We start from the raw sequence: 66508 nt of genomic DNA on the forward strand, positions 1-66508 counted from the left end.
GGTGTGTTTGCAGAGCGATGACAATATAAATTGTCGCTTTTAAATGCTTTAGGTTTGGTTCGGTTTAGTGTTCACCACGCGTCACTTATGCTAGGTTTTCAATTTCAATGCAAAGTTTAGTATTGAATCAGTTATTTTCTGGATTGGTAATTTATTTCACTTATTAGTTGTTTACTAAAATCCCCGTTTGTACCAAAGCACATGGCCTTCATATTTTAATTATATTGACGGAGCTTATCATAACGAAACCTCTGCCCCTAAACGCATGCAATTAAGCTGTTATTTTTAAGTTTTCGTGCAACAATCTATTGCATATCCTAAGGCTCTTTGAATTAAACATTCTCCATCGGTTGTTTTGTATTTTCTTTTCGAAAAATGAAAATGCCGATGGTAGCAGGATAATTGCTTTAATTTCTGCCTCTTTTATCCTCGCTGTTCAACACATTGCAAAGAATGATTGTATTTACCTACTTGTCCATGGCACAATGTATCATAAAGAGAGCAATGCACGACCTAAACACCCAATCCCCATCCCGTCACTTTTGTTGAGCTGTAAACTTTTGATAAATGGTTTAATTAGGCACTTCATAAAATCTTAACGATCGATCAACCCAATCCCAACAGCACAATCTTCTGCACGCAACGAAAGAAAAACAAACCTCACTTGCTCTTCCCTCGCTGTCCCTCGGACAGCCGTTTCGTAAAAAGTATTGCAGAATGAGTTTTTCCAGCCCCGAAAAATACGAGCGAAGATCTTAATTCACTTGGACCAATTATCGGTAATTACCGTAATTTTATGGGACCGCTTATCAGCGCCACACTCGTCATCTTCGCCGAGCAGAACAATCGAAGGTTGTTTTATGGGCAATTTTCTAAGAAGTTGGCGTCAAACGCGTACCATTCGGCGTTCGGACACCAACACCGGGCGTGGGGAGAGGTCAAAAAAGGTGGCCTACCCATAAATGCAAGCAAAAAGTTTCGTTTTATTTTTCGGACACTGGCGCGACTTAAGAGGATGCTGGATGGAGGAAAGCGTCTTCGTTGTGGTACTAAACAAGTTAACATCGATGTGGCTGGCGGCGTATTTTAGAAAGCGTGAAGAAAAGAGAGACCTACCCGGTTGGGGTACCCTGATGGTTATCGATTTTCCCTTCCGTTTCAACGGCGGCTCAACCACACTGGCGGTAAGATTCGGCCATTTCTTTACGGTACGGAACGGTTTCGAAAACAAGGTGCAAAGTATTCGGAACATGAAAGATAAATAAAAAACAAGATTTGGGATCAAGAAAAGTGAGGTGGCCGTGCCGTACTTACCCAACCCTAACCGTCGGTACCCCTTTTCGCAGGGTAATGCTTCGGGCTACTTTGTAACATTATCGCTTCCCAATTGTTTTCGAGCTGCAACCCGCATTACGCCGGGGATGTAGTCGTGTGCTTGGCTTTTGTACTTTCAAAGTTGGGTTTCGTTTGTTGTTGGCGTTCAGTTTTTTTCTCTCGCGAGTGTGCACTCTCTCTCTCTCTCCCTCACGCCCGGTTGCGTTCGATGTGAAAAGAATTCATATTTCATGGACTTTTCATGGTTTTGCCAAACGGGACCTTCCAGGTTCGGGGTTCTTTTGCGGGCCTGTTTTGTTTTCGTTGTTCTGGTTTGTTGTGCCGCGTTATCGACACTTGATAAAGCACATAAAAAAGATTAACATAGAGCAATATTTATAGCCAATCATTTTTATTCCTTGTACGGTTGATTTCGGCAAAAGAATAGCCGGAAAACCCGAAGCGCCCGGTTGCGGCTGTAGAAAACCTGTGTATGTGTGTGAGATACAAACGCTCGACAGGGTGGAATGTAGTGGCCGTGTGGCTTTAGGCAGCACCATCATTAAAGGGCGTTGCAGGCGATCGATTGAGAAATTGTCGGAAAATAATGTGTGTCTCCCTTTTTTTTTCGTTAGGGACACATTATAAAGCTCTTAATACAGTTTGTGAATTTATGGAACGCAGATCATTGAGCCGAGCGAAATGGTTTGATTAAAAATATTATTTGATTATGTAGGTGATAAATTTTACGGCACAACGATAGGTGCGGCGGGTGTGGTGTATATTATTTCATGTCGGTGTATATTTCCGAAATTTAATTTACTCAAAATTGTGAGTAATAATCCTTATAAAGACTTTTGTTTGCAATGAGCGCTTGAATTTCTTATAACTGAGCGTGAGAAAATTGTATTTGTCGTGTATTTCCCGTTGATTTCTGTTTGAAAAAGAAGTTACGAAAATGCGCCTAAAGGTATGCAATGTGAAAACAAATTTAAATGTCTCGTGTAATATTACAAAAAATTGCTAGCTGTAAGATTATTGTTGGATAAGTGAAATACACTCATAAATAGCATGTTTAACACAAATGTAAGAGCAGGAAATTAAATTGGCTCAAAAAGAGCTTCCGATTTCTTGTTTTGTTCGAGTCAATTAGCAATCGGAGACTAGTTTGCAGTCTGGTCGTCTGAAGCTCATAACACAAAGGGGTTTACTGGTTTGCTCCAATCCTCTACCATCTTCCCCCAGTTACCGATGGATCGAATTTTATCAAGTGCCGATGCGATAACTGTGACCGTTCGAGCAATGTTTGCAACGTTTCGAACATATTACACACTGAAGTACAACGGGCCCTCGCTTCACGGGTGAAGTGGAGCATAAGCCGTAGTTACTATTTTTTTCCCGTAAAAACCCCGAGCAAAGCACTTGCTGAAAGCAGCCTTTAACCCGTTCACCCTAGGACTAATACTGGCTCGAAAAATTTATTCGAGAGCTTCCTGTTACGGGGTTGCGTTTCGAGAGGGCGACTGAAAATTTATTTCGTTAATCCACCAGAAGTGTCAATAAAACGCTCGAGTGCTTTCGAATCTGATCAGCAGTCACGGAAGAGGTCCTCGTGACCCGGGCCCTCCCCCCTCCCCAGAAAAAAACCCCGGAAGATGCATACTCTCTCTATGTGTGTCTAGTTGTGTAAATGTGTGCGCTTGTGTGGACAAAATTGAGGTGAGATGGTTGCTAAAATGTTTATGAAGCATATGTAACGAGCCGAGCTGCTGTTGACAAATCGAAATAGTCCATTCAGAGGGTTTGCTGATAATCCTGATATGATCACTCGCATCCCAGGTGACGGGGTAGCTCACCTCAACCTCTCTGCGAAATACGAGACGTGACTATAGCATTTTTTTCCCTTGCGCCCCAACCGAGAAAGGGACGTGGACGAGAAGTCCCCAAAGCATCCTTTCGTGTTTAGGAGCTCTCGGGGACATAAGCGAGACGGCGAGGAAATTGATCCACCTTGCGTCGAGTGCAGGTAATCGGTCACGTTCTTTCCGGCGTTTCCCGTTTTCGGGTTGGCCAGCCACCTCCGGAGAGCTATTCGGTGTATGATTATGAAGTGTGGGAAATCCGTCCAGCGAGGATTTTACCTTTATGTTTTTTTTCTTCTTCGGGCTAGAACACAGGGAAGTTGTCACAGGGGCAAGCCACTGGCTGTGGTGCTTCAGCACGGCAAAAGCGAGAAAAACCCCGAAAGCCTGAGCGTTATGGACGGAGGACGGTAGTATAAGGAAAGTTTTTTAGCCGAAAGTGCCATAACTCCGCTCAAGAGTCTCTCCTCTGGCGAGTCGAGTCTTCCGGGAAATGGTGTCCACCAGCTACATCCCGTGGAGCTGAAGATTTAAAACCATAAAATGTCATCATGCCTTCCGGTTGCTGGTAACAACTTTCAACCGGCGGTGCACACTGTTCCTTATTCCCTGTTACTTGCCTTGTCGCTGTAACCTCAACGTTGACCAACCCGGGAACACCCGACCCACGGATACAGAGTGCTCGAGCTGGCCCAGTTTTCGGGGGAGGGAGGCATGGATTGGGCAGTACTTTCATTAAGATCGAACCACTTTAATTCACACCGAACTTTAGCCGTTTGCAGCGATGATTGTTCAATTAGGTTGGGTAGCTTGCTGCCCTGAAACCCGGTACCGTGCCGTGACGGAAAAAGTTTGAATATTGAAAGCTCGCACAGCTCGCATTCCACCGTGTGCCGGTTGTGCAATATTTAATTTCGAAAGTTCGGCACGGCACGAATTGTTTGGTCTGGTGTGCAGAGAATGTTTAGCATTTGTTAAAATTAGTGTTCACAAAATACAAATTCCAGCGCGAAAATGGAGACAGCTTTCGGTAAGTCGCTGGAGTGAGCTTTCGGTGGGGGAAGGGATGGTGGTGTTTTCCGGGAAATTGTGATGGAAACAATATTCTTTCAGGGAACATGATGTTTCCCTCTCTCTCGGTAGCCATAATTGAAATTATAAGCAAGTCGTTAAATCGGTAGCCAAAAGTAAAGTTTTTCTACTTCCAAAGTAAAGTTTAAATATCCAAGTTCTTTTTCATAGCTAAATCTCCCTGAAACTATGCAAACTTCAATACAGAATGATTAATATCACACAATTTACATCACTTTTTTCCCACAGGCTCATCGCACAGCTCTCATCTAAACGAGCTTGTCAACAGGGATGTGCTGGTGAGCATTGTGCGACTAAGGTGTGGCCACAAGGTCGGTAAAGGAAAAAAAAAAACACGGAAGATTAAGCCCTTTTTCCAACCTTCCTTCCGGCAGTGGTCGGAAGTGCGTGTCTGAGTGGAGTTATCGATTTGCGGGCGGCGTTCGGAAGACGCTCGATGATAAAATCTTATGAATTTCGATCAATAACCGTGCACGTGGTGGAGTGGATTGCTCGTTATTGTGCATTCAGCGTGAGCGTTGTGTTGGTCGATTATTGGATCGGAATAATTGGGTTTTTGTTTTTGCCGGAACCGAGAAGCTTCTTAGTATGACAAGCACAAGCGGGCAGACGAAAGCTGGTGGTCTGCTTTATCGCACATTGATGATGAGTGTTGAGTGAAAGTTTGAAAGAAAAATTAAATGTTTAACTGTGCAGCTTGCTGGAGACAGCTCGAAAGATAGTGCAAGAAAACTAGCTCCTCGTTTTTTAACCGGAAAGACGATTTTTTTTCTTTCGCTCCCGACAGCAGCAATGGTCGCGCGAATGCAGACAGAAACAATTTCGTAACTGAAAAGTCATACAGAACGACCAAAACCACTCAGGAAAAGACGATTACCGTTATTCATTTGTGCTTTGTTGGAAGTAATAATAATTAGAAACTTCCCTTGAGTTTTCCCCGACTGTAGTGTAGTTTTTTTATTTAGTAGCACGTGACGAGGCCAACGTGGCCAAATAGTTGCCGGCCAAAAGTCGCAAAGAAAAGCAGACACCCCAGAGTTTTGCCCCGCAGAAGATGGCCACAAACATCGTAATGACAATTTACGTTATTATGCTTTGGATGGGAGGTTTTTCTTTTTGTTCGTTACTGTTGTGGCGTCTTTAGCTGCTTTTAGTTGCATTTTCTTCGTAAGTTTTCTGTTTGGAAAATTTTAGTTTCTTTTTTTGTCTCGCCCGAACGTCCTCGAATGAGTGTAGCGATACAATGGCGAGTGAAGGATAGAGGTGGCTATAATAAATGGACGTGAGCGGAAGGAAAACTGGGATAAAAAACATCAATCTGACCTTGCCTCAACTTACTGACGAGACGCTTGTGTTGGTTTAATCACATTTTCCGTCCGTTCCGTTTGGTTGTGTTTGTATGCCCGAAATAGACGACTTTAAGTTGCTTTTGAATGAGGTTTGTTTCGGTTTGTGCTAGCAGGCAATTGAAAAGAAGCAAAATTACTTTTATTACACTCAATGCATTTATAGCTATGAGGAAGATAAATTTAATTTAAAATCAAATTGCTCTTCGCATCGCAGTCCCATAGTGTGCAACAAGCTTGTGCGTCCTTTGTTCGCATATGTCACAATTAACGCTCCAGAAACGATGCACCGGTTGATCCGGCACGACAAGTGTATCGAATAAAATAGAAACATTTCTCGCACTCAACGATCTTGTTGACCGATAACTAACCCATTGGGCCACACACCACCGAACCAGACCAACAGAACGCCTCCCGCTTCACCCAACATGCGAACCGGACCGAACCCGGATCCCGGAAAGACTGCAGTGCAACACGAGTCACAGCAGCACACAGCAGCACCGTAAACAAACCACTCCAGCCGTAGCAACATGCGCCAATTTCGCTTGATTGCAGCTGCAGAAGGAACTGTGGTTCAAGTGGGATTGGACAGCTTTTCTCAGATCCAACTGGTGATGGGGGTGCAAACTATTGTTATGTGAGGTAGGAGGAGAAAAAGGGGGTGGGGGAGGCAGCACCACTGTGCTCTGGACCCGAGGACTATATGGTTACAACTTTGATTTGTGTTCTAGCCAACTCTGAATAAGCTTTTCCCCTTGATCAGCTCGTTGCACGAGGCCTTCAGATGACCAATACTGTGTTCCTATGTGTGTGTGTCGTAAAACGAGAGGAAAAGAAAGCACCGATCGAATAGAAACTTAACGATGTAATGGCTTAAATAACTACAAAGAAATTAAATTGTATTGCAAGAAACAAAGACTAGATATGACTGAGAGCATTAAGAAGTTTCTATTGAAGCTTTGCTATAAAAAAATTGTGTGAATAATCTTTGTTATAATATTTATTGCAGATTTCGGTACTATTTCCATATTTTTAAATTTTATCTCCCATACACGCGTACACCAGCTGGAGGATTTAATTGAATTTATTTCCAGAAATATTAATCTTCCCGACCGGCTCGAACCATCACATCCCCGAGGCACGTTTTGATTAATGCTCGGCAAGCCTATTACAACAATCAATTGCCCAGATTAGGGCTGAAATCAATCACGGTAAAATGATAAACTATTGTGACTGAGCGCTTTACAGCGCGGTTCATTTTGTTTTGGCGCTACGTTTACAGCGAGATACACGAATCCCCCAGCCAAGGAGGGACATCGGAAAATATGGTTTCTGGGCTGTGTCTAGACGAGAAGGCAGTGCGAATAGAGACATTTCGTGGAAACTGTTACTTGGTAAGTGGTGTACGCGTTTGTGGTAATTTTGATCGTTGTGTCGGATTGCGTCATAAGCGGATGATGAGTTGGGAGTAATTTGTCACGACACATGCGGCTCTAGTGGGAACGCACTCGCACAAAATCAATCATGCGCGACACTAGCTGAGGGTGCTATAAAGTGTTTAGGATTTCCTTTATAAATATATGTGATTAGCGGAGTGAATCATTCGAGTCAATTCGTTTTCTTTCTCTCTCTTGATTGGATTTATTCATTCTCTACTGCGGATTGCATACCTTCGGGCTTACATACGCTTGATGCGTGTTATAAAATTGTAACGCTTCAAAACTTCGAAAGCGCCTAAATGTATGTATTTGGGGGAATAAAGGGAGAAAAAAGAAACTCGTAAGTCCATTAACACATTACACAAGCGTCTAAGCAGAACTGCTTTAAGCATCTTACCATCTTCAAAAGGATGTGAATAACCTGCTCACTGGGTTTGTTTTCGTATTACCGGCCAAAGGCTTTTCCCAGCATCATTCATCTCCCTCGCGTTGTAATCACTCGATCGTTACAAATCGAATTATGTGTGATTCAACCGTACCAAAACACATTACGGTGCTGGATGGCAAGCCAGATGGGCAGCAAGTGTGTGCGATTTAGATGAAGGATTGTTTGGCCTACAAAACTCCCCCGGAAAAAAGGAAGTTTTATGGACATTTTTCTTTGATGAAAATTTAGCAGGAAAAAAAACTTACGAAGCAGCTTGGTACAGCGAACACTTTGCCGAGCATCAATTATCCTCGTTTGTCTACGGAAAGTTCTTGGGAAAAAGTATCTGCTTTAAAGTACGTTTTTATCGTCCTCGCACCACCGTTAAAGCGCATCAAGCTCATCAAGGGGTATGAACCATTCATCAATCCGGCAAAAATTACTTCTTCCATAATTAATGCCATTCGAAGCTCGGCGGTAGCATCAATCCTGTGATAAATGTATCACTTATTCTATTATACCACACGTACGGATGATTAAACAGCAAGCAGGGCTGTGCTGGGGGCGGCTTCCGTTTCAAACAGGGGGTTTTCCTCGTGAGTTTTCTCACCAACACAATGCCTTTAACGGTGCGGGCATCATGCTGTGAAAACATTGCTTGTGCAAATTTATTCTCCTCTGCATGCATCCAATCGGGACGCACCGGTTCGGTCCGTTCTCACGGGTAGCGACATTAGGCTTGGGCCACATATTCATAGTCCTCACGCTTTATTTTCTGGTTTCCTTGTGCTGTTGCTGTGGTTGCTGTTTAGATACTGAGGAGAGAAGGGAAGAAAAAGGAAGGCTGAAAGAGCCCGTTTTTTCTTAATTAAGAAATTATGCGACCGACAGGAATACACATGCTTGCCGTACGTACCTTAGCGGGTGGTGATTGTGGCTCGGTTGAGTAATAGTACATAAAAACGGAGCAACATAATAAAAAACACAGTAGCTTTTTGGCATTGAATAGGTGGTCCTGTAGAGGCTGCTGGAGGGGGTTGGTTTGTGGAAGAGTCTGCTAATTTCTTCGTTTATAAAGTCTGTTCTTCTGGGATCTATTATATACTGGCTACAGTGAGTACAGTTTGAGTTGTACAGGTACACGTTTAATACCTTGTTTCTTGAGTATGGTTTTAAGTTGCTTCAGGAGGAGAAAATTTTATAGTCTCCCTAATTTCCAACTTTAAAACTGAAAAGCCAGGAGCGTTAATATCTAGTTAAAGATGCGTCGGCCATTTCTCCTCGTGGCACAACATTTAATCCGTTAGCGCAAAACCCGTGCTGCGCGAGCCTTCTGGAGCTGGTGCTGGCTGTTTTGGTTGAGGTATTTGGAAGGTGAAGCTGGTACAGCTTTCGAGCACGTGCGGTGCAAAATTCTCCGAATTAGGTGTTAATTAATTTCTGAACTCATTGTTGTTTACGATGGCTCCGATTGGAACGTCATGAACTTTGAGTATAGAAGGGGTGAGCGATGATGAAATTTTTCCTCCCCCGAAGAATGCAAGCGTTCGGGTGCTTTATGATCAAAGCAGTTTTATACTTTGGCTTTGGTGGGGTGTTGGATACTTGTTGCCCAAGAGCTTTCGATTGAGAGGTGTAGCTCAAATCGACGGCAACATTGAGATAAACAAACTTGAAACAAATTCTAGCTGAAGGTGAGAGCAAACATTCTGCATCGGTTAGCTTCGGGAATAAAGGTAATTCTTGAAACCAAAAGCCTGAAAGTATGCAATGGTTTTTAATTTTAAAGTCCCAAGCATTCTTTCACCAAAATATTTAAAACCCTCTGATGGGTTTTGTTTTGTCTAGACTTATTGAAAAATGAACATTAAATTGCATAGTTTCAGGCGCCATGATTTCAAAAAGTTCAAACTTAACGCAACAGTGAAACCGTACGAATCATCGTCATTGAAAAGAATAAAAGGTTTGGACAATGATAGTCTCCAGGCATGTTTTAATATTTTCAGACATTTATAACCAACCAGATCCGTTCAGTTTCGTTGCCGAAATTGAAGAATCGAAAATAACTACCGAATTGACTGCCTGTGCTCACCCGGCCCCGGTTCAGGTCAATGTCGTTATGATTATGAACTTTAGCCAAGAGCTTTTGTTGGCAAGGCTTTTCATGCTCTTTAGCATCGTTCGGACCTTTCCCGCTTACGCTCGATTCATTGCAGTTTCGTGAGAAATTAATTAGGAACCATGTTGAGCTTTGGCCGGATGGTTTGGCCAATCCTTAAAAGCTGACCCATGTTTGTACGGTTTGTACGTCCACAAGCATGGTAATAAAATTGATAAATGGGAAGCTGGTCTTTCTTCCGCTGGCTTTAACAACTTTGGTGCCTATTTGGAAAACCACTTAATGGTATTATTGACTTATTCGTATAATTATTAGCTTGTCGGCTCATTCATTAAATTTTCTCGTATGCTTCGCTCACGAATCAATATTTAATTTTCGCATTTTTTCCTTCCCCAAATGCTCACTGAACCGTTACTAATTCAAAATTGAAGTTCAAAAATGATTCGCTTGATCACAATTAATTCCCGGCATGAGTGGCAAGTTTCAGCTACTCCCTATTGCTATGCAGAGCTCACAACACATTTCGTTCGGCTCATCAATCTTCTCAAAAATTTCCGGTTTACATCCATATTCCATTAAAAAAAGTCCGCTTCCTTTCTAGTTTGCTTGCATAGTTCCGGCCTATTGAAGTGGAAAATTTGAGTGAAACGGAGGGGGGAAAAGATTTTTAAGAAAAACCATCACGAACCAACAATGGTAAAAAAAATCTAAAGATTGGTTTTTCTTTCTGGATCGAGCCTTTCTGTTAGCATAAATAAATAAATTATTTTATAAAGCAACAAAAGCCTCCACTGGGAACGAAATTGCAAAGAAACAAAACAGTTATAACCAAGTAATGAAAAATAATTATTTAAATGTAAAAACTTCATCCCTCCCGGATGGCAAACCGTTCGGGGAGAATATTTCACCAAAGTAATTAGCGAGGAATTAATTGAATAATATGCCCCCAGCGAATGGGGTTCAGCCTTCTTCGGTTTTGCTATCTTCCAAGAAGGATTTAAAATAGTTCTTGGGCTGCAAATTGTAATCTTGGGCTCGCGTTTGCTCGAGGTAAATTCCCACCGGTAGTGGTATTAAATCTCCATTATCCATTTCAGAACTGTTTGAGTCCCTGATAGTGGGTATCTCGGTTTACTATTTTATTCCTTACAGACTTACCATTTATATGTGAAATTGGTTCGTATGTAGTGAAAAAATTTAGCAATTTAGACAGCTTGATAACAATTTATAATTGAATCGTTTGCAGTACACCTTCTTGCATTGTTTCCGGTTCGGGTCGTCCTCGTAACAAGAAGTCACCAATAAAAGCGATGAATCTTTCGCCGAAAAAATAGCACCGTTTTTGCACCCACAAACATGGCATAAAAACAACAAGGCGTTTTCACGAAACCCACCGAAAGCTTCCGCGTTGTTCGACAAATGCTGAAGAAACCAGGGCCGTTTGTGTGCCCCAAAAGACCTTTATAGTGTTGTAATGTGAAATGAATCATGCAAATTTATAGCAGAAGCGGCCAGAAGGCTTTTGCCGGGTGGGGTTAATTGGTGGATATTTTGGCCGGCATTGGGGGTCTTACGGACTCGCGGTGGAAAGTCACAACATCCCACGGACGGTTACAACGAACCCCGGTGGGTAGGAATTTTCCACTACAAATAGGAAGATGGATCCAGTTATGAATAATTCATTTTCGAGGTCCGATTCGAAACAGGCAAGGAGGAAAGAAACAAAAAACAACAACCCCGGCAAGGAGTGTGCATCGCTGAAGTAGATGTAAATTTGAACTTGAGCAAAACTTTCCTATACTTACCGCTTTTTGCATTGGTTAGGAGTCTTATTTCCAGTGGCTGGTATTTGCTGCCTGTGTTTCGCGTATCTTTTATGCATATTTTTTTCAAGGTTTGCTGCTTGAAAAGGCTTGCCTAATAGACCTGTCAGTGGCGTTACAGTGGCATTTATTTTATTTACTTTAGTATCACTTTCAAAGCGAGTTGGTCGAATTTTAAATTACCATCCTTCTGCTTTGTTTGATGGGTTAAATGGACCATTTGCAGGAGAATAAAAGCATCTGTGATCGGTAATCATAACGACTCATCATCATCATCATCATCTGTGATTGAACTAGAAGAAAATCCTTCGTGAATTTAATTACACCACCTTAATGGGACTAATTGTTTAAAATTAATGTACCCTCACAGAAAACTATCCACACGCCAACCGCTTCCGGCTCGGTTGTTGATAATGCAAATAAATGAAATTCATAATCGCATCAAACGCCAGTTCAACAGCGGTCAGTCGACCATACTAACGACGCGAATTCATTCAAACGAAACCACTCGCAAAATTAATCTCTTTACAGTTTAGAGTGTTTATCTCTAGCCACAGCTGCCCGGTTCTCATAATGTTCGCGTTTCACCCGTTCCGTGGGGACAGCGTACATCCGGGGCAGAAGTCATGTGTGCGTGTGTGTGTGTGTGAGTGGCACGAGTGTTGGCGGGAGTGTATTTTGTGCTTTAGTGTGGCGAAGCGTATAATGCAATAATTGTGGTGTTTCATAGGTGTATTTTTATATCACACCACGGGAGGACCAACGGTGGCACCGTTTCCCATTCGAATGTGGGAAGGTAGAAATGTTTCTTTCCGGTACTAGAGTTCATCTCCTTGAGGACAAGTTAATCGTGAATAATGGTTTCGCCGCTAAGTAGATGTGATCCGTTCTGATCCGTGCAAGCGATTTCAAACGATGATTGATGTTTATGCGAGGAAAGGTCGCATCGCCGCATTACCGGTGTGCGTGAGTGTGTGTGTGTGTGTGCAGAACAGTTTAAATCCGTCACAGTCGTTTAACTGCATGTGAAAAGCTGGATTGGATATGAATTTTTATTTTCGTTGAGCTTTGCGTCACAATTCACGGCTATTTTAATAGAGAAAAATGGAAATTAAATCGATAGGAAGCTTGTTTTGTGTTGCGGATTGCAAAGAGGAAAGCGGTTTGTTGTTGTAAATGCATTATCTAAACGAAAGGTTTTTTTTGTTTCTATTTCTGTAACACTCACTGTTGAGCTCGTCGTTCTCGGGTGCACTCTTCGATCTGTGCCTGCAATCGCATCCCTTGGCTTGACTCGTATTGATGGGATGACTGATGAGCTTCTCATCAAGTGTTGCATCCATACTCTACCTATACATTTCACCCAGCACACAGTATGCGCTATCCACCGTTCGTTATGGACTAGAGTTATCCAGCAGCATAGCACAGCATCATGGCGCGTATTAGTGCACGATGCAACGTATCTCGCATACTGTACCTTGACGAGGCCTTTTGATTGTAGAAGTTTGTGGAACCCGTAGTATGTAGTGCGTAGCTTTTCCTGAAAATATGACTCGGGACTTCACGGCTTGTATGGTTGTTTGAAGTTCCGGTTGTTACGGGAATACTTGCTTCGAAAGCCTTTCACTGCACTGCGTATGCAACAAGTGCCTGTTGGAATGCAATTTGTTTACAAATTCTTGCAACTAGCTTCTACTGTTTCAATTTTATCGGTCAAAGTATGTCTTTAATGGCTTCTTCAATTGCCTGCATATTCACTGAAAAACATCACATACATTTAGGCGTTAAAACTCTAATTTATAAATAATGCATCACATAAGCGTTAGCTATATCATCTAATTACAATGCGAGATTTAGCAGGGCTCATCGCTTCCCACTGGCAGGAAAAAGCCAGTCTCGCTTAATTCTCGGGCAATAAACTAGACAAGCACTAGAACACAACAGCTGGTCTCTAATGACACAGGGAAGGCAGCATCGGACCTGCTTCGTTATCACCCTGCCGGCCACTCCATTCCAACTGAACAAACCCATCCTTGAGGAGTTGCCGTACGAACTGGGGTGCAAAGTAAAAACAGAAAAGATCTAGATAAACAACTCATGCACACACACATACATACACTCCGACACCCTCTTGAGGAAGCGGCTTGAGCCTTCATTTTCCGGTACTTCAGACTTTATGGTCTGGTGCGGGTAAAATGAACACTGAGCGCACTTCCGTAAAGGGAATAGCGATATTCTCTTTCCGGAATCGTTTTTCAAAAAACCCCACCAGCTTTTCCGGACGATAGCTTCCTTGAGTGCTCTACCATGCCAGCCCGTGCAGCACGAAGAGATAGACGATGGAATGAACGGAGCAGAGAAAGAAAACAACATATAATTTTAATCATAGAAAATCTCACCCTAAGCTCGATAAGGGTAAGAAACTGGAAAAAAAACGAGAAGTTTCCCTTCATTTTGCGTTGGTGTTGGTTTTCTTCTTTTCAGGTTTTCGGTTCGACAAAAGCTCGATGCTGCCCCTTATTCAAAGTGCATTGGGTACGCGCATTCAAGAACTCTTTAGTGTCCTTTTATTTCTATACTACGCGCTCAAAGCCTTGGCACTCGGAGAGACATTGGCCTTTCGTGGGCCCCGACATCTTCGGGCTGTTGGTGCGTATTACACATTCAGCTTATCTCAATCAGTCTGAATTGAATTAGCCTCACTGCTTGGAATTAAGAATCATTCAGGGCGCTCTTTAGGGAGGTGTAAAAAACAGTTCCCAACAGTGGAAATGGAATCGGAATGGGGGAAAAAGGATACTGATGAATAGTCATGAAAGGGATGTCGGCGTTGAAATGGGGTAACAGTCAAAAGCATATCATTATAGCTTTCTTCGTGGAATATTGGCGTGTATGGCGTACCGCATGTAAGAGAGTTTCCACCACGGTCGATTACTCTATTGAAGAGGAAATAATGCGATTCTGGACGCTTAAAACAAGCTAGAAATGGAAATAAATAACAAATACGGAAAAATAAATCGTATTATGATTGAAGTTCACAAAGCATGCCTCGCGATTGCCTACATTTAGGCACATACAATGTAAAACGCTCGAATTCGAAATATCAAGCTTGCCTTTTTTTGCTATTTTACAGATTTTTTGTGTAATTTAATTAATTGAGTCATCTACTTTACCAATACCTAAATTTTAATAATTTGTTGTTCCTTCAAGCATACATTTCCTATCATCCTTGTGTTTTGTTTACAGACGATCCGACGAGCCCTTTCAAGCACGTATTAATTAATATACAAATCCCAAATCATTCCAACCACTCGGATGATTAAGACCAAATCCTTAAATCTGTAATACTAACCATTTACTTACCTTCCCGATGTTCACTCATGCATATCAACATGCCACACGCTGAATGGAACAGCTTTTGCCCACCGTCACTCTTCCAGCCAGGCCCGGGACCGGGAAAAGGTTAAGAACTGTCAAGGAATGACTTGGTGAAAATCTTACTTGACGGAGGGTCTTTGTCCAGTGTTTGTACAAAACCGTAACATTAACCCGCAAACCGGTGCGTGCCGTTCGGCTGAAAGCCTCGTACCCGGACCCATATCAAGCAAATGTTTCCAAAACAACAAATCAGCTGTCGGTTTCCGCAATCGGTCTCAAATTCAATCAAAAGAACCGTTGCAAAACCTTTTTCGCTCCTCGCCGAGCAGGATTCTTCCGTCTGCGTTGGTCGGGGTATAGGGAGGGTTTGGACGGGATACGAGGAGTCTCCCGGAGCACCGGAGAAGAATCATAGCACGATCAAGCCATACGATTCAGTCATGCGTTAGGTAGGACCGTTTTGTAAAGTTAATTCAAAGCTGTTCATGGAGGCAAAAATGGTCGGAGAGCATTTAGCAGATTATATTACGGTTGAGTGATGAAGTGATTTATTTGCGTGTTGAATTGCTGGTACGCTTACGGTTCGGTTGCTCTGTCCGGATAAGAATGCTGTCTGTGGATGTTGCGTGGCTGTAAGCAACATCGTGAAGCTTCTTCACGCTGCGTCATATCACCATTTTGCATATGCTGAACAGCTTAACGCCACACAAATCACAGCGCAAACTGTGTAAATGTATTTAAAATCAAACTCCAATAGCTAACCTCGGTGGAAAAGCCTTTTTCCATTTTCATTTATTTTCTCACAACTCACAGTCCCGACAAGAAACCTATTGCGGAAAAGGTTAATAGGATAGCGAGCTCCTTCCAGCACCCAGCATCGATTAGCACAACCGGAAATTAGCCTGCCATCCAGGGCAAGAGACACACAAATTGGCAGCATAATTAGCAGGAAAGGATCAGCAGATTTATAAGGATCGGAAGCTCGGTTCTCGGTGCTGTGGTGAAGGTCGTACACCCCTTTGATGTGGACGGACGGACCAGCATTTAAGCTCGCATTTTCTTGGGCTCCGTTCGAAATCGATTTTTTCTTTTACTTTGAGCACGGTTTTTTTAATTATTCATCTTCATAAGGAAGCGAGAAAGAAGATTGGAATTAATGCTGAAGGGATTATTTGATGATTCCTGGAAGCATTACCTGGTTGAAGCATCCAGGAAGAGTAAGAAGCTTATGCTGGAAGCCATAAGAAGCTGTGAATGATGTTACCCAAAGTATAGAGTAAAATTGTTAAATGCTATTTGTGATGATTACGCCTAAAAGTATGCAATCTTCAAAACACATTTTGAATTTCATAACAAGTGTCACGTTTTCTCTTCAAACCACCCTGCTTTCAGCAGCGACTTGTAATATTTAGAGTGCCAGCTATATTTGGTATTTCATTTTGCATTCTGGTACCTTTAGACAGATATTAAAAACATCCAGGTCGCCCGGCGCTTTTCTTTCAGAAGATTTTATTTGCCTTTCTTTTTGATAACATAATCGGCCACATTCCCAATATCGTCCTCAATTGTCATCGTTTTGATTGTGTCGCGCAACAAATTTCCCCCGGGAACTGGATGGAAACGTGGATACGGTTTCACAAAGATACGCAGGAAAGATACACTTTTGGCTTTGTGTTAAGGGAAACATAACGCAAGACGCACAAGAACAAAACATGGCCTTTGCGTTCTAAGGTGGGCTTAGGAAAATTGTCTATAAGTAATCAAAATCTACGATCGGTGGGTTTTGTTGTGACGGAAGGAGCGAAAGCTCTCACTTTGCTAGAAGGTACTGAAACACCCCGGGCCCAGGGAAGATAAAGTGAAGTGATTTTTGTTTGACCACGATTACCATCACGGGTCGGGTGTTTGCATCATTGGATGGGACGTAACGTGACCTAGAGCGATGTAATGAAGCTATAAAAGTTGGTCGATCGGGAGAAAAATCGATGGTGAATAACATAAAATCGTATCGTAAATATGTGCTGTATTTTTGGCGAGTGTGAAAAGAGATTGCTGCAATCCAAATGGCAGGTCTCAGTAAGAAATTCTAACCCTAAATCCTGCTTTTGCATTTAAAGAAGACCCTTTACTATGCATTGCGTCGTTTTATGTTTGCTGCATACGCTTAAAGGGTTTTTATCTTTTTTTAAACCATGTGTGAGCTAGCGATTACTTGATTGAGACGGCTAGGACATATCAGCTGTTGGTTCCAGGATGGAAGAAGAATATTGATTTATTGTGTGAGAAGGACTCGATTGGAAACACATGGTCGTGTGGTGACTTCTACTAAACAGTGCAAGACTATAATTTCGCTTGGATAATATCATTACGAAGAACAAACGAAGGAGACGATTTTCGGTGGATGTTTGATAATACGTTCAAAGGATGATATGGAAACAGTATGTACTTATGGTCAATGTCTATATAATTGTCTGAGATGATCAATAAGAGCAAGAGAAATAATTTAGTACTATTTCACCCTTCAAAAACGAATCGCAAGTTTAACCAGCAATAATACTCTTCGGAGGCATAATCCTGCAGAAAGCCTTATAAAAATTCACTTATAACGCCCAAAAGTATGCAATATGTTTGCGCATTGATTTCTTTTCAAACAGCGAACGGATCATTCAAAATCTATTGAATTTCGTTTTAAATAGATGCTCGCTATTGATTGCATACTGGCAGGCGTTGGCCCTTAATTAATACCAGATTCTGACAAAATGAATAAATAACTTAGTTGAAATAAAATGTTTACTTACTGTATGTGATATTTTGAATCTTCAACACATTGCACAACACACCTGCCCGTTGTTGTATTACGTTCGCCAGAGACGTCCCATTATTCTCTGGTGGTATATATTTGTTTTTCTGCATTTGCATCACGCCCCTTCACCACGCACACTGCTGGTTTCGCTTAATGCTTCGAGTTTAGTTTATCCTTAATGTAGTTGTTTCTGTCTGGTTGGTATAGTTGGTAGCATACATTGTAGCTTTCCGAATATGCGGAAAGCCTTAATTTTTCTTTGTTTTCGTAACGACTTGGGTTTTGTTCTGTTTTGATTCTGCTGTGTGTTTGTTTGTATATTTGCAATTGTTTTGACGTAGTAATACATGGTTTGACAGTTTGCTGTCTATGCCACCATTGTTCCGGAGTTTGCTCGAACGTTTTGGTGACGCCACAATGGCACGGGAGACAGTGAGCGATCGATTTTTAGCTAATTTACGCAAAAGTTTGTTTGTTTTTTCCGTAACTGAGTCTTTTTCCTCTTCAAACAATTAGGATACGCCGTGTGCTGGTAACCTCGCCCATGAACAGCTATCCGCTACAATATAAACCGTCGCGGTTAGATTTACGTTTTAACTAATTATAAGATGAAAAACCGTGTTCGTCCTGACACACTGAGATTGCTTATAAAAATAACCTTTTCAACAATCACTCCACAAGGGGTAGTAAAATTTATATCACGATCGTAACTAAACATTTTTTTAAAAATAGAGAAGTAGAGCTATCAATGTTCCGTACTATGATTGAAGAGTAGTAAAAAACGAACAGAAACACGCAATGAGCCTTTTTACATTACATTAACGAGATGTGCGGTATTACCTAATAACTCATCGTATGTACACGCTTATTTTGATTCTTTTAGTTTAACGTTTCTCCCCAACCTGGTAAGAACCCAAATGAGTTTGACTTTTGAATTCGTTTGAAGAAACCTTTCCGTACAATCCACGCTACCGCTGAATACAGACCCAAGCAGGGAAAAGGGTTTCCCTGCATGTTATATGGGTGATCCTCTACACACAGTATGAGTAATGAGCTTCTCGTTAGAAGGGAGCGAAACATTCCCCAAACACTATCTCACAATTTCTTTTGACACTCTTCACAAACACTCACGTCTTCTGTTAACACGAATTAACCAAATGCTGTGAGTAGACAATTTTTGTTGTTGTGCTATCTGCTAGATCACCTTTCCAAAGAAGTCCGTCTGTCCGGCGAGCAGAACGATTAACAGTAGACCTGCAACCAGCTCAGCTTCAGCAGTACGCACCAGCTTATTGCCACCAGCGTGGAACGGACGCCGAACAGCACCGATGCCTCTTTGCGATGCCCAAAATTATGCTGAACAGCGGCCGGAGTTTCACCTGTGATTGAAAAAGTCCGCACCGTTCCGCAAGATTCGAAGACAATAAAATTTTCATTATCGCAACGGCCGAACCCGGGCGAGAGCGGCTAGAGACAGTGAGAGTAATCCTATTACGCATACGTACCGTTCAGAACCTGCACCTGGGCGGATCGACTCTGCTTGCCGGCTACGGTGCAGTTGTAGACGCCATTGTGGACACGATTTGCCTGCAGAATCGATATCCGGCTGATGAGCCACTGCTTGGTGCCACTGTGGACGAAGCGGAACAGAACGAAAGCAGGGTTTTGTTAGAAGGGCACAGGTCCTGAAAGAACACGTCCAAACGGTCCCGTAATGGTGGAGCGAACGCGTGATGGGTCCGTTTTGAGTCTCCGACAAACGCTTTGATGGTGACCTCGTCATACTGCTTCCGACGAACGGTGGACAAATTTTCATTTGAAGCTGGTAGCGACGATAAATTATACGCAATTGAATGGAGCGGAAGTGAATGCCGCGTTGCTGCACGACGCAGATATTGCCAGCGCGGTCGAAATGGTCTGCTTTTGGAGTTGCAAAGGGACCCACCGACGATGAGGACATTTATCAATAGTAGCAAATTGTGTGGCCATGCAATGGATGCAATGTATGGGGCTATGGTTTGGAGTAACGGTCCATACATCCGGTGGAACACGCAATAAGTCGTTGTACTTTAAATAAAGCCCGTCGTGAATCTTGCTTAATCCCCTTTCAGAGTAATCCATATCAAAATGGACGACATTTAAGTGTGATTTCGCTTGATGGTACGACTTTCATCAGAACACATTATCGGAAAATCGATAGCACGGGTATTATGATAAGACATTCAAATTATCGATAAACGGTGGCAAGACGCTAGAGCGTGTGTGTGAACCTATTATCACTGCAACTCACACAAACTCACCCACAATCGGTCCCAACTCACCTAAAACTCATCTTGACATCCTTCGGCAGCTCGGCGCCATCCTTGGTCCAGCTAATCAACCCTCTTTCCGTCGAATCCGACAGTTTGCTATCGTCCTTGGTGGTTTTGGTGCCTTGTTTCGATGCCTCGTCGAATGCGTTCGCTTGAGGACCGACGGAAGCCTTCGAGCGTTGCTTGGAGTTGGGCGGAAGACTCGCCAGATACGATGTCGACACTTGGCACGATATCTCGATCGTGCTGCCCAGCTTGTAGTAACGGTCGAAGAACTCGTAGCCCATCTCATCCACTATTCTTACGGCGGGTTCTGTGGTGGGTGGGGAAAGAAAGTTGGCCAAACGGAATGTGAGTAGAATATTATCACTGGTTGGGAGTGATTTTTGTGATATCAGACGGACGTTAAAGAGTTGTAGTGTTGCGCGCTCGACTTACAATTTCATACTGTTTATTCACTGGTCCGGTTACAAGTTCATCCTATTCGATTACATAGTTCATCCATTGGTCAAGTCACTTTCCCCTTAATTCACTTCTAAGTTCGTTCGTGTGCGTCAATTTATACTATCTGCTTATAGTGTTGTTCCTTTACCATATTTCGTGTAATAATTAATATTTCATGCATTTTCTACATTCCGGCCACCAAAAGAGAATTCTTTTCAATTTCTGCAAATTCGTTGTTTTTCTTCATGTAACATGCTAACCAGTATCCTATTCGCTAATATATACGTAATTGACGTTTCGCTTGGGTCGGTATCAGTGTTTGTTTACATTATTAGTGCACCATGTGGTTACACAAATCCCTCGTTTGTATCGATTGGTCGTGGTAACAAAGCTAAACGATTAGCTGCTCTAACAATTTGTTTCCCCCCTGCCGTACGTAGCGTAACTACACGCACGACACCATCCTTGCCCGGGTGCAGCGCCGTAATGCGCCCCATTGGCCAAACAGTCGGGTGAAGATTATCTTCCTTGATTATAACCAGCTGATTGATCTCCAGCTTAACCGGTGCGTTGTTAATGTGTTTGGCTCGGGCTTGGAGTTGTTGGATGTATTCCGGATACCATCGGGACCAGATCGTTTGCACGTGCCTCTGCACGAGTTGGTACTCCTTGAGTCGGTTGGTCGGAAGGTGTCGTATGTCAACATCCGGGATTGCTTGCATGTTGCTGCCGATTAGAAAATGACTTGGGGTTAATGGTTCTAAATCGCAAGGATCATCGGATAAAGGGGTCAAAGGACGGGAATTCAAACATTGCTCCACCTGAGCAATAAGTGTAAGCATACTTTCTTGGGCGATACTTGTTATACTTATCGTGCGTAAAATGTGTTTTTTAGCCGACTTGACTGCCGCTTCCCATAATCCGCCGAAGTGAGGGGCCCTTGGGGGAATGAACTTCCATTCCATTTCGTTGGACGAACACCAATTGATGATAGACCGGCGATCGTCATCGTTCTTCTTCAGCATTTCGTACACGCGATGCAGCTCGTGGGCAGCTCCCTTAAACGTTTACGCGTTGTCGGAGTGTAACTCGCACACCTTGCCTCGGCGTGCCACAAAACGACGTAGTGCTGCCAGAAATGCCGTAGTAGTTAAATCACTCACTAGCTCGATGTGTACGGCTCTAGTCGCGAAGCAAACAAAGATTGCGATGTACGCCTTCGTCGGACTCCGATTGCGGACGGGTGATTTCAGCATAAACGGCCCGCAGTAGTCCACTCCACTGATCGAGAAAGGTCTGGTCGGTGATACTCTCGACGTTGGTAGGTCAGCAACACTTTGTTTCACGAGAGTCGGCTTGTTTTTGAAACAAACGTGACACCGGTGGTAAACAGCCTTAACGAGATTCCTCCCACCAATCAACCAGAATCTTTGACGAAGTGTTGCTAATAACAGTTGCGGTCCAGCATGCAACAGTTGAAGATGATACGCCACTGCCAATAACACCGATAGTGGGTGCTTCGCCGAGAGAATCGCTGGATGTCGTCCTTCTTCTGGAAGATCAGCATTTCCGAGCCGGCCACCGACGCGTAACACACCAGTATGGTCGATGTACGGTGACAACCACTTCAGCTTCGATTTGTCGGAAACATGCTTCTCTTGAGCTAAAACCTTTAGCTCCTCCGCGAACGAATCCCTTTGGGCTAACTGGCATAACTTCAGTTCGGCCCGACGTAGTTCCGTGGCTGTAAGCGGTGGAACACTCTTCTCCTCGATGTGTGGCGCATCCTTGCAGCTTACTCTCGATGATTTGTTGGCTCCCTTGAGGCACTCCATGAAGCGTAAACAATAAGCTACAACTCGTCTCAGCCTGTAGTATGATGAGTATCGCTCGAACAGTTTGTCACGGAACTCACACCTCGTAGAAACTGTGACAATCCGTGACGCCGTCGCCCGTTCTTCGATGACACCGTCATTCTCCTTCACTGCTGGTGGATGATTTGGCCATGCATCATGACTGTAAGCCAACCAACGAGGCCCATGCCACCAACGTTCACAATTAAGCAGCTCCTCCGGCTTCAGACCCCGTGATATGTCGTCTGCTGGATTATCACAACCAGGAACGTGACGCCACTCAGCTATCCGCGTTTCTTCCTGTATCTGCGCCACTCGGTTGGCGACAAATGGTTTCCATCGACGTGGTGGAGAATCCAGCCAATACATTACCGTCATTGAATCGGTCCAACAAAAGGCCATCGTAGATGCCGGTAACGTTCGACTCACCTTCTGGAACAGTTGGGTTGCTAATCGTGCGGCGCACAATTCCAACCTGGCGATCGAGTGCGTATTCGCCAATGAAACCACTTTCGACTTCGCTGCTAACAATTGCACCGTCACAATGTTGTCCGTCGATTCTGCGCGTACATAACAGCAAGCACCATATGCACTTTGTGACGCATCAGCGAAGACGTGCAATTGCAAGCTGACCGTTGTAGGTTGGGAGATAAAACGTGGCACTCTTAATTCGCGTAGCGAATATAACGTTGAATGAAAGCTTCTCCACTCTTGTTGAAGCTCACCGGGCAGTGCACGTTCCCAATCCCAAGCCTTTCCATTCTCCTTCAAACTCCACAAACGTTGTAGAAAGACTTTCGCGATGATGATTGTCGGACCCAACAAACCAAGTGGGTCGACTATGCTTGCCGTGTACGACAAGATCAAGCTTCTCGTTAATACTTCAGCTGGTTGTGGAAGGCCAACCTTGAAGGAAAACGAATCGTTGGCGGGTTCCCAAACCAGTCCCAGCGTCGAAACAGCTTGACCATCCTTCCACTCGTGCATTGATTGAATCGCAAGATCTTCACATGGGACATCTAGAAGCGATTCTGGAACGTTAGATGCCCACTTTTTCAATGCGAAACCAGCTGAATCGAGCATTGCGGTGATTTGCTTTCGCACTTCTACTGCTTCGTTAAGGTCAGTCGCTCCTGTTAGTAGATCGTCGACGTAAAAATCACGTAACACGGGATCAACTGCCTTCGGGAATTGATCTTTGTGGTCATGCGCAACCTGCTGGAGCGTTCTAGTGGCGAGGAATGGAGCTGACGCCGTGCCGTAAGTAACGGTATTCAGCTCATAGGTCGATATCGGATCCAGGGGGCTCTTTCGGTACCTGATACGTAGCAGATTCCGATCGATGATGTTGTGGAGAATTTGCCGGTACATTTTTTCCACATCGGCCACTAATGCGATTGCGTAGGACCTGAATCGCAATATAATCGTTAGTAGATCTTCCTGGACAATTGGGCCAACTAGTAACGTATCGTTTAAGGAGTATCCCGAGCTCGTTTTACAGGACGCGTCAAACACGACCCGTACTTTTGTGGATGTACTCGATTCCTTCACCACCGCATGGTGAGGAATATAACAATGCGGAACACTATCATCCACTGGTTCGGTAAGTTTTCGCATGTGACCAAGTTCCTCGTACTCTTGCATGAAACGCTTATATTCCATCTCCATTTCAGGGTTGATCTTCAATCGCCGCTCCACAGCCATCAGTCGTCGATCCGCAATCTCCTTTGATGAACCCAATACTATATCTGCTCTGGGATTACGAGGCAGACAAACGATGTAACGACCATGGTGATCACGCGTTGTAGTGGCAGCATAATGCTTCTCACAAGCATCTTCCTCAAGCGAGAGAGCGGGTCCCTCTAGATTGGTCTCGTTCTCCCAAAACCGTTGCAGCAATGTATCGAGAGACTCATGGCTCCTAATTGAGTGGCACGAAACAGGACTAGCGACTGAAATGTGGGAAGTATTCCCAGCAACTGTCCACCCAAACGGAGTCTCAACCAACCAAGGACCGCCTTTGACCAGTAACTGCTTCTTTCCGGTATGCCATTCCCAATATGCGTCACTCCCAATGATCACATCAACTCTTGAAGGAAGGTTAAAGGCAGGATCAGCCAACGGAACGTCAGGGAATTTCCAACCAGCAACATCGATTGGGGCAGTCGGTATCTCAGCACAAGGGGAGTTCACTATCAGGAACTCAAGTGGCGACGAAAATGGCGCTGACTTTGACTGCACCGTTGCGATGATCGAACCCTTGGCTTGCTGAACACCCTCACCGATACCTGTCAATGCAACGTTGATCTTTGTACGACGTGTCAGCAGCTTCCGCGCTAGGGATTCGGACACGATATTGCACATGGATCCTGAATCCAACAACGCTCGTGCTTCATGCCGAATGCCATGGTCATCGACTAACCAGAGAACCACCGTTTCGAGAACCACAATTTCATTGCTCGAACCTACGTTCATGGTTACCTGTGGCGGTGAATCGTCGTGCAACATGCTGTGATGACGTGCGTTGCACTTGTTGCAACGGAAGACGGAATTGCACGACCGTACCTGATGATTCGGGTTCAAACAGTTGAAGCATAGTTTATGCTTCGCAATCACTTCACGCCGGAACTTTACGTCTCCTTTGCAGAACTTCGGGCAGCTTCGTAGATGGTGTGGCTCTGCACACTCTAATGGACAGGATGCGTAGGATGTGCTGCTAGCTGGCTTCCGCGTTGACACTGAATTGCTCACGTATCTAACCTTTCCTCCCATTCTTCTTTCTCCACAGGCCACCGGCGTTTGTTTCGATTCAGATATCTTCGCTAACGTTTGGGACGAACGAAGGATTCGGATTCTATCCTGCAGGAAATCGATTAGATCTGAATACTTATCCTTGGGGCTGGCCGATGAATGCTTTTCCCAAGCTAGGATGGTTGATGAATCCAATTTGAAGAACAGCAATGTGGTGAGGGGAGTGTCCCAGTTGTCAACCGGTTCCTTCAGCTTTCTTAAACCGTTCACGTGCCGCGTGAACTCGTCCACAAGCTGCGCCAATTCATCCACAGATCCTTCATGCATCGCGGGAAGGTGATGCAATGTTCGATAATAATCACGGACTAACATGCGCGGGTTATCATACCGTTTCAGCAGCGCGGCCCAGGTGGTCGCATAGTTGTCCGCGGTCAATGTGGTATGCTCGAACAGCAGCGCCGCCTCACTCTTCAATGATGACAACAGATACTGAAGTTTCAGTATCGAAGGTATATCTGCTGACGAATCGATCATTGCCACGAAGCGATCACGAAACGTGAGCCACTTCGTCGTATCACCGTCGAACGTGGGGAGATCGATTTTCGGTAACCGCACATTAATTGATCCGAAATTACCCGTTGAGTTCAGGCTAGAATTGGCTTGCAAAATCGACGCGTTGAGAGGATTGGCTTCACACGGTTGCTTTTGCAACAAAAATCCTTTCACCTTTCGGTACACACTGTCCATTTCACATCGCTCTTGCAGCAAAGCTTCTAACGCTTCGGGAGATTCTTCCAATTCCTCCAGTTTTGCTACCGCGTTCAAATAATCTTGAACATGCCATTCTAGCTGATCCAAGCACACTGGTATTTCACCCACATCACTTTCACTATAATCGTTTTTAAATTGTTCAATGTTCTTCACAAGCATTTGCGCTTGGCGCTTTTTTAATTGCGCGGCTTTGATTTTCTTCTCCATTTTCTACGTTGCTTCACTAACACACACGTAAAATGAACAAAGTTCAATGTTCTGCACTTCACTAACACTTAATACAGACGATGTAACGTTCACTTTGAATTTGATTCGAAATTGTTCACAACCTGCTGCGTTGCATGCAAGTTTCGTTAGAATACGATAGGAGTGATGGCCGTTAAAATGGAACCACGCTTCGCAATGGCGTAGATTTCCGATGAAGCTAAGCTACGCGGGACGCTAAGCTTTGCCTGTTGCCTTAAGTTGATGCGTAACAACAACTTTCACTCCAGTAAGTCGATTTGAATAAATCGCAACACAACTCACGAGAAAACAAACGAACATACAAGGGTTCACGTGCACGTAATGACCTTTCACAGCAATTCGCGCCAATATGCGGAGCAAGACAGCGAACTGTTCGTTTCCTCACAAACACAGAGATGATTCACGTCACTGTGTACGGTAATTAACGTAGTGAATTTTTTCCGAAATCACTAAACCGACTTCACCAGATCCGGTTCGAAGGACCAAAAATGTAGAATATTATCACTGGTTGGGAGTGATTTTTGTGATATCAGACGGACGTTAAAGAGTTGTAGTGTTGCGCGCTCGACTTACAATTTCATACTGTTTATTCACTGGTCCGGTTACAAGTTCATCCTATTCGATTACATAGTTCATCCATTGGTCAAGTCACTTTCCCCTTAATTCACTTCTAAGTTCGTTCGTGTGCGTCAATTTATACTATCTGCTTATAGTGTTGTTCCTTTACCATATTTCGTGTAATAATTAATATTTCATGCATTTTCTACAGAATGATATCGTTTAAAGCGAGCTGTCTGAAGGAGTTCATAAAGCTGTGAATTGTTTATTGTTCGCAGGTGATTTATTGATGTTGTTTACTAGTGTCTAGAAGAGCCTTCTGGATTGTTGTGATGCATTTTTGATGATTTAATTTGGATGCTTCGAGCACAACAATCGCACGGCCATTAGACGGTAATCTGGGCGAATGATGAGCGAGCGTGATTCCACTTACCCAAGACGGTCAGATTCGTTGCAAACACCCGCGGAGGGTGCGTCGACACCTGGCACATGTACAGGCCAGCGTCGTCGGACTTGATCGGGTTGATATGTAGCCTCCAATTATTGGGATATTGAAATTTGACCTTTATCCTCGGGTCCCCGCTGTACGTATTGTTGCCCACGGTGAGTAACGACACCTTATCGGTGGTTCTTCGGATCCACATCACCTGCAGCCGGTTGAACGAAATGGCGAGGATGGGCGATACATGCCACAAACATTGTCCGGAAAAGAAAAAGGAAAGAGATACAACACACCATCACTGGTCGACCGATCTTGCAGACGATTGAGAAGGGTAAGAGCGAATGGGATAAGATTAATTTTAGCCAGTCCACCCGGGTCGTCCGTTCGAAGGATTCTCTGGTCGGAACTGATTCGTTCGCATAAATCCCACCATCGGATCCCAAAAAGGTGACGCCGAACCGAGCAAATGGGTCAGGTGCTGAGAAACAGAATATTGCCAAGATTTCATATGGTAAGATGTAGGCACGTAGGCCGGGGCGATATCATTTTGTTTCCTTTCGCTGGGTTTGGGGTCCCGATCAGACAGGCGGACAGTGGATGGAGGGATGAATAATGAGTGGTAGACGCAGCGATGGCGATGATGCTTACCGTTTTATCTTTAAGCATTCCTACCCTACAGTTGAGGATGGCCTCCGTTGATAAATGATATCCAACCTGCAAGGCCGCCCCGGAAGTCACGTTGACCGGTTCCTCGAAAAAAGGACCCCAATGACGCTCGTGGTGATGCTTGCTTTGATAAGGCATCGAATGGACAATTCGACTACGCCGCACGTCAGGTAAGGTAGGTATTAGTACTGTGGAGTAAACGTATTAAGAAACCGAAGAGTGTATGGTGTAAGGTGTTTGAAATGCAAATGAGCGGATATTTGGATTAGTTTCAGGCACACTTTTAATTAACCTGACTACACATATTTATGCAAGCAGCTTATCATAAATGCTATTCGTTTCTCTAGGTCGTCTCACTATCAACTGAAAATTAGTATAAACTTCATTCCTATTCCTTTTTCGTATTTCTAGGCTAAAGAACTCAACACTCATAGCAAAAACGCTTTGCCGTGAGGAATAATTCACTTTTCCTCGATCTACATAATGCTACGCCTCAAGTTATGCATTCCACGCGTCACTCAAAGTCCTTTCCCGAGCAACGACTAATCAGATCCACAACTAGGAAACTAATAAAATCCGGTCTTAGGTACGTTTCATCTGATACACCACGTGCAATCGATTATCAAGTTACTCGGTACGACACACTTACATGGTCGAAAGGTTGTGTATTTGGCGCTGGCGCTACTACCATCGTACTGTACGGCCGTTGATGCCGCATCACTGGAGACGCCGCCTAGTAGCGTCCCGGCCGGTTGACTGTTCCGTGCACCGGATGGAACGGTGTGTGTCGTTCCAGCGGATGCCTGGTCCGCTCCCTGCCCGACGCCGGTCGCTTCGGGGTGCGGACGTGTTGATGTGTCCGTTACTGCCGATGTCACATCTCGGATTAGACTTTCAGCCGACACTGTCAACGATGACGGCAATGGCAGTGCTGCCATATGTAACGCTGTCACCGACAGAGTCGCCGATGACGTAGACGGTTCCGACCAGACGGTGGTTGACGTCGACGCTGCACTCGACTGTGGGGACGGTGTGGTCGACGGTGGTGACGCTGACATTGTCGGAGATTGGATTCTACTGTTTGAGGTGATTTGTTTAGAATATTGCAGATCCTCCGTGGTGGGTGGATGCTCCGTCAGCATCGTCTGCTCTCGTACATCTGGGGAAAAAGAGCGAAGGATGCATTGGAATGGAGAAGACTCTTATCTGCGATGGTTGGTGGGAAAGATTGACGATGGGTCAATAGTTGCTCTGATCATAGATAAACGGATGAAGAAACAAGTAGAGTCGCAGTAAAGGTCGACGTTTACCAAACAGTTCGTTACAAATGAAAACAGGTTTATAATGATGATTGAGACCGGTTTTTAGGTGGTAACTGATGAACTTCTGAATGCATCTGTGTTAAAGTAAGGAACGCTGTTTATGCACAAAAGAATATGAAGTATTCTTGTCCATGCATTTGTAAGTGGTACGCCTCGCTCGGTGCCCTGGCGCGAAGTACAGCAATGCGTAATGTTGCTATTCAATTACCATAAAGAAAAAGCTCGTGTACCAGGGAAGTGCTTCAAGTACGTTCTTCAAAGTGGTTGCACCCATTTACTGCAGTTGTTGTTTACAGAACTGCTTCGAAAGAAGTTTTCCGCCAGCGGCATTTATTAAGTTTTTCTTTTGTTTATTTTACGTTCCAGATGGCTACTTTCTCAACGCGTAAGCTCTTTTGTTCGTTTGTTTGCTACTTTGAGGGTAGCTTGCACGCTGTTAAGTGCTTAACTGTGATGGTAGCAATAAATCCTGACATTTCTTAAGGTTACCGGGCAACAGGCAAGTTTTAGCTGAATGCTTCTCGTCCAGGAAAAACCAAGGGGTTTAAACCTCGAACGAAACATATTAAAATAACATCAATCTTTCCTGCCTTCAATGAGGTCCCCGACAGGGCAGAGCCGAAAACTTTCAAAAGCATCCTCAAATGATTAGGTAGTGAAGCTTCTACCGAGAAAATGTCGGATCCCAGAAATCTGAACCTCACATACCGCGGTTGGGAGGTGGGGCCGGAAAAGCGATACAGCAACACGTTGGAAATGATGACGGATAACGAAGGGATAACCCGGTAAAGGTTTTCCTCAATTTAAACTAGCCAGCATGCATGCACGACCCAATTAGTTTCCTTGATGAACAGCGTAAGATAAGCCGGTAACATTCAGTGACCCTTAAAATATTGTTGCTCTATCTGTGTGGCGTGGTGTGGCTTGAGCTGATTTATGGCCGCTCGATGGCTGCCTTATCTGCAATCGGGGCCCACCGGCTATCACACTATATGAATCTTAATGTTATCGAAATGTTGTTGAATATTTTAAAATTATGTGACGGGCTGAAGTCTGTAGGAGAGGTTCAAGTGACGTGTCGGATGAGTAGGGTAGTATTGAAGTACCGATGTCACTTTGAAGCAGTAAACAAGAGTAAATCATGTGCGGTTATCGTTACGATCAAACAATTTCGCAAAGGTAGCATGAATCAATGGAGCTGTTATTAATGCTTATTAATAAAGCTTTCGAGCTGTGAAAATCGCTCTTATTATAATTGAATAATTGTTGTTCGCTATCCTCATCGTATGAGTGAACTACTAAATATACAATAAAAGTAAATAATTAAGAGTTTGTGGTTTAAATCTTCAAAAACATTAACAAAAAGTGTAAGTGTGCCAAGCAAATTGGGGAACACAGAAAATGAAACATTTAATTGCATACTTTGAGGCGTAATATTTAAATACGCCCAAATTCACGCAATCCACTCAACACATGCTTAGAAACGGTTCCTTTCAGCTTGCTTAATATATTCCAACAGTATTATTGACTCTCAAGACACTTAAAGGAGCATTCTTTCATTTGTTCATAAATTCATCGAAGTAATAATCGATTTTATAATCTCAGTTTGAATTAAGTTGCTTTATTTCCAATCATTAAGTGATGCCTAATCATACTGCCACGCCAAATAGGGGGATGATTAAAATCGCAACTTATTTCAACCATTTGCGGGAGCGGAAAAGATTTTGAATGAAAGGTTCTTAATATTTACACGAACAAGAACGGACACTTATCTTGTTCCTTAAGAGCTCAGCGATGGAGCTTGATTTGCATGGCAAGCAATTTGAATCGTTGTTGAAAACCCTTCATCATGTTCATCGCTGTTTTTAAGCCAATGTGTTTAGGGAAGTGCTGAACTTTGTAGAAAAACTCAACAGAGCAGCAGCGTGTGGGAGCAAACCAAGGGGGCGTAGAAACTTTTATGCCCAATTTCGTTTCGTTCGTTTGGTGATTGAACCGATATTCCCCACACTCAATCGCTTTTTATCTGTTACAGCTTGTTCAGTACGAGCGGCAGGAAAATAAACATCAAGGGAACGTGTTGGCCATGGGTCGAGCAATTGGACGTTAATTTGGAAGGAAATTTCTCGGACCAGATATGGCCAGCAAAACACACCGGTAACATTTACACATCCCTAAGGAGAAGAAAGTTTGGCCTGTTGGTAAGTACAAGCAAATGGTCTGCGAGGTAATTTTTGCACAAGAAATTAGGTGCTTGAGTGTTTGTTTGAGTATCAGCCAATTGGCAGAGTTTGCATGGCCAGCTCAATAAAGTAATTTAATCAAGAAACGGTCCAAGCATGAAACGATTGCCGGGCCACACTTACCAATCATCATCGTCAGCAGAAGCAGAATGGTCGCAAGCGCGACACTGTTGCATTGATGTTTGAAGCAGCCCAACGATGTCATCACAGGATCGTTTGCATTATCCACATGTTTTTCGCTTAAAGAGTGTACCGTGTTTCCATCCTGTCGTTGCACAAAACTCAAGTGTTACCAAGCACAACTAAACCGAACGCACTGTTACCATCTCACTGGACCAAGTTTATGGTATGCTTTACATCCCTGCCGCATTTACTGTTACACACTTAATTGATATCCATCCCGAACGATACTGTTATATCCTTTACCGAGCTCATTTACGATCGTACGCATATTGTTTCACTGTTCACTGTTAATTTCATTGTGCGCTAGCTGATGCGGGGAAAAGCGAGCGAAAAAAGATTTTTAATCAGCTTTGCTTTTTCGTCTGCCACTGATTGTGCACAATTTTTCACTGGTTTCACTCGCTAACGCCGGCTTATTTATTGTGACGATTTTTCACACCGAGCCGTAATCTCTTCTCGGCTTGTTTTTCAGGCTTCTTGGCAAGCTAGCGATGGGAGTTGCGGGGATGATTTTTAGCGCTGCGTGGCTCATTATACGGTCGGCATATTTATGTACTATATCATGATGAAATGAAGCGTGCAAAATATGACGTACAAGGGAAACGGGTGTTTTTTTTTTCGATGGCTCATTTTTTCCGTGGAAAACAAACTGTTAATAAGCAAAAACAAAGCTTTTTTCATGGCATCAAGTGGATAAAATTTGTTTAAAAAGCAAAATTATTCATCAAGCATTGAAAGAAGCGAAGCACAATGCGAAAAAACAGGCTCTTAGAGACAGCATTCACCCGAAATCCGCAGCCAGGATGTCAGTTTATTTTATTGATAGTCTTTTTTCCTATTCGGAGCGCGACTTAAAACACAATCGAAAAGAAAGCAATGATAACAGCGTTTGGGAGGGTGAAAACAAAAGAAACACCCACCTTTCACCAACATGAAAGGGCCACCCAAATGTGTGATTGTGTCCCTCAGTGTGTGTGTGTGTGCATCAAAAACGCCGGCCATGTCCCGCTGATTGGTGGAAGGAAGGCATTCATAAATAAATCGCCACCATAAATTCTCGTTATCCACACTGCTCTATGATTTCCGTTGCGTTCATTTGTTCGATCATTTTCGTTTCGGGGCTTTTTTTCCAGGCATTTTATTTTTTTGGTTATGTTTCTGGTCGTCAGTTTGAAATGGCTGCATCGAATCAGGCCGCGGTGCAATCAAGCAAGCAGAGCCGCCGCCAGCAAGTGATGAGGTAACGCGAGCGCGAAGCAATAGAAAGATATCGGTGAAATATTTAATGGCTATGAACAACGCAGCCAGACGAACGGACGCTTGGACGCATTGTGCAGCGTTTTGTGTGTGCGGGTTTTTTTGCGGCTTTTTCACTGGCAGCGCTCTGCAGGACGTCTGGACGGGAATCTTTGCATCCCTTGGCGTCGGATGCTGATAATGATAAATGGCCAACGCCAACGACTGGTGGTTCCGTTCAGGGAAGAGCGTTTGTACTGTGGATGTTTGTGTGTGCTGCCCCGGCTTAGAAATGGCCAAAAGTTCTTCTCTTTCACCGACGTTCTGCCATGCCGTTGCCCGGGGTGCGCTGGTGGCAAATTGCCAAAGATGGTGTTTTAGAAGAAAGTTCGTAAGGGACGAGGCCGACAAAAACACCCATTAGCATCCGGTAGTTTCATTTTTCATTTCGCTGCATCTCTGTTCACATTGCTCAACACGTATTCTAATGAATTCGCTCACTTAGGTTAAAAGAAGCTATAAACAGGAAGCTTGCAGCGCATTTTCGTAAAGAAGAGTTACGCGCTGTATGCGACTGTCTGTCAGCATTACTTTCCGTGTGAGTAATTTTTTTATGAACGTCTTAAAACAGCCGTTTGATAATGTGTTTTGAAAGCGCGCCACGGAAGGAATTTCCATGACTTGAGATTGCATAGCTTTAGGCGTAATCGATTCCAGCGTTGAAGGCAGACTAATTAGCCTTACAGCGTGCAATACGCAGATCGGGAGCCATTCCATTTTATGTGTCATAATAACCTTATTAAGACCCCGACTAGCTAATTCTACCACCATTTACTATTATTAGTTCCCAAAACTACCCTTCTGTCCTATTGAAGGGTGAAACCCAAAAAAAAATCCTTCCAACAGCTCATAGCTGGTAGTGATAACAATTTTAAACTCCCTCCACATCCCGAGCATAATGCTTATCCTTCTTGAATGATCCCGAGATCAACCGAAAAAGGGGGGCAGAAGGATAATGTTTCTAAAAAATTAATAGAGGCTAATGGTAAGTAATGTGCCCCAAATTATCTTTGCCCTCAGGCACATTGCCGAAAACCGCTCCATTACCGTTGATGTATTAAAGCTCGGCTGATCCGCAAACATTCAAGGGACCCACGGGGACCAACCAGTGGCGTGAGTGGAAAGGAATCGTTTATGTTGTTTTTAAAACCATCCATGTGTACCACACGGTCACGGTCGGCCACCACCTTCGGTGGGGTTGTGTGTCTATGTGTGCTAAAAGCAACGACGGAACTGACACCTTTCGGTTCAGCAAAGAAGGTTCACTTAATTAAAATTGCTCCACTCGCCCCACAGGAAAGCCACCGGAATGTACTTCCCCTTTCCAAGTAGCACCCTCGAGGCTGTTTGTCCCGGCCTAAGCGGGGTTACAAACGACACCGTCTAGTGGCACTTGTGCACGTTTCTTTCTTTTCGCTTTTCGCCTTCCAACCCGAACGAAAGGGGAACAGCTAAAACAAGAGGCGGCAAAAGTTTTCATGCGCGGTTTTTCTTTTTCGACTTTGTGAGATGAAAAATTCCTTCGCCCATTGTGACATGATTTGAGACAAGGCAAACTTTTAAATCATCCATTAGCCGAAGCACAAGAGGACGTGAGAGATAAAACGAAACCGAAACACAGCACGGATGCGGAAAAGAGCATCGTGGAAACTTTTCCCCCTGTGCAAGACGCCCAAGACCCCGCCCACCTGACGTTACTATCTCCTGGCCGTTTGATACGGTTCGTGTGATGTTGTTTGTCCCTTTTCCCTGTTTGGTCCTTCCAGGCCGCAGCTCCAACCTTTCTAGACAGTTTTCACAAAATCGTTATCCTGTCGGACCCAAGAGAGGTCCCCGTAGCGATTTGCCGTTCCGTGTACGTGGTCCTGATTTCTACTGCCCGGTTCGTACCGGTTCGTAAGGTGAGACACAACGCGACTGGAAAGATGAAGCAGAAATAGAGACCAGGCCCCGGGATGTCTACGAGAAGCAAAACTTCGGCACCAACAACAACTACGGTTCGTTAAAAATGCTTCCGCCGGTCAGGGGTTTTGGGCTGGTTTTTGTTTTTGTTCGTTTCATTAAAAATAATCGTTCTGTTTACTGTTTATTTAGCCGTTTGTTTTTGGCCGTCGTTCTGTGGCCTTTTTGTGTTGGTGGAATAAGAAGGAGCATAAGCAAAAACGGCGACCGATAGAATTCGCTACGTGTGATTAAACATGCTGATAATGGGGTTGTAACGAGAGAGAGAGAGAGAGAGAGAGAGAGAGAGAGAGGGAGAGATAGAGGGAAAAGAGTCTGGAAGGCTGATTAAAGTTTAAAAGCGGACGACAAGAACACAGCTAGAGTTGCTTTTTTTTGGAAATGTAAATTAAATTCGGCTTCAAAGGAATTGGTCAGTCGGTTTGGTGAAATGAAAATAATATGCTAAATAATTCTAGGCTGAACTCCAAAATCTTTGAAGTATTTTCATAATGATTTTTCCACTTAAAAATGTTTTTTCGGTGGAGTAAGACGTTCAGCTTGTTCCAAGATTTTGTCCAGCTTCTTTGATGTGCCCAGAAACTCGCTTACCAAGTATTCTTTATATCCGGCACGCTTAAATATGGTTAAAATGCAAACAAAAGCTCTCACTTCACCTTTGCAGTTGGTTATTGTGCTAGAACGGCATACGAATTAACTCATTTCCATATAGAAACCGGTTTTTTTCTCCAGCAAATCCTTATTTACACTTAAATCCATGGGACGTTGAAAGTTGATGTAAATAATAAATGGCATCACACGCTTTTTCCGTTACAGGCTCGAGTGTTTCACTTCTAACATTTCACTTGAAACACTTGAAACAACGTAACAACAAACCACCGAAACACTTTGCTGCACTTCAACTTAGAACGTACGACGCACCGCTCCATACGCTTCGGGCACTTAAATTTCACAGTGTAAAACGAAACACCGAAAATAATTACACCAACCAGCACGAAGCTTCACCGCACACGATGCTTTGATCACGATGCCGAACCGCACCGTGTGTCTTGCACCTTAACGGCCGTCCGTACAGGCCTCCGCCACTCTGACAGCGTGTCTCGACGATATCATCAACGTCGTTTCGAATGACTCAATTTCGGTGGGCAGCAATTTTAAGAACATTAGGCACATTTTCTCACATTTCCATTCGAACCCGCACCCGCCAGCGCCAGTGTGCGAAAGTAATTTCCATTATCCACTTAAGGTGTGATCCGTTTTGGCACCGAGTCAAACGTCCCACGCGTACAACACCATGCTACACCGTGATGCGTATCCTTCGCCGGCTACCGGAGCCGTTTTCGGGCATAGCGTGGGGAATTTGTTGAGGAAAATCGTTAACATTTTTTTACCATTTTCACACGCACTGCCACACACACACATATCGCGGCAAATGGAAGCACCTCAAAGGATATGTAAAATGGATACGGTGGAAGGTCGCTGGAACACATACAGGCAGACCACAAAACTGTTTTGATGGTTCCCTGTGGAGCGTTGGGCACGAGCGATACCTGACTGTTCATTTGCATGAGGTGTGAAAGTATTCTATTCCACGGGTTTACAAGCGAATGGGGATGAATCATGTTGCCCCGAGAGGTCAAGAGGGCTTTCGCGTCGCTGCTGGTACGTCATGACGATGAGATCACGAGCTAACACACCGGTACAGAACTGCAATCCCAACTCCCGCTTCAGAGCCCTGGCACTAAGCACGACCTGCCAGTCGATAAACATACGATCCATCCCCGTCCACAGTCATACCGATCGGTCAACTCACTGGGCCGAGGAAGACGGCTAAAAACACCACCGTAACGACTCATCAAACACACTGGCAAATGTCGCGAACGTTGACCCACTGTGTAAACGGCACGTGAACGGCCACTCTCAGTAACGATTCAATCGTAACTGACCTTCCAGCGTTGCCTGCTGTAGACCAAGCCGATCCGAGTCCAAACAATCGTGCTCAGAGCCAGATGACTTCTCCAGCATCCGGTAGATCTCACCGGAGCACTGAAGCCGGAGCACTCACTAACGAGGGAGTGACGTCGTGGAGTCTGCGCGATCTGTAGAAAGAAGCGCCTGATGAACAACCAGTGCGAGTGTTTCTCCTGCAAGAACTCAAACCCATCCCAAGAGGGCGAAGCCATGCCATTCCTCCAGACGCATTTTTGTGGGATGCTGAGTAACTGAAGTCACCTTGTTGTTGTTGTTGGGTTCCAATGCTCCTTGGCCTTCGTCTTCTTCCTGGTCTTCGCTCCATCATAACTGACTCGCTGTCATTTATGCATCGCTTCGTCTATTCCCATGGGTCCCATGGCTTTTATCCTGGCCATAAGTCTCGCTGATTTCTTTCCGTTGTCCTTGGATGCAGTAAGAATTGCATTCGCTTTTCGACTGACGGAGCGTTTGCTTGGAGTGGCTTCGAGTGGCGAAGGAATTGCGTGAGAGTTTTTATCGCGTCCGTTTGAATGGAGGACCACAGTGCTGCCTGTTGTTTTCTTGGGACGTGAAGAGCATCCGCAAAAAGCACATGATATCATTCAATATGTCGATGAGAGTGTCAAAATGTCACCAATGCGGCTGGGATGAGGCTGCTGAGGCGGCTCGGACTTCCGGTAAGAGGTCAAAGGAATGCAGTGTGGAATGTACACTTGCTTCTGCTTTTTCGTGCTTCCCGCTTCTCTGTGGCCATAATCGTAAAGAGAACACTGAGACGGACGATAATTTTATGCTGATATCTTCATGAATGTGAAGCTACCCGCTTGATTTCCTCAAAAGGTTAGACGTTGGAGGACTTGTTGGTAATTGAAGGAGTTCTTCTTGATGACGTTCTTCCTGCAAGATGTATCGCCTGGTGGTGCGTATCTCACACAACGTATATCAAGCTACCTGTTTGTAGGCCACCTTCCTGGAACATCTCTAATAACTCCAAGAACCCCACGGTACCAGTTCAATATTTACATCGGCAAACACCCATTGCCTTCGATTCGTTCGGAACCGAATTTGCGTTCGTCCTCCGTGAAAGTTATGTTTATCGCTCAACGTGGTGGAATTGAATTAAAGGTATGATACATTCGCCGCAGTAAGTTTGAATATTTATGTTAGTCGTCCTCGTCATCCCCAACGCCTCCAGTGAGCCTCGGTGTGTGTGTGTTTGTGTGTCGATCGGGTGTGCAAGAATCACACGAGGTAACGTGTGGTAAATTGTTATTACATATGTAACGTGACACTCTGTTAGCGCAGCCAGTGTTCGAAGAAAAGCGTCCGTTCAGCTTTAAGGCATCGACGATTTTCCAATCGAAGATGTGCAAGAACAGCATGCACGAGTACTGGGGCAAGCAGACACACACACACTCTCACACATATATGTGGAGCTGGTTGGGATCCGGTTACATCAGGCTGCCGATATGTGTGTTGCCCAATGTTCCAATTCGCTTGTTCGGGGTTTTTTGCACCAACGGCTCAGCGCTGTTCGCTAGGGAAAGTCGGAGGGAAACAGGCAAAGAATGAACAAAAACCGAACCCAAGTACCTTTTTCTTCATCATTGGCAACAGCAGCGGCTATGATTCGGCAAGATGTTTCCGTTCAAAGCGCTCGACCTTTAGCGAGTTGCCTTTTTTCTGTGTTATTGTCGATTCGTCTTCAAGACACGAAAGTATTTGAAATTCATTCCTTGTTCTAGGCCGGTAAGAGAGATGTGTTTTTTTTTTCTTCTTTTTGTGTCGTTGCTCCGTTCTCAGGTATTATGTTGCAACGTACGAGAGCTTTTAGCAGGGAACTGCTTCGAAAATAACCTCGTCGATATCTTGGCAGAAACTATGGGAGGTTGACGGATATAACATTTTACGCCTTTGACGATACAATGCCATTTTCACCTTCTTCAACTGGGAAATCAACCCTAAAAGTGAAACAATCGTAGTTGTATTTAGAAAACACATTTTCCATACAACTTAAAACGAACTTTAAGCTTCTGTACACCGCACGTTGACCACTATGCGCCTGCAGACTAAACGAAACATGCTTGGAAAGCAGACATTGAGATGTTCCTTTCGCAATCGTGTTTCACGGTCCGATGACAATTGGCTACAATGTCTTCCCCAGCGACTGCGATGGAATTAAATTGGCAAAGTCTTGTTGATAGCGCACGGTAACGAAGCCGTCCATACACGTTGAAATATTTGAAAGAATAGTTTACCGAAAGCAAAAAAGCACACACAAAACTGTCATTCGACAAAATGTATGGCCCACGGGGACGGGTCCCACAGAAGAAAAACACACACACACACACACCCAAGACCCTAGAAACCTTGGATCTCATGCACCGGAGCAATAATAGTTGCGATCAACGTGCTGCAGACATTTCCTTCTGTTTTAGCCATTTTAAGCTTTTATTGCACTCCGCCCGCCGAACGCTCCACTGTGAAAAGCATCAAACTTTACGTGTTTGACATCATTTGGAAAAATTGTGTATACGTTACAGTTTATTGGGTGTGCTCCCGTGTTCATAACGCTCGTTCACTTATCGGACCGCGTCGGAATGCTCTGCACTGGTGGAATTTTCACTGAATTCGGGAAATGAGCGTGGATGGGTGGCTTCCGGCTACTGGGTGGATAATTTTCTCCGCCAGAAAGAACAATGAGATGCAGTAAACGATGATTGCCAACGCTATTGGTGAGCAGCAGATTCAGGCTTATCTCCGGTTCTTGTTGTCCCCGAACGTGCAGGGTTTGCTGGAAAGCTTTTATTCGTTTAATAAATTTTACTAAAGAGCAGCGCCTAAAGGTATGCAATGTTTGATTGTTTTTTTCTTAAATACGTTTTCAATTATTGTAACAATTTGTACTTTAGTGTAAGGTAATGAAAGACGGAAGTCAAGCCCTGCATTACATCTAGCAATCTTCTAACTTGTCCCCTACACCACGCCAGCCCACAGGCGGCAGACTGGATGGCGGGTAAAGTACAAGACCCCCTTTATGCTACAGCTGGTAAACATCTCAAGCAAAATCACTGCACTTCATGCGACCAGGTGCGTTCTGTGGCGCAAATGCAAGCCTCAGGGCGTCGGTGCCAACAAATTCCAACGTTTCGTGCTGAGGGAAGCCGCGAACGTCCAAACAGAGGCAACGATCTGGAATCCTTTCTTCCGTCCAATCCAAAGAGCACCAGCATAAGCAGCACATTTTTATCGCATTTCCCACCGACGGGCGCTGCTTCCGGCATGCAGACGGAAGAGTTTCCAGAGTATCGGGAATGGTACTGAGGCACGTGGTTTGGAAAGTTTAAACTTTTGCCCGAACGCTTTCGGAAACTGGGCTTTGGTGTTATAACACTTCCTAATTGGAAAACGAATTTCAATGGGTACGATGCGGTTGATGAGAAAGAACGAGACAGAGAGAGAGAGAGAGAAAGAGAGAGCGAGAGAAAAGACCTGATCGTTGTTGTAAAAGCATTTGTCCTTAGTTTTCATGTGATTACTTATGTTTATTGTAGCGTGGTGAGCATTTGGCCCGGTTTGAGTGCATTGTTTGGTAAATACAGGAGTATCAATCGTTGCAGTTCTGTTGTTGCAGAGTCATCCTACTCTCCATTTATACTACCAGTTAGTTAAGAAATAGCAATTAAATTTTCCAAACTCAATGTCGGAAGCAATGTCAATTATAAACGTTCAGCTGAGCAAAAGTTGTTCGGATGATCATTTATTTTATGGCATTTCGATGCTGGACTCTAGTGTTCTATCTTCAACCCAAAATATGTCAAATCTATGAAGCATACCAAACATAAATATTTATGACCTCATACTTCTATTATACCCCTTCTCCAACCGTTAGTGGAAAAGTTTTCCCACCGAAGTCATACTCCCACCGACGAAAAGAATTGTTGCTATGGATTTGGGAAGAGAAAACTACGACAAAGGCCCCACACCTTCTTACTCAACCATCTAGTATGTGATTTTTAATGGTCCAGTTGTTCAGCTCTTGTCTCCATTTCAAATTCGGATATTCCAATTCCACTTGCGACTCAAAAGCTTGACAAAACAAAAATCTGACCACAACTTGACCAACATCCCTGCCTCCACCGGACACCATGTTCTTCGCCGTGTCCACCGGCCCCGCTCAAAAACAGGCATGAATTATTTACACAAAACTTCCGAAAACTACTCGCACAAGCACACCGACCAAGCCTAATCCTTCAAAACAATCAAAGCCATATTTCTGACCCACACCACAACTCAGCTCGCCCATGTGCTGCTGGTCAACCACCAGGCGCCTCCATCGAAACGTCCACGCGCTTCGCTTTCCCGTTCACGCGCTTTTCATTGTGCAATTGTGCAGTGCGAGTGAGTTGGTTGGGTTTTGGGTTGAGATTTTATTCCCATATATTTTATTCCACTTCCACGTGGAAGGTGTTTCCTTTGCAACTGACCGGCTGAGCTGGTGGATAGAAATCCCCAACACGATGGTCCCCAAGTTTTTCCAACGCCTAATCCGTTTTCCTTGGTGTTTTCCGGGCAAAGGAGGAAGTTTTTGGAGGCACCGAGTCTTGCTGGTAGAACGGTGGACGAATGATAAGCGAAAAACGTGAGAATAGTTTCAACGCCCCCAAACGCCAAGTCCCGGGAATGACACCAACACTAGCTCGTGTGTGTGTGTGTGCGTGTGTGATCTCACATTTGCTTCTAGTTTCTCTGCTAATCGCTTTATGCCGAAAGGTTCCACGCTGGCTGGCTGGCTGGTGAGGTTTTTTCGAGCAGAGGGTTCACGCGATATTTCCAGATTTTCATCGCTGAAAACATGCCGGCTTTGGCGACGTTGAGAGAGAGAGGTGAAGGGAGAGTTTTGTACCAAGCACATATTTTGGGAAGAGTTATCGGATATAATTGTGATTTATAGACAAACATTGGAGGCACAGGCATGCAGGCAAACATGGAGTTTGAGCCGGACGTTTGGAATTTATTCAGTCGCCATTGTTCTGGTTCCATTTGCTGGAAATATACTCTTCCGGACGACAGGAATGAGAAGAATGTCCATTTTATTATGAAGCAATGGTCGTTTTAATTTCGTTTTGTTTTCATTGACAATGGACACGAGCGTTTGTCCGTGTGATGGATCTGAAAGAACTGAAAGACAAATGAAGCCCGCAGTTAATAGTTTGTAGATTGTCTAGTTCATTTAAACGATTTTTATAGTTGCTTGTTGTCTCTTCAAAAATGTTCTAAGTGTTTTTTTTCATGCGGAATGGCGATTGTTTTCGAAAGGTTTAAGCATTTAGATGGATTACAGTTTTCAAACTAAAAAACATCGCCCAAAAGTATGCACTACAATGTTTTTTTGGTTTGTTTTGCCTACTATATATATGTATTAGACCGCCCAAAAGAATGCAATACAATGTTTTTTGGTTTGTTTTGCCTACTATAATGGTTCTCTTTCTTACGAAACTTATGGTGAAAAATTCCGCTTTTTTACTTTTGTGGCACTCTTAAATTCCTCTGTTGATATTAAATTATGATGAAATAATTTTCATCCCCTGCTGCGCTCGTTACTTCATTTATTACTCGTCCCAGGAGTGAAAAATATTTGAAAATTACAAAATAATACCGTGTCACTCGAAACGAACGCCATAAACCAACAGGTAATTCAGAAGCCCCTTTCATTGTGTGACTGCTTCACATATCATCAGCACCCGATAACTTTGCTGTGTCGGAATTGCCGCAGCACACCACGAACGACGTTGAAGGACGTTTTCTTAACGACTGTCTTAATGATGACGCCATCGCCTTACCGCACAGCGATCGCCCCCTACGAAGCAGGGCGTACGAACATTTGCCGGTAGCGGTGCGACAGCGTGTCCTCGTTTCAATAATGATGCTATTTAAAGCGTTTAACCCATCAACATTATCAACCTACTTCGGTGGCGTTCGCGAAGGCGCCATTTTACTCCGGTGCGGCGAGAACCGGGCGAGCTTCAAGCGAACGCGTCTTGTCGATCAATAACGCAAAGTTATCTTCACTGCTTGCACGGAGTACTTGTATCTTGTATGGGTGTGTGGTTCGTGTGCATATTGTTACATGAAGCTGAGTTGAAGCTCCAATATCTTACTCCAATGGAGGGAGAACGATAGAGGGAGAGCGATAGAGGGAGAGCGATAGAGAGAGAGAGAGAGAGAGAAGAATTTTTCATATCGCTAGCGCAGGGGCCATCGGTTGATGATATGGTTGCTTTTTAACGGTTAAAAAGTCCGCAGGAGGTACACGCGCATTTGTGCTTCCGTGTGAGAAGACTTCCGACAGATTTTTCCCAGAAGTGTTTATGATAATGGGGTATTGTCAAGCAATTCACGAAGGCGTCTTTCCTGTACGATGTGTATCGCTCGCGTTGAAGATGGTATTTGGGGTTGTGAGTACATTATTCTTCTCAGCGGATCGATGTACTCAAGCCTGAAAGTTATGTAATTTAATATTGAGGGAATCGGTCATGTCGCACGGGCAATAGCATCTTCTTGGTAACTCGACGACATGCAAACTCAACAAACCTTACTTGGTTTCACTCATCACTCTGGATTTCACTCATTGTTGTACAATGTATTGAATATACTAATAAAATGTTGGTTAATAATCCTGGTAGAGGGAAGTTTGTTTAATAGTTTCCAACCTATGCCGCAATATATTGCATACTTTGAGGCGTGTATAATCAGAGTAGCAAAAGCGTATAAAAACTTAAACTTATTAGCGACCTTCATCATTCTTTTATTTGCTTACCCTTCATAAGGCAAATAATGAGCGCAACCTCTATTCCACATCAAAGTTAATCCTAAATGTTTAATGCGTTCCAAATCGTTAATCGGAACGACAACAGAGCTCAAGCGTGTTAATGTTTACCCGAAATGACTGTTTGTCAAACATTTGCACCCAACCATCAGCGCGCATAGCAAACAAGAGCAAATGATGATTGTTCTTAGCATAATGTTAATTCACTTTTCCACCAGCGTCCTATGGACAGTCCCATTTCTATCAGAAATCGATCTTTGATGGGCTAGTTTTCTCTGGCGCTGAGTGTTCGTGGAATCGAACATTTCGCTTCAGAAACGCCTCAATAAACAACATTGTGTGATTTGTGTCAGATTTACTTTCATTACAATCCGTGACATTGTAGCTTTATACAGAATTCATGTCCCTACCAAAAAGTGTTCACTGAACTCAAGGATATATGAGAGCACTTTGAAACTGCTTTTTCAGTAGATTAATTACTGTTTCACTTTGCTAAAATTAATTATCTTGCTGCAACATTATTTTATAAGTTTAAAAACTTAAAATTGGCCGTATTGCCATCTCACGCGGGAAGATACAAACCCACAGATAAAACAATCTAAATTGCTTTCACTTGAAACTAAAAGAGACATAAATTGTCCTTCACCAAACTCTAACGATAACGGTGCAATTCAAAAAGTTCCATACGCCGTGGAAAATGTATTGGACATCAATGGGACTGAGGCGAAGAGAAATGTCTTGTGCCGCAATTCACATGCAAAACTTCTAACAAGCAAACAAAACCACTCGAAATAACAATATGCTGGATCTGTAGTTCGCGCGCTCGAGACGTGACTTTGCCATACGCCAAAAGTATGACATTTCACTGAAAATTTTTCCTACCGGCAGTTCAACTACTTGAGACTGTGAATGAGATGCACTGTGGTGCAAGGAAGAGGTGGTTTGCATTATACAACACATCACTGATTGTCAGTTTCGGCATGTGCGGGAATAATGTTTGAACTTTGATAGTAGCACAATGCATAACTCTGGCGTATAAATATTTCAAAGTGGTGGTAGTGATGTCTAAAAGATTATAATCATTCGACATGGAGATGTAAATTTTTCGTAGTTGAGTCATGGTTTTCCGTTTTTATACTGAAGTATTATTCAATCAGATTCTCCTGTGACATTGACGCATTAAATCTCAACCAAAAATCCTGAAATTGAAAACATTTCTTGGGATGCCTTATCCTACCGTTCAATTACCTTCCAGATTGAAAACAATAAAAATGATCTCGTTACTACAACAAAAAACCAAATAAAAAAACCAACGGTCAATATTGTCATTTTGTGATGAATATTTGCTAGACTCAGCTGACCCAAACCGTTTCGCTGAATAACAAAACAAAAACTGCAAAGCAGCTTTTGCCCTGTGCACCGACAAGCAATCAGAAAACTGCGATATGATAGACAACAAAAAAACCTCCCAGACCAAATTGTTATGACCACATCCGAAGGCTGGTAAATATTAGTCCAACGGAATGAGGCATCTTTAGCGCCATTGCTTCGGATGTGTCGGTCGGACAGCAGAATTAGCTTCGACGATGAATGTTGTTTGCTTGTGTTTGGGTGTGAACAAACAGAGCAAAATAATTAAAAATTAATCACTGTTACATTTGAGCTATTGGAAAGTGGAGCGCATCCGTCTAGCGAGTAAGAAGAGCGTTCAGAAGTAATGCTGAGTTTCAGCTCGCATCTTTGAATTTTATGAGTAATGAGTTATTTCATTAGTAAGTCAGACGCTGCAGAACTTGAGTGGGATAAATGCAAATCATTCATGAGGAGGCTCGTTCGTTGCTGTCCTTGAATGACGTGTTTGGAAATTTTAAACGCCTTAAAGTATGCAATGAATAGCTCAATACTATTTGGGTTGTTTTAAAACGTATCTGCCCTTGTAGAATTTTTAGCAATCGTTTAGCTATAACGCAAGGTAACATATTCAAACAAAACTGTTCGAAATATGCCTTGGTGCCTTAAACATGATATATTCAAACAGCTCGATTCACATTGACGATTAGGTTAAGCAGTACGTTTTGGAGCCGGAATTGGCCTCCGAAGTGCTCTTACCGTCCGTAACACAAGTGCACCGGCGAATGATGAACTGCATCCGGATGGCATAGCCCGACAAACAAATTGCATCGCACCACTGTGTATGTGTGGTGCAATCATTTTTATCGCACACCACTAGAAAAATAGCACACCAAAACATCAACTATCCGGTTTCCCGTCCGCCAGCCCCCCACCATTCAGCCCTGAGGGTGGCATATCCGGAGATGTGGTTGTTGAGCGGCCAGGAGAGGATGTTGAGGTTTAGCAGCTACATAAAACCGTGCGGTTTTGTGTCCCATCAGGGAGTCGGTTTCGAGCGCGGGTTGTGTCGGTAGCAAACGGCTGACGGGCGGGCGGGCAAAGCCAGAGATAGTTACCCGAGCTGCCAGAGAGATAATAAATCTTTTCTTGTTTTGTGGTTTAAAATTTCGTTATCAATTTAGATGTATCACCTACACGTTTGCAATATGGTAGCTAAATTTGGCTTCGGTTCTGCTCTGTGTACATTGTATAGAACTGTTTTTTTTAAGTATCTTTTCGAGCTAGATTGATGAAAATGCTTCTTAAAGCAAATACATTGTCGAAAAATTATTTCAGAAGAGACGCCAGCAATATGTGTGTTTTGTGAAAAAGATTAACATCTAATGAGACAGGGTGGCTGTTTCACGATTAACAGAAAATTGCATAAATCAAGGGAACATCATTTCTCAAGTGTACTTCCACGCTTGAACGTGATTTTCACGCCGAGTGTAAAATAACGGTGAAGAGTACTTTTCCATTCACGATGAGAGGATAGCAAAAAACCGGCGTAACACTACCACAAGCGATTCTCACCTCACCAACACTAAAACCACTTTTTGGAATATTTCAAATACTCCACCCAGGGTATAAGTGGGAATGTTGTGGCTGCGCTCGTTGTGTGAATGTTATTTGAGCTAACCACTAATCAAAAATCTGTTTGTAAATTTATCTGTGATCAGTAGCTCTAGCCACATGTTGTCGAGTGATAGGCGTGTAAAGGTTACAATTTTATAACTCGAATGTTCAACATTCTTCGCCTAAAGGTATGCAAATTTTTCGGTTTTATTCAAATGTGCTTCTACCGATTGGAATATGACGCGTGAAATGGGAAAAATATTTACACCTACCACCATCATTTTCTATTACACGCTGAAAAGAATTATCCTATCGCCTCATCGTGACACATCATCAGCGAAAACAAGAAGCTTATCGTGTTTGTTGTCTGCTTCACAAAAATAGAAACCTAAAAAACGCGAGTACACGTTGCTTTAAAGCCAAAGTTCAAGATGGAATGTTCCGGTCACGAACCTCAAAGATCAAATGTGGCTCAATCTGTGAGAAGATTTATGCCCGCTTTCTTTTAAAGTCGTTTCTAAGACGCTGATGGCCATAAAAAATGGCAACAACACGGTGAGGAAATGAAGAGAAAGAAACCAGAAAGCGAAAGGACACAAAAAACCGTCTATGCGATATAAATGTCCTACCGGTGGCCGTGGTCATAAATCAAAACGTAAGAGCGCTTCTAACGCTGGCCGTTGCATCGTTATTTGCGAGCACAGTGAGGCAGAAAATTATTCCTGTACCAGTATTGATTGATTTTACAAGAATCGCTTGATGATAGGTTGTAACGATGTTGATCGCTCGGGTGTTTGTTGGACTACAAATGGCGTCGTATTTCTTGTTTTTTGCAAAAATAAATAAGCATTTTTTCCAATTAATATTTTTAACACCCATCATAGGAATAGGTTGACTTTTCACGCTGCTTTTGCCGAACAACAATTCCAGCCACACGTAATCGGTTTAAAAATAGTCAAAAATGCTGCTAGGAAAATAGGGAAATTTATTTCACTTTCCGTTAAAAAACATATACACTCTCACAATTGAATAAAGTTGCATCCTACACGAAACGGGCACCCTAGACTTGCTGGCGGATGCTGCGTGAGCATAATTTATTCATATTTCCATTTCCCGCGATGCTACCGCTCTTTTCGGTTCAAAACACAGTGGGTGAGCGAGCGATACTTACTCGCACGCAGCTTTCCACCCAGGATGGCCGTGATGGTGGTGATAGAAAATGGCAAAAGTTGATAATTTGTTGTAACTAATTTCATTTGCACCGCGGAAATGTTTTCAGCAGATAAATTGAAAGATTAAATTATCGAGCGGAAATGACTCCCGATACCCGGTTGCCAAGTTCTCGGAGGCATTGGGTTCGACCTTTCGGCGTCGGGTATTTCTGTGTTTTTTTCCCTTATCGGGAAGTGACATAAAAAGTCATCTGTCAAAGCATATTATAATGAGATTTATACTTATTGTGCCTTTATCACATCCAGTCTAGACGTTATTGGCTTATGATAATTTTAATTTTGTTGTTCCATGTCATCGCAAATGCTCGCCTTTTCACCGGAGAGTTTGGTTAAGCCAAGCAAAATCAAAATGAAACGTTTCACGGCGGCAAACCTCAATCGACCTCAATCTAATGAATTGCACGCTACTACGCTGTAAGATCACACAAAGATTCTCCCCTGCCTCGATGGGTTTGTTTGACAATTAGCCGTTCCACTGTTCATTTCCCGAGCCGTCCGTTTGATGCTCACAATGGCCACGATCGGCCCAGTCCGCACGGGGCATAAAACTTTCTGCAGCGCAATCCTAGCATCCCCCCGAAGCGGTACGTGATACCGTGGCGAACGGAAGGAACCGTGTGAATACGTGATAGAAAAAGAGACCATCCTTTGCAGCAAACCGCAAGCACAAACCGGCCAGCATGTTTCAGCCGAAATTGAAACCAAGCCAATTTACGCCAAAAACTCGTTCGCCTTATGCTGTCAGCTTTCAGGGTATCTCGGCGTTTTGGGGGCACCGTTGGGCAGGGAATTCGCTCACACTGGGACGGTTTGTCCTGTGTGCAAACCAACCAAAGCAATCACAGAATTGGGGGGAAGGAGCACAAAAAAAAAGTTTCATATTTGCCCGAAACGGTTTCGAAGCGAACATTTGTCGTGTAAGAAGGTCCACCACTACAGAAGCTTGCTTTTTAAATTAAAATCATTTTTAATTTTATCTCTTTGTTCTTGTTATGACCTATTTTAAACAAACATAAAAAGTGTAACAGAAATGCTGAATTACTTGAAGGACATTTTTATTGCTTCATGCAGTAACTGTTTCTCCTCATAGCACATTTTTAACAAAAATCTTCACGAATCAATTAATTCCAACCTTCCAAGGGCAATTACCTTACCGAATCGATGGAAGCATCAAATACTGACAATTTTGTTTCATTTGCCATTGTCCCTTCTGCAACCAACTCAACAAGTTTCTATCGTTTCCTCGTTTTTTGCCAGGTTTAGTAGGAAATGCTTCGTACGCTACAACGTGGCGGTAAATCGTTTACCAAACCTCACCATTAACCGGAATGACTTTCACAAATCTCACTGATCGGTGGGCCGTACGTAAGCATTTTGTGCCAAATTGATCCTACCACTTTAATCGCACTTAAAGCGTTGGAACATTAAATGGAGAAGAGATGCTTGAGTTTGCAGCTGAGAAGAATCCTAAGTAAAAGGGCTATCAACTGTGGTTCAGCATAATTTTTGCTTAATTTAAGGTATTTTAATATGCGGATGTGCTTGAAGAATATTTCAAGGCCATAGAATACAGGAAAGGGATACAATAACGTTACGTTAAAGGAAAGAATACAATAATATTTTACTCAAAACCGCATGATGAAGTAATATTTCAAGCCTCAAACTTTAAGCCTTTAAACGAAAAAAAAAACAAATGGTTCATTTAAGCACGATATTGTTTAAAAATTGTATACATTTAGGGGCTCATCCATTTTCGTGCCGCACCACCACAAATGAGGTTTGCTTTAAATCGTACAATATATTGTGAACTCTGTTGTGAACAAAAAATTAGAAAGGAAACCCTGTTTCAAGTCCTGGACAACAAAATCATTTAAAGGCATCATGTTCATGGTCCGTAATGCTAACAGTGGAGCGCGCGAAAAAACGCATATTTAAATAAAACGAATTTGGCTATCAAGAGGAACGACTTCAAAAGTTGCCCGCTCGTAAAAACATTATTTTCAACTACCTGCTAGCTTTTTGTGTGCCTCTTCTACGTGCCGTAATGAATTTCGTTGTGCACACGCACACACAAACGCGCGCATTTGTTCAAATGTTGCATCGCTAGCCTATTTAAAATAATCACTCACACACACACATACAGGCGAATGAACAAAAAAAAAAACGCAAGTATCCGTACAACAATCCACCAACGCCCCACACATCACAACAGCACAACGAAGCAACGTGGATGAAATGGAACATAAATATTGATTTAACGGTGTGCGGCGATTTTTGTTTTACCCATTTTTGCAACTTCCTCTGTGCAATCATCCATTAATGCACTTGCAGCCCTCCCGTGGTACGCATGGGGAAGCAAGAAGCAATGTCGAAATTAACACGAAAAAGATAAAAGTAGTGCCCGTATGATGTGGGCCGGGATAGCCGCTCGCTCCCGTAATGCGATGCCACCGACGAGATCAGCTGGGAAATTGAATGCAATGGATCGGGTGACCGTGTGCCAAACAAAAACGCGGTTTGTTTGTAGGCCATCAGATTGCTTGGCGCATGCAAAGTTCAATGCAATGAATAAAATGCAGCGCAATCTAGTGCGTAGCCGAGACAAAAAACATGGATTCTATTTTACTTTTTCCATGCAAAGAACTGGTTCCATTTAGGAGGAAAGTAAACCAGAGGGCTTTGTCCACCAGCTTTCGGATATTGTATGCTGCAAAAAATCGCTGATGTAGTTAAAACATTTTTAACATGCTTTAAATATGTCTTTTCCATTCGGTAATGTGACATGATTTCGCAAACCGCAGTAAATGCCTATAGAAATCCGTTTATGAGCTTTATTGGATACATTCAGGAAAGAAGCTTAATGCAAAGGGCCCATTGCTGGGTATTGGATTTGTTTTTTGATACGTTCTGTCCCGGCCTTTTTCCTGTTGGCTGTAATCAGCATTGTTACGGAGGTTGGTGGATTGAATTCTTCTCCATTACGCGGTATCCGGCGATCCGGGCCGGGCTTCCACGTTCAATAGACATATTTGCGTAAGCTGGATAACGCATCCATTTCATCATACTGGTGAAACCACATCATTAAGGAGATAAATGGAATTTTGTCGTGCCGCTTATGAAGCAAATGGCCGTCGGCTGTAGGTCAGGCCAGCGATCAACGCCAACGGGCAAAGGAAAACGGTGCCCGAGACACAGCCCGTACCGAAACCGGATCATTGTCGGTTGACCGAAACGACAGCATACAGATTGATGTGAAACGTGTCGGGGAGAAACGTAGGTCCAAAAAATTATCATTGCTACGGACCGACGTTGGACGACACGCACACACCGGCTTGTTGCTGTCCTGGGTGGGGAACGAGTTGTGGACATAATGGGTGAGCCCTGGAATGATTCTTCTGATTGATTGATCGGTTGATTTATATCGTTTGCAATATTTTTCATGCACATAAATAAGCCGAACCATCGGTTCGGTTTGTCATGTTGATGACGTTCCTGTAGGAAAGTGCTTTTTTCTGTGCCGTAATGGATATGTACCAGGGAAGGAAGAACGAAAATGGTTGAACTGTTCACGTAGAATTTGTTAAACTGTTCACGCTGGTTAAAGAGATGCGGCGTAGATAGAGACCGCTGTGCTGTTTGGCTTTCCGAAGAGTGCAATACTTTTGCCAAAGAAAAATGCCTTCTTAAGCGGTAAATGTTACAATCGCTTGTAAGACACTGAAATCCACAAATAAACAGTTATTAGATTCAGCACTCAACGAAAGCAACGCCCACTGTTCCTTTTCCTTGCTTACCTTTGACTTTAAACACAGAATTGCATAACTGTGAGGTGTTTATCTTTCGCTTCGCCTAAAAGTATGCTAATTGTATAGCATCTCGCTTTCGTATTGATTTTTTTCTAACTTGATATGCTCTCCCCACGATACAACTGCTCGCACAGTAAGAATCGATACTAGATGATTTTATTTCCGTTGCAATTAAATGCGAGTGACTTTTAGATTGAACTGTATACTATCAATCATTCACGCTTCCTGATCATACGTTTAGCTGTGCAATTTCCGTTCGCCGAGATGAACGTTTCAAAATCACGCTAGAAAAATCATAACGGTGCGATACCTTACCGAGAAGCATTCGAGGCATCCGGAAATTGTTCACCTTGTGTGAAATGCCTCGGCAGGAAGTGGAACATAGGAAATAGAAGTGGAAAAATATTTTCTTTTCCTTGCAGATTCTAGGAAGGTAAGATGCTGTCATTCTTTCCATAACTTCTTTTGAATATTTTTTACGCAGCTTTACGTTTCATTGCAAACCATTTCATCCACACTTTACCCACAACAGATCTACATGATTGTGCACGTCATTGCGGTTAATGGGAAAGGTAGCATGATAATGACGGTAGGAGGATCACGCTTCTCGACTGCCTACAGGAAGGTGCTTTGTTCGGTTAACAATCTTCTAATACAAGGCCGGGTTAGCGTTTAATTTCCTTCTGCTGCTTCAACCATTTCTTCACTGACCTGTTGAAGCAAACCCGGTGGGGCTAAAAGTGATAAAGTGAGATCAATATTATCGGTTTTCCGAAGCTGTAAATGTAGCCGGATGTAAAAGTAATCGCCCTGAGGGGCAATTCTCTTTTTGTTTTTTGTGCTTCCTTCTCTATCACTAATCCATACCATGTCTCTATCAACTGTGCCCTGCTGTCCGGGCTGTGCGAGCAAAAAGGCAACAAAAACAGACCTATTTGTTACAAAATCGTTTTCCTTTCGCCCCAGGTTGGCCGCCTTTTTCATGGAGCGTTTCGTTTCCATCGCGTGATGGATGCCTGCGTCGGTAGCAGGAGCCGGCTGAGATGGGCACCGGAGCCGACCTGGCCGGTGCTAATTAATACCGTCATCTTTGTTTCATCCTGAGCAGCTTATCCCTTAATGGGTTCATCATTAGATTTGTTTGCCATCGGTGATTGAGACAAATTAGTGATATAAATTTTCCTGATTCACCCAACCGACCGGGGTAAAGGTTTGTGGCCGGTGAGACTTATTGATGTTATAAATGTTTTACGGTTAAAAGAGCACAAAAAAAACTTCGCAGACGTGAAGTTGTGTGTTACAAAGATGACTTAATTCTATTTTAAAAAGCTTCTGGTCGATTCGAACATCCATCGTCGGTCGTTTGAGACAAGCATTCGGGTACCAGAACGATACCATTTTGCATCCTTCGTTTGATCATCGTTTTCCTTCCTGTACAATTTCGACCCGGATCTCGTTTGCAATTGGCTTGATTTCAAATTTGGCTGAAAGCTTTGCTAGATCATCGCTTGAAAGATGTCTGCCGTATCATTCACCAATATGCTCATCTGTCTAAGCAAAAACCTATTCATGTGCATTCCGTCACGTCTGGCTGCTAGAGGGCCCTGATTGAAGCAGGAAGGACGTGATTCGTAAATTGCCAAGTTCCTGAATTGAGTATTCCAAGGCAAAGTTTGGGTTTTTTTGTGCCTGCTTCATTCTGGGTTTGCTTAAACCATGCCGAGTTTGGAGGTATTCAAAGCTGTGCAGCCAAACGGATGAGTGATCTTTTGCGTGCGGTTACCTCTGTTTTTAGCCTTTTGTGGTTGCTTCACGAATGGATGGGCAGATAGTTGGAACACTTCTCGTACCGGTCACGAGATGGTGAAGCATAACGTATGACGGGTCGAACCGGACAGATAATTAGCTACTTTGATTTTTTAATTTGCGTTACGAGATTTTTTATTCACTCACTCGATTTTTTTCTGACAAATTTAAAAAAGTTTTAAAAACCTCTTATTTAAGACATGAATAAGCATTTATTGTATCAAGAAAGTAATTTATGATAATTTGTTTTACAAAAACTAATGGAGACGCTTCGAGTTCTTATTGCTGAACATTCCTAGACCTCATAACGAAGCGATAAATTTAACCAGGAATTTCTCTAATTTAATTTCACTCAGTTCTCCTATGAGACCCACCCCAGGAATAGTAAAAAGCAGTAGCCATGACGAAGCTATCATACCATCCTGGGACATATTTTTCTAAAGTTAAATCTCAAAATACCAGCCCAACGCTCACCTCCCATTTCGACACCGGGCTGCTGATGTGCTGCTCTCTGAGCTGCAGTAATACCTGTATCATAGCGTGCCGAGGTTTAGCGATTCTGCGAAACCGGTGGCACCGAATCCGAACGTTGACGCGCTGCCAGAATTATCTGGAATTATACGATAATTATGTTGTCACAGCCACCACCGTCACTGACGAGACAACGAGCCGCTTTTTTACCGCACAAAGCAACCGATCTTGTGTGAGTCTCGTTTGCACGACAGCTCCCTGGGTAAGGAACGTCAAAATGACTCCGAAGCGGTGGTGGAATGGATTATGGATGAAGATAATTATATCAGTTAACTGCTGGTGCCATGTGCTGAACCTCAAGGCATCGACGTTACCATACCATTTGCAAATCATTCCCCAGAACGCTGCAGACGATGTCATGGGTTTACATAATTTTATATGGTGTAAAATACCCAAAATGAGGGTATGAGTGGAGTCAAAAGGATGTTAAAGTAAAGATTTGTATCCACAGTTAATGCAGATGCAGTTATCGTCTCTGCTGTATGTATCACGTGCTGTTGTTCTACAACTAAAGCCACATGATATGCAACTTCTCAATACGTGGAAATGGGTTCAGCGTTCATTTTGATACACGCAGCCAACATCAATAGCTGCCCGCGCTAGGCATCAGTGCAGTAACACGAATCTTCCATACCACTTCACTACCAATGCAGCATAATTCCTTTCGCAAATCTCCATCCCATTCACGCCCAGTTCAAGGGCTCTTCGCTCGAAATGCACCGCACAAAACACTTCAAACAGCCCGTACTGTCCCACAAAGACTCGGGACTGATTTGAGATCGGATTTGGGGCGCGTTTTGAAAGTGGCGTATCCAGTAAGTGGCTTACCGTTGACGGCTTCTGCACCACATATTTATACGGGCAAATGGGCCGATGTTCATGCTTCGCAGTACGTACCGAGGCGATAAACAATTAAGGGACACGCCACGATTGTCAACCGGAAGGCGCTGCATGACTGCAAAAAGGAACGCATTATCTCTTTGAACCGATGCCTTGTGGCACGGCACATAACTGCATGCAAACTGCAAGTGGCGCGAGCCGGGTCGTGTCGTGCGGTTGCTACGCGACAAATATCTTCTCATTGACACGACAAATACGATGCCACTTGCTGTGTGTGTTTCAAAGTGTGCTGGCAAAAGGGTAAGTCCTTTCAGGGATGATAAGCAAAGACGAGCTATTGGCTGATGCGATTCCGTACGGGCAGTTTAGTTCAAACACGGTACGGCTGCTTGTCAACAAAGCCATAATGAAGTAACGCCGGCTTGCACAATGCTCAATTATCAGCCCGGCGTGTGGCAGATTGCATACTTTGAGGCAAAATGGCCTACCATGGCGATAAAGTGTACAATCTGCATGTCACATTACATTGTAATGTCTTCCTTAATAACTATTCGGTGTTTGATACGATATTGTGAATGTAAAACTTAACTACAAAACGCATAATATTCCGGCAAACATCCATTCAATCGTAAGAGACGCTTTTAACATGTACCTATGCCAACCTTGGTACTATGTGAGGTTGATTAACTAGAGCCGTTCTCAAATGCTCCAAATTCACAGCCCTCTCGAAAACTGGGCTTTGATTAAACCAGTGAGATTTAAAATAAATGTTGATTAAATATGTTGCGTTAGCTGGTGGAAGAAGAGGAAAATTAAAATATAAAGATAAAACACTCGTGAAAGCCTCCTCTACGGGTGTTTGATTAAATTTTTATGTTCACAGCGCTGACACTCTCGTCCAATAGCGCAAGCATGCCACATTCATATTAAAGCTTTCAAGCCAAAATTTTGTGTTCATTCTACTAAAAAGCTACAATTTGTTTGTATTGCATTATCAGCACACTGTTTCCCAACGTAAACCTTAACAGATAATGCTTTGAACTAAGCAGGAAAATGTATCGTTTTCCTCAGGAGAACCGTCTTTGAAGCCTCGTTCCGTATCGCATCGTTACCGACCGTTTATTGACTCTCGCCACAGAATCAATCAATGTTCTGGCCCGAACCATTTTTCCTTCCCACTTCCCATCAAAAGCTTTTAAAGTGATCCTTATGTTTGATTTATGGCCAAACATCCAAGCGAGGAGGAGAGTTTCTCCTTCTCGCTCGCACCTTTATTGAGATTTTATCGTTCCGAGCATCTTCTTGGCCACGCGCGACGCTCACACGCGTCTAAGGAGAATTAACACTGAAACGAAATAAATCTTCGTTCGGATTAAGACACGTTTGATGGTAAATATATAAACTTAGAATAACAAACAAGTGGACGCTTCGGTTGAGCTCGATGTGCCACCGAGGGCAGCGCACTGTGACCTGCTAGTGTTACCATTTAATCGGGCGCTGAGGCGGAAATGAGCTCAACATTCATCCGGAAAATGGGCAGTGACGCTTCCGGAAGGCAGTGTGATAAAATGTGTGCCTGTGGGAGGAGAGGAACAGGGAGAAAGAAAGCGAGAAAGAGCCTGGAGAAATACATTACTACGATGCTTTGCACGAGTGCTGGCTGACCTTTGAAGTAATGCAAATGCCGTAAGCTTTTGCGAATACGAGAGCTTCAAGGGGAAGGTAAATACGGTAAGGCGACAGGCGGAAGCCATTGCAGTCGTCAACATTTCCATTGTAATCTACCCGCCGACTGTCAATGGAGAGCACAATGGAGACGATTACGCAGTTCTGGGTATTACGGGACGGAATAATACTACATAGTTAGGAGGGTTTCGTTACAGTAAACTTGCAGCGTTTGGAAGTAATCAGTCATTGTTCACTTTTTCCCAGCTTCGTTCGTTCCATCGCCTAAGTCGAGCGGAACGAGCATCTATCGAGTAAAGCAAAATCAACCAATAAATTGCCCTCTTGGCAGCCGTAGACTCGTCTCGTGGGATGTGCAAAAAGAAAACAAACCAACTTAGAATAGAGACATCAAACATAAGCGATTTTCTAAGTATATTTTTATTAAGTTTTTCAGAGATTTATGGCATTGACAATGGATTATACACTGCGTAATTTATTGCGAAAAAAGCCTCCTGAAATCGATCATGAACATGAAGTTCAAATTAACACAACGAAATTCATATACGCCTTACTGTATGCAATCCGCGCTACAGTATTTTTAAATTCCTGCATTTCGATGACAGGTTTCTGTAATTGACATATTTAGCAAGAAAATAATGCTCCTTTCAGAGCCATAATAATTCCTAATCTCAACCATAGTGCACGCACCGTTTGACCGCTGACCTGTTCGGTGCACATAAACAAAAAACACACATTTAAACTTATCGTTTTCTCACCTTCAGCAAACCTGTTCAGCCTTCAGCAAACGGCACCCAAACAGGAAATGTTAAAGAAAGATAAATTCATTTTACGTGAAAATGACGAATTATGGGTAGGCCTTTTCCCCAGTCACCACACCAGCTCGGCAGCGGTAGCAAACATATCCCACGAAAACGTGATCTCACACTGAAACTCAACCCCCAGCACCATCAGTACAAATCAGATAAAACTTGTGAAATATGGGTCGAAAGCGAGCGAGTTAAAAATAAAACGATTCGCCACCGTTACCGACCAAGAAGGTGTGTGCGTTTGCCATTTCCTGTGCCTATCACAGGGCACCCAAACCAAACGCTAACCAACCCGTCTCTGTACTGGTGCTGACCGAGATTTGGTGGTAAGCAGTGGGACACACGGGAAAAGAGGGAGAGGTGTCGCGTTCCGTTGGTAGTGCGCGTTCGGGTGAAAAACTTTTTCAATTTTGCTCAAGCCTTATACTCTGCCCAGTTTTTTTAAAGCTTACCAGAACAGAACAGATGAAATATTGTCAACAATTTCCGCCCATAATGGTTTGGCAAAGTTTTGCATATCCTTCAAACAGATGGCACCCGAGGATAAGAGTTGAGAATGCAAATTTTAACCCCTTTTTTCTTTGGTCGGCGTCTCGGGGTCGGTGGCTCGGTGGCTAGGGATCGAGCTGCTGGATGGAAAACTTTACAGCAAAAAAGAAGAAAGACCTCATTCCGGGGAGGATCTTGTCTTGGTGTTAAATTATCGGGGTTGCATGTTCGATATGATGTTGTTTCCTCGAAATTCATCTAAACTTAAGATTGCATCCTGTACGCCTAGAAACTGACCCGAATATCTTATTTTCAGTGGAGCAACCATGGGAGAAGTTATTACTTTTTCACGTTTAAAATCCGAACGAACCCAAGTACATTCGTTTTAACGCCACGTTCAAGGATGGCTCGTTCGGTTGAGCGAGCCTATTCTAACTAACTCCCGCTCCCAACGTTTGATAGGTGGGCAACGATCCGGGCACTAAATCACCCCATCAATTACCGGTAGTAGTACCATCGACCAATTCATCGGACACAATCGCTATCCACAGTGATCGAGATTTTTGCAATGGTCGTACCATACAACAATGCCCGATTGCATACTTTCGTGAGGGCTTTTTTGCTTCTCTCTGCTTCTTCTTCTTCTTCTTCTCTGTACAATCGTCCTTTCCTCCTGCAACCGAACGCTGGGTTTGTATCGTTTTGTTGGATGACCGTTGAATTGATTTGACCCGGGACCTCTTTCGGCCCCCGGCACGCCAAAGAAGCCCTTGTGCACCGAACCTTCGAACGACATTTTAACGACCGAACAATTTATTTCCTAGGACCACTTGGCAATGCCCCCGCTCTTGCTGCACCATTCACCACCTCCACCACCTTCTTCTCCACCTTACATCCTTTCTTTAGCAAACAATCACGATCACAGAAACCCTGGAGCGATTATCCTCGGCCAGGCTTGCTGTACCTTTATGCTCCCGTTGTAATTGCACCGGCGCTGGTTCTTTGCGGACAGCATTCAAGACATTCGAGCATAGTTTTGGGCCATACTGGTCAGCGAAGAACTGGTGCAAAGAAGTGAAATAGATTAAAAATAAATAACTACGAGACTTATTGGTTCGATCAATTTACGGAACAAAACAGGATTATGTCGATAAACCGTTTTCGGGGGTGGTGCTTTTGTGTGCTGCCACCGTTTTACTGTTCATTGTGGTTGTTTTGGAAATTTACGGGCACAGGTAGGTGCCAAGGGTGGAATAGTTTAGTGGATGAAATAATTATCCTCACTTCAGCGACGATTGCTGCCGGTGGTAGGCAATAACGGGGGACAACAGTTAAGTGTGTTACTTGAGGTGAGTTATTAACGTTGAAAGAAACCACAATGAAACAGCTGTGAAGATATTAGGGGTGGTTAAAATAATGACGCAATTGGTTGAAAGGCATTGTAACTCTAAGTTACCCTCAATTATTTCGAAAGAAAGTTAAATGATTCAAATACACTTGGAAAAATATTCAAATTTAAAATGTGTCTTTCAAATTGCATACATTTAGGCGCAGCGTTTGGTTGGTTTCGGTGTTATTATTTTAAACATTTTTCCCAACTTATAAATAACATTTTTCATACGTTTTTAAGGGTGGCTTAGCTTCTCACAGTACAGCACGCTCCCGCTCAGAGAAAAACACACCGATCACGCGCTCAATCGTCTAATGCTGGGAGATTTATGACACAATTCCGCTCCAACGTGAGCATTGAACCAGCATTGAACCGGACAAAAGCACTTTGACCAACGTTTTGACCAGTGTTTTCTTTCCCCGTAAGCACCGTTCTTCCATCTTTAGTAAACTCGATGAAACCGACTCCCCGATGGGACACAAAACCGCACGATTTTATAAAGCTCAACCTCAACATCCTCTCCAGCTCGTACAAACACCCTCCGGGGGTTGAACAAACCGTAGTCACGGGATGATGTTTCGGTGTGCTATTTTTCTACATCTCGCACTAGTGATGCGAGATAAAAATGATTGCACCCAGCGTGGGGATGTGTGGTACGATGCAATTTGTTTGTCGGGTTATGGCCACCCGGATGCAGTTCATCACTGGTTACGGGTACACTTGGGCCGGAGTTGGTTAGACCACTGCCGAGTACAACGCACACGGGACATAACTCACGCTGCGACCAAACAAGAAAATGTATCGCTTTCCGTGATAAAAGCACATTAGAGAGGGAATTGCTTCAAAAATACAAAGGCATTCGGTGGCAAGTGTGATGAAAAATGAAGGAATTAAATCGTATTTTAAACCCTGTAACATTACCATAATCTCTTCCCGCTGAATCCATCGAGCAAGTGTGAGAAGAACTATGTCTAATCTTCTTTACGCTCCAATTATTTCCGACGCACTAATGTCGATAGTCATGCTTGCTGAATACTTATAAAAAAAAACTTTGTTCGCCTCTCATTAACCAGACGACGCATTAATCATAAATTCTGCACACCAGATGAAGCGTAAAAATTGCTTCTCATTTTCACTTTCACCACACAGCGCTGCTCTGCTTGTGTCCGACCGTCGGCAAATTAAACGGCAAATAAAATACCCTTTTTCGGAGAAACTGTTTAGCCGATGATTAGCGACTAATTATTTTCTAAGCCCCGCTTTCCATTCAGCGAATAATAATTTCCATTCGCCACAACGAACGTTTCGGGCGGGTTTTTGCGAATCGAATTTCGCAAATAGAAAACTGCCAGCAAGGCAGTCGTTACAAATATTCATCATAAATATTTAATGGTTATTTGATGTGATAATGATCATATGGTGCGAGTTTTCCGTTACATTGCAGCAGCCGCTAGGTCGCGACTACTGTTGTGCCCGAAAGCACTCACTACCGATGGGCTATACTGATGGATGCTTTTTTGCTGTCAGATTGAGGGTTTTCCGGTCAATTCCTTGGAATGCTCCATTTCTTGCGTTTTATCGGCATCTCGGGCCCGATTTGTCAGCTGGTCGATAAATATTCATCAGCCGGGCAACGATTCACATATTGACAAACGATCGAAATATCATAAAGGTAACAGGTTTCTGGTTTTTCGTTTGGTTTCGATTTTTGGTGGCCACACTTGTGTGCTTGAGTATTACTGAGAAATGTTTTTCACCTATGAAGAAGCGGTAAATCAATTATTGAGAAAACATTATGTTCCAAGAAGGAATCTCTTCTAAATGGCCCAAATGCTACATCAGTTCGCTCTACGATACTAACGGCTGAAAGTATGCAATCCACACATTTTTAGACGATGTTGTTCTGCTCTCAAGGCGTATTACAATCTTCAAAAATATTAGCTTTATTTTGCAAAAAAAAACATTCAAAATAAAATTTTAATTGCATACCTTTAGGCTCACACAACCAGAACGATCCAGTATGAGCGCTCTCCTGGGAGTTCACTTGGTAATAAAATGTTTCAGTTCGAAACTAGGGTAATACATAGGATGACGATTTTTCTACAATAACAAAAACATGAATAAACTCCACACCAACAATTTACGATCTACATCATCTCACACAACAAGTAACTGTTGAGCATTTTGAAAGCAGTCTGAACTCGCACCAGTAATGGAAAGGATCACACATCATTTAATTAAAGTTGCTCCCCTGCCATTGCACCACTTTTCATTTGCTTTAATCTCAACTCCTTGTACCAGTCTTCAGTGCAAACCGGCTCTATCGAACGTACGTGCTAAGATGGCTGCCAATTTTCGGCTCGTCCAACCAAACCCAACCCAAAACCTTGTCCAGAAGCACCCATCCTTCCGGGCATGATCCTTTTTTCGGGACCCGTTTCGACAAAGTCATTTGTCCTCTCGCATGGTAAATGAAACGGACAGACCGATGCAACCACATCCGTTTTTGCCCCGGCGCACATTTCTTGCACACGCCGATCGGATTGAGCTGGTGCTTCCGATACAAAAGGCTGATGCCTCGTTCTGCTCAACTCGTTCTGCGCCTTAACAGGCCACAATCGTACTGGAAGATGAAATTCCAAGCAAACGTGAAACGGGAAAGCGAAAAGAAAATGGAAATGCAAAAAAACATAGGCAAGCAGTGAAACAATGAAACGATAACCGCACACACACACCCGAGCGCTCTCTGGCGGTTAGTGGACAAACGACAGCGCTGCGAGTGCCGTGCATGTCTATTGAAGCCATACCGGAAAAGGACATGCAAATTCACAAGTTTTCGTTTCGTTTCGCTGTCACACTCGAGAATGTGGCTGCCACGGCTGCCACGAGAAAACCCGGTGATGGAATGCAGAAAATGTTCGTTTGCTGCTGAGTTACTGGCAAAAGTCCTCCCCGGACGGTTGTGATCCTGATCAGTTTTGATGACACGTTAGACACTCATCGCGCATTCTGCAAATGCCCGAGAGTACACTTTTATTCTTCCGGAACTATCGTGACGGCCAGACCGAAACTGCACCATACATGTTTGAACGTGATATATTGCTTGCTGTTTCGCTGTTTCGGGAAGCAAAAACGCAGTTGAAACATATTTTCGGAACAATGTTTGAAAATTGTAACATAGTTACGCTGCATTCGGCCGATAAATATTCCTATTCACAACTTTGTTCGAAGTGACGGCGAAGACACAAAAGCGATGCTTTATTGCTCGCTAATGAACAGAACTTGAAGCGTTTTGTCGAGCTGTTTGCATACTTTTGGGCGTTTTCCAATCGCCAGCAGCTCCACTGTACAATGGATAACGTCTGAAGGGAGGAATTGTTCGGTGCGATACGATCATATTATCTGCTTAGTTCACACAATTGAGCTATCTTCTCAACTGTACTAAGCGTTATTGGTTGAACTCAATTTTGCCTAACATAACAGCACAGATATGATCAAATTCAACCCTGTCAGATGCTTTACCAACCACTCGTCCTTCAACCCTTTCTCCCGCTGACCCTCCAAACCAAAACATAACCAAAACTATTTCTAAGCATTTATGAAGACAATATGAGCGTCTCCATCTTTTATTGTACTTCATCCCTCAATTCATCCATTCCTATGCTGGAACACCACCATGCCGCTGGTGGAGCGCTTTTATCAGCGTCAGTAGAATAACAAGGGGTATAGATCGCTTCATAATAAAATGGACATTCTTCTCATTCCTGTCGTCCGGAAGAGTATATTTCCAGCAAATGGAACCAGAACAATGGCGACTGAATAAATTCCAAACGTCCGGCTCAAACTCCATGTTTGCCTGCATGCCTGTGCCTCCAATGTTTGTCTATAAATCACAATTATATCCGATAACTCTTCCCAAAATATGTGCTTGGTACAAAACTCTCCCTTCATCTCTCTCTCAACGTCGCCAAAGCCGGCATGTTTTCAGCGATGAAAATCTGGAAATGTCGCGTGAACCCTCTGCTTGAAAAAACCGTCACCAGCCAGCCAGCCAGCCAGCGTGAAACCTTTCGGCATAAAACGATTATCAGAGAAACTAGAAGCAAATGTGAGATCACACACGCACACACACACACACACACACACGAGCTAGTGTTGGTGTCATTCCCGGGACTTGGCGTTTGGGGGCGTTGAAACTATTCTCACGTTTTTCGCTTATCATTCGTCCACCGTTCTACCAGCAAGACTCGGTGCCTCCAAAAACTTCCTCCTTTGCCCGGAAAACACCAAGGAAAACGGATTAGGCGTTGGAAAAACTTGGGGACCATCGTGTTGGGGATTTCTATCCACCAGCTCAGCCGGTCCGTTGCAATGGAAACACCTTCCACGTGGAAGTGGAATAAAATATATTCGAATAAAATCTCCACCCAAAGCCCAACCAACTCACTCGCACTGCACAATTGCACAATGAAAAGCGCGTGAACGGGTAAGCGAAGCACGTGGACGTTTCGATGGAGGCGCCTGGTGGTTGACCGGCAGCACATGGGCGAGCTGAGTTGTGGTGTGGGTCAGAAATATGGCTTTGATTGTTTTGAAGGATTAGGCTTGGTCGGTGTGCTTGTGCGAGTAGTTTTCGGAAGTTTTGTGTAAATAATTCATGCCTGTTTTTGAGCGGGGCCGGTGGACACGGCCAAGAACCTGGTGTCCGGGGAAGCCAGGGATGTTGGTCAAGTTGTGGTCAGATTTTTGTTTTGTCAAGCTTTTGAGTCGCAAGTGGAATTGGAATATCCGAATTTGAAATGGAGACAAGAGCTGAACAACTGGACCATTAAAAATCACATACTAGATGGTTGAGTAAGAAGGTGTGGGGCCTTTGTCGTAGTTTTCTCTTCCCAAATCCATAGCAACAATTCTTTTCGCCGGTGGGAGTATGACTTCGGTGGGAAAACTTTTCCACTAACGGTTGGAAATGAGAAGCAAGAGGGACTTGAGGTCATAAATATTTATGCTCCAGTTTTCTTTATACGATGCTCGCTTCAGTCATCACAAATGGGATCTTACTCCACTGTCTAATGTCATGTGGAAAGAAACAAGCTGCCCTAGGTTCGTTTTAGATTAATTGTTGCTTCTAGTCATGATTATGCATACGCCGTCTTAACGCTGAGCTATAAAAAGCCTCAGAAGCATATAAGCAATGTGGGACATTTAGTCTGAATATGAAATATCATCATAGTAATTAATATTTAATGACCACTTTTTGATTCCCTCCACGAAACAGGCGCAGTTTTTTGAACGCTCCAAATCAGTTTGTTAAGGAGATAATATGGAAGCAAAACTTTCACGGCGCTAGCTTCCCATCTTCATAGAACAGCACGCTTCTCAGTTACTCAAATACTACGAATCGTTTGTTCCAAGTTCATACTTTCCGGAATACATGCCTGCGATCCTTGTAAAGCATACCCGCAAATCTCATCGGACAAACGGCAGAACGCTGTTCGCGAGGCAAACGCGATAAAAATACATGCTGCCTTCGTGGAAGCCAAAGGAAACCGTGGCCCCAAAAACTCGGTCGCTGGCTGATACTGACTCGTCGGCCTCGCCGGGGTATCCTTCACCTGATGGCCCTGGGGCGTACATTTGTACAGAGGCGTGCATCTGATCCGTACACAAGTTTGCACAGATTTTCGGTTGCGCTATTTACCCACTGCAGCTTAAAATTGTTTGCCTCGTGCAAAGATGCATCCTAGTTCCGATAGTTTCGGCGCGCTGAGCAGCGGATCGTGTGCAGGGCTGCTTGTGTTGAGCGCGGGTAACAAGCTTGATGATTTTCCGTAAACAATGCCAGGGCAATCATCATTTGCGCTATCACACGGTGCGGATGATCACTGTGCTGCAAGGCACGAACGCGAATGCATTTCACCGGAAGAAACCAACTACACGCTCGTCAGAATACGATTTGGCCAAGTCACAGAAATAGTTAACACACTAACACGTTTAAGAAAGCTAGCTATTAACGGGTTATGTGTGAAATTCCTACGCTAACTTACAAGATTAACAAACAATATTTGAACCATCGTTGTAAAGCCTCATTTTGTTTTGAGGCCTAGATACATGAGACGAATTTTCCAATACTCTTGGGTCTTGAAGACGAATCAATAAAAAAATGAAAAAAACTACAGGAAACATCTTGCCGAATCATAGCCGCTGCTGTTGCCAATGATGAAGAAAAAGGTACTTGGGTTCGGTTTTTGTTCATCTTTTGCCTGTTTCCCTCCGACTTTCCCTAGCGAACAGCGCTGAGCCGTTGGTGCAAAAACCCCGAACAAGCGAATTGGAACATTGGGCAACACACATATCGGCAGCCTGATGTAACCGGATCCCAACCCGCTCCACATAAATGTGTGTGGTCGTGAGAGTGTGTGTGTGTCTGTTTGCCCCAGTACTCGTGCATGCTGTTCTTGCACATCTTCGATTGGAAAATCGTCGATGCCTTAAAGCTGAACGGACGCTTTTCTTCGAACACTGGCTGCGCTAACAGAGTGTCAGGTTACATATGTAATAACAATTTACCACACGTTACCTCGTGTGATTCTTGCACACCCGATCGACACACACACACTCTGAGGCCCGCTGGAGGCGTTGGGGATGACGAGGACGACTAACATAAATATTCAAACTTACTGCGGCGAATGTATCATACCTTTAATTCAATTCCACCACGTTGAGCGACAAACACAACTTTCACGGAGGACGAACGCAAATTCGGTTCCGAACGAATCGAAGGCAATGGGTGTTTGCCGATGTAAATATTGAACTGGTACCGTGGGGTTCTTGGAGTTATTAGAGATGTTCCAGGAAGGTGGCCTACAAACAGGCAGCTTGATATACGTTGTGTGAGATACGCACCACCAGGCGATACATCATGCAGGAAGAACTTCATCAAGAAGAACTTCTTCAATTACCAACAAGTACTCCAGCGTCTCACCTTTAAAGGACATCAAGCGGGTAGCTTCACATTTATGATGATATCAGCATAAAATTATCGTCCATCTCAGTGTTCTCTTTACGATTATGGCCACAGAGAAGCGGGAAGCACGAAAAACAGCAGCAAGTATTCATTCCACACTGCATTCCTTTGACCTCAAACCGGAAGTCCGAGCCACCTCAGCAGCCTCATCCCAGCCGCATTGGTGACATTTTGACACTCTCATCGACATATTGAATGATATCATGTGCGTTTTGCGGATGCTCTTCACGTCCCAAGAAAACAACAGGCAGCACTGTGGTGCGCCTTTCAAACAGACGCGATAAAAACTGTCACGCAGTTCCTTCGCCACTCAAAGCCACTCCAAGCAAACGCTCCGTCAGTCGAAAAGCGAATGCAATTCTTACTGCATTCAAGGACAACGGAAAGAAATCAGCGAGACTTATGGCCAGGATAAAAGCCATGGGACCCATGGGAATAGACGAAGCGATGCATAAATGACAGCGAGTCAG

General features: G+C 43.6%; 1 protein-coding gene across 12 annotated transcripts; it reads right to left on the bottom strand.

The window, feature by feature from the left end:
* Nucleotides 1–17647: 17647 nt before the first annotated feature.
* Nucleotides 17648–36614, bottom strand: LOC118505020. 12 transcript variants are annotated; one of them, XM_036040208.1, is made up of 9 exons: nucleotides 36481–36595; nucleotides 32465–32466; nucleotides 31335–31701; nucleotides 28296–28805; nucleotides 27629–27834; nucleotides 26972–27185; nucleotides 19925–20228; nucleotides 19109–19233; nucleotides 17648–18982 (listed from the first exon to the last, which is right to left on the bottom strand). In XM_036040208.1, exons 3-9 carry the CDS (start codon nucleotides 31414–31416, stop codon nucleotides 18846–18848), a joined length of 1578 nt encoding a protein of 525 aa, XP_035896101.1. In that variant the 5' UTR covers nucleotides 31417–31701; nucleotides 32465–32466; nucleotides 36481–36595; the 3' UTR covers nucleotides 17648–18845. The 12 variants fall into 12 exon arrangements, with proteins under 12 accessions (XP_035896101.1, XP_035896107.1, XP_035896111.1 ...); XM_036040214.1 differs by having other exon boundaries at nucleotides 31335–31879; nucleotides 36481–36589; XM_036040218.1 differs by lacking the exons at nucleotides 32465–32466; nucleotides 36481–36595 and adding an exon at nucleotides 36599–36614.
* Nucleotides 36615–66508: the final 29894 nt, after the last annotated feature.

Source organism: Anopheles stephensi, chromosome 2 (assembly GCF_013141755.1).
Source record: "Anopheles stephensi strain Indian chromosome 2, UCI_ANSTEP_V1.0, whole genome shotgun sequence".
Taxonomy (NCBI): domain Eukaryota; kingdom Metazoa; phylum Arthropoda; class Insecta; order Diptera; family Culicidae; genus Anopheles; species Anopheles stephensi.

What these genes read in the sequence shown, in the direction of transcription:
- LOC118505020 (XM_036040218.1), bottom strand. Translation starts at nt 31,416, where the DNA reads ATGACATCGTTGGGCTGCTTCAAACATCAATGCAACAGTGTCGCGCTT. An exon ending in ATACACAACCTTTCGACCAT is followed by an intron (nt 27,835 to 28,295) that starts GTAAGTGTGTCG and finishes TTTACTCCACAG; the next exon opens with TACTAATACCTACCTTACCT. An exon ending in AACGAATCTGACCGTCTTGG is followed by an intron (nt 20,229 to 26,971) that starts GTAAGTGGAATC and finishes CACCCACCACAG; the next exon opens with AACCCGCCGTAAGAATAGTG.